General features: G+C 40.7%; 1 long non-coding RNA gene across 1 annotated transcript; it reads left to right on the forward strand.

Annotated features, from left to right (window-relative positions):
• Nucleotides 1-19,653: 19,653 nt before the first annotated feature.
• On the forward strand, nucleotides 19,654-57,733 carry LOC140200750 (uncharacterized). The gene is made up of 3 exons (XR_011886722.1): nucleotides 19,654-19,844; nucleotides 54,055-54,234; nucleotides 56,747-57,733. It is a non-coding gene; the product is annotated as an uncharacterized lncRNA (long non-coding RNA).
• The last annotated feature ends 14,356 nt before the right edge of the window (nucleotides 57,734-72,089 follow it).

The raw sequence follows: 72,089 nt of genomic DNA on the forward strand, positions 1-72,089 counted from the left end.
GATTTGATCAGAAAGTCGTATCCTCAGAATGGACTGCCCAGTCCCCTTTTTCACCTTTTTTTTATATAGTGTAGTGGGGATTTTTTTTCTTCTTATTTTAAAAATTATTTTTTTTTCTCTCTCTATGAATTGATAAGAGGAGAATTAGTTGTCTTTCTTTTTTTATTATATATTACATATTTGCCTAATACTATATATGATTTTGATAATGTCTATTTCAATTTCTGTTTGTATTGTTATTGATATATGTATTTGAGATAATTCTCCTTTTGTTTGTATATATGCTCTTTCTAAATCAATAAAAAGATTAATAAAGAAAGAAAGAAAGAAAATTGCTGACTGCCTTCATAGGTGTTAAGCCTGCAATGTACTTTTAATGGTGGAGTGGAATTTACTATTTGTAAATGCTCCTGCAGTATGATATATCAGTCTGTAGTGTGCTATATGGTAACCGTATATGTATTGCTTAACATATTGTAGTTTGTAGTTAAAATTCTGCTCTTACAGATCTATTTTTTTCCTTCTTCGGGGCAGGTGTTACATGACCACGGGTTTTATTTACTGTGGGCATCACTTTAAGCACCTGGACGACGCGGGAGTATGACGTCAGTATAACAAAATGCAGACAGGCTGCTAGGACACGCCGAGAGAGAGTTAAGACTTCGGACTGCGAGCAGGAGCTCGCTACTGTAATGGGTGAAGTTTGATACTTTCCCATGCCCAAAGGGTTGGGTGAATGAGCAACACACAGTGCATATTGGATATGTGACTGTCACTTCTTATGATCCATACATGGATTTTTTTGGGGTATTCTGTGGCAACCACTTTCATTAACCCTTACATGGATTTGGGCGTGTTATGTGGTGACCACTTGCGCTAAGGAATATTCCATGACTGACACCTTGTAATATCTCTATGTGGATTTCAAAATACAACTCAATGGCTGAGATCTTCTGTGACTGTTACTTCGTTTTCCCAGCGTGGAACCTGTGGAATTCTTCATGATCCTCTCCTCGTTGCATTTTAATGTGAATTTACAGGTTTCTCCCCTCACCTATTCCGTGGATAGCTGAAACTTTTCAGCTTGCCATCTTAAAGCTTTAAGAACTGTTCCCAAGCTTGCCGGTTTGGGAGCCACAAACACATAACACTGTTAACTTCTGTTTAGGAGAGTAATTTGTCTAATTTTCTATATTTTGAGTAGATACTAATAACTATAGTGGTTTAACATTAACCCTGACTCAGTTTATGGTCTATTGCTGCCGGTACATAACAAATGCAAAAGAATATGGAAGGGATTTATAGCTATGTTGCCAATACTGAGGAAGTGAGTATTAGAGAGAAGTTGAAAAGACTGCGACTTTATTCATCTTTTACTCAGGAGAATGAGGGGTTGTCCTAGAGAGTTATTTACAATCAGGAGGAACATAGATGGAGTGAATGCACACACTCTTCTCCAAAGGTCTTAAGAATCATGAACTAGAGGGCATAAGTTTAAGATTAGAGCAAAGATATTCAATACGAAGATATTCAATAAGAACTTGAGGGGCCATTTTTTCACCGAGACTGTAATCTGTATGTGGAATGAGCTGCCAAAGAAAGTGTTTGTGGCAGGTGCATTAACAATATTCAAGAGTCACTTGGGCAGGTACATGGATCAAAAAGGTTTAGAGAAATATGGGCCAAATGTGGGCAAATGAGACTAGATTTACATGTGGGTCAGCATGGACCAACTAGGCTGAAGGGCCAGTTTCCATGCTGTATAACTTTATGACTCTCTGACCCCAAAAACTAGCTTTCAATGCTGATCTTCAGCGCTGTCTTTAATAGAGATTACACATTCTCTCTGTGGATTGAGTGATTTCATGAATTTGCTCCAGTTACCCCTCTCATCTCAGATAGATGTGGGTTGGTACATTTACTGACAGTGGTAAATTCCCCTAATATGAATGTAAGTTGTAGAATCTGGGGGGAGTTGGTGAGTATGAGAGGAGAATAACAAAAATGGAAACAGAGTAGGTTTAATGTGGATGGTGCTTGATGGCCAACTCATATGATGTGCCTTAAGACCTGTTCCATTGCTTTTTGACTCTTAGAGAGTTAAGAAATTAAAATATTTGAACAGTTTAAAATAATTCAAAAATATTTTATTTCTTTGTAACCACTTCTCTAGAAGACTCCCTCATAGCTAACCATGAGGGCCCAACAGAGCAAAGTTGGGAAACCTCCTCCCACTTTCAAATCTCTTACTAGCTCTTCTTTCAGTTAGTCCTGACGAAGGGCCTCGGCCTGAAACATCGACTGTACCTCTTCCTAGAGATGCTGCCTGGCCTGCTGCGTTCACCAGCAACTTCTGTGTGTGGAAGTTGGGAAATACTGGTTGACCGTTGTCACACAGCTCAGCACCTTCACTAGCTCGTGCATATGTGTGAATGGTGAATCGATGCAGGAAATGCTTGCTGTTAAAGGATTGCATCGTTCAGCATACTCAAGCAAAAATAAAATTAGTCCAGTCTGCTCACTGTAGTACATATTTTCTCAATATGTCAGTAATGGGAAGGTTCACTTATTAAAATGAATTTATTTTAATCAAACTCTCTCAGTTACTATCATTTTTTTTGTTACATGCCTGCTCTGTCATGTATTACTCATTTAGCTATCATCCTTTAAAACTTTTAAAGGGTTTTAACTATTTCTCGGTCTTTATTTTAATTAATTATTAGTATTTCTTTTTGCTTTTTTGAATATATTATTTTTTCTCTTTTCACACATCCTCCTCTTTTCCCCTCTAATTGTTTCTTAGTTATTTTATTTCTTCACTTTTGTTTTAATCCTTAGCTCTTTAGCAATCCTTTTGACGAGTCCACACTGTCCTATTACTTTACAACACAGTTTTACTCAGATAACATTAATAATACATTTGGGTGGTACATCCTTGTAACATCATTTGTGGTGCTCAGTTTCAGGATATAAAGCCATAAGCAGACACATTTGAACTGGATCTTTCAATTAGTGTAATCAGTTAGAAGTCACCACTTACCGATATCATCATAACCATTGAGTGGGGAGAACTGACGCCTGCAAGGTCACTGAACCAGAAGTGCTGACACTTAATAATGCCATCCTTTGGATGTGAAAGGCAACTGACAATCAAATAACATTGACTTTCTGCGATGGTAGCAATAAACTCAAAATCCCCATGTCCCTACTTAGACGATCATCTGTGTCAGAATTTTCAGTCTTATCACTTCATTTAAAACATTACATTGTGAGAAAATATTTAATACAGAAAACTGATCATCTAAAGATTAAATACTTTTCATAATTGTTAACTGTAAACGTAATTTTGATTTTCAGTGGCCTGTTAGTCCAGTACCAAAAGCACTAATCATACTCACAATTCTTATGCTGGAGCTGCAGACTCCCACATCTCCATCACCATCTGCCAGAGGAAAGTTGAAGCCAATTATTACAATTACCTTCTCTTCATGTGCTGTTAAATGTCATAAGATGGCAGGTCTTCCTCTGGTGGCCTGATGTTCTTTGGTGCTGTGTGCTGTCTTCTGTGGAGGAATCCATAGATTAATTGGTTGCTGCAGTCCCCATATTCAGCAGTTACAATTTGTCAGGGTACTTGAAGTGTTAGATGCATGTAACAAGAACCTAGGGATTTCAAGCTAACCGTCATCACAAGATATGAGGCAACTGATGAACACTGTCATGCAATTTTGTTCTGTAGCAAGGAACAGTTTGCTCTGTGATGGTCTAAATGGTATTAATGTAATCTTACAGAATCCTAAAGCATAGAAAGCAAATTCATTCTGTGTAGTTCGTGCTGACTCGATGAAAGAGCTGCCCAATTACTCGCATTCCTCTGTTCTTTCACTGTAGACCTGCAGATTTTTCCCCTTCAACTATTTATCCAATTCCCTTCTGAAAGTTATTGCTGAATTTGCTTCCACGCTATTTGGGGAATTGCTTTCCAGATTGTAAAAACTATTTTAGTGAAAAGAAGTTATATGTATGTTTCTTTTTGCTAACTATCTAAAGTAAGCATATTATGGTTACTGACTTTCCACCAGCAGGAATACTTGCTCCTATTCATCAAAACCATTCAGGATTTGAATGCTTCTTAGCATTTTTTAATAAAATCAAGCTAAGATTTCCTAGTTATGGAGCCACAGAGCTATGCAGCACAGAAAACCTACCCTTATGCCCAATACAATCACACCAAACAAGTTGTCAAACTGAGGAAGTCTCATTCACATTTGATGGGGCATATCCCTCTAAACCTTTCCTATCCATGTACTTGTCCAAATATCTTTTAAATGTTGTAGTTAGATCCAACTCCACCACACGTTTGGTAGCTGGTTTCATAAATGGACAACTCGCTGTGTGGAAAACTCTGTCCCTCAAGTCACTTTTAAGTCTGTCCTGACTCGCTTTAAACCTCTGCTCTCAAATTTTGGTTTCCCCTTTCCTCGGAAGATTGTGGGTGTTCACTTAGATCTATACCACTCCTGAATTAATAAACCTTTTCATCTAACTCCTTCAGTCCTGGTACCATCCTAATAGTTCTTTTTAATGCCTTGCCATGCTTCCAACCCAAGATTCTCAAAACTAGATACAGTAAAGTTAAGACTCAGTCAGTGACTTACTGCTCAGTATAACGTCCCAACCTTAGTATTCCAATTAAACAAACAAAAAAAACATTTGCAATTTTTATACCTTTTAAGTTCTTGACAGCAGCTTAATTATGAGCAAGGAGAAAATCCTAAACAGATGGACAGAATATATAAAAGAACTTTTTGAAGACCAAAGAGGAGAAAAACCAAACATAAAGAAGAATCTTGAAGGACCTAGCAGTCTAAAATCAGAAATTCGAGCAGCCATAAATAAAACAAAACATAACAGAGCAACTGGTCCAGAGAACATCACTATTGAAATGATACTGGCTTTAGAAGACTTTGGAATAGAGAAAATAACAGAAATAGCAAATTAAATCTATGATCATGGGGAGATACCTGATGATTTAAGTAAATCAGTGTTCATCACACTTCCAAAGGAAGAGGGAGCAACAGAATGTGAGTTACATTGTACAATAAGCCCGATGAGCCACGTGGCAAAAATTATTCTCAGAGTAATCATGATGAGAGCAAGATGCTGTATAAATCCAAAAATCAGTAAAAAACAACGCAGCTTTGTTTAAAACACTGGAACCAGAAATGCAATTTTCATGCTACGGATGATCTGTGAACGAGCCATCCAAGTACAAAAAGACATCTAACTATGTTTCATCGACTATACAAAAGGTTTTGACACTGTCAGACACCAAGATCTTCTGGAAATGCTTCAAGATCTTGAGGTAGATGGGAAAGATACACGTTTATAAGAAACTTATGCTGGGACCAGACAGCATCCATCAGAATAGAAGGAGAAGTGAGTGAGTATGTGAATATCATGAGAGGAGTCAGGCAAGGTTGTGTCTTTTCGCCAGACTTATTCAACCTGTATAGTGAAAATATCTTGAGAAGTATCAAAGACATCAAAGGATTCACAATTGGAGGCCATAATATAAATATCATCAGATATGCTGATGACATCGTACTAATAGCTGACTCAGAAACAAAACTTCAAGAACTGCTCAATATCGTGGCAGCAGAAAGTAATCGCAGAGGCCTCTCAATCAACACCAAGAAGACAGAAAGCATGGTCATCTCCAGAAAGACAAACATCCCACAATGTGTGATCAATATTGGAAATACAAATGTCGAGTAAGTCAACAAATTCAGATATCTTGGCAGCCTAATAACAAGTGATGGCAGGTGCGACACAGATATCAAATACAGACTAGCAATGGCAAAAGAAGCTTTCCAAAAAATGAAGACCATATTAACAGACAGAAAGATGAGCACGTACACTAAAAACAGAATACTACAGTGCTACATTTATTCTATCCTGACTTATGGAAGTGAATGCTGGACTATTTCCCCAGCAATGGAAAAGAGTCTAGAAGCAGCTGAATTATGGTTCTACAGGAGAATGTTAAAAATATCATGGACCACACACACATCAAATGAAGAAGTTCTCAGAAGAGCCCAAGCAGTTCAATCACTCATACCAACAATAAGAGAAAGACAACTCAGATTCCTAGGACACAACATGCGGAAAGATGAACTGGAAAAACTCATACTCTCTGGAAAGATGGAGGGGAGCAAACCTAGAGGAAGACCTCGGCTTATGTACATCAAAATCCTACCAGGTGGCTACACATCAAGGAAATGGAAGTCATCTAAAGAACAAGGGATAGATCTATATGGAAAACCATGGTCACCAACGTCCGCATCGGATATGGTACCTAGACAGACGGAAGTTCTTGAGACCATAAGACTAAGGAAAAGAGTTCAGCCAATTGGCACACCAACTCTGCTGCCCCATTTCATCATGGCTGATTTATCATCCCTCTCAACACCATTCTCCTGCCTTCTGTGCATGACCTTTGACACCCTGACTAATCAACCTCTGCTTTAAGTATACTCAATGATTTGGCCTCCACAGCCATTGTGGCACCGAATTCCACAGATTCACCACCCTCTGTCTAAAGACATCCATCCTCATTTCTGTTCCAAACGGATTTCCCTCTATTTGGACTGTGCCTTCCAGTCCTAGACTCATCCACTACAGGAAACATCCTCTCCTCATCCACTCTGCCTAGGTGTTTACAATTTTCAAGAGGTTTCAATGAGAGCTCCCCTCATTTTTCTAAACTCCAGTAAGTACAGGCCCAGAGCCATCAAGTGCTCCTCATATATTAATCCTTTTATTCCTGAGATGATTCTCATGAACCTGCTTTGGAGCCTCCATTGTCAGCACATCTTTTCTTAGATAAAGGGCCCAGAACTGCTCAGAATACTCTGATCTAGCCAATGTCTTATAAAGGCTCAGCATTACATTCTTGCGCTTATATTCTAGTCCTCTAGAAATAAATGCTAATATTGCACTTTCTCCCTCACCATTGACTCAACCTACAAGTTAACCTTCAGGAAATCTTGCACAAGGACTCCAAAGTCCCTCTTTACTCTAATATTTCAATTTTCTCCCTGTTTAGAAAAGTCTATGCCTTTATTCTTTTTATTCCTTCTTCCTAAGTATATGACCACACACTTCTCTACACTATGTTTCACCTGCTAGTTCTTTGCCCGTTCTCTCATATGTCCAAGTCCTCCTACAGACTGCCTGCTTCCTCAACACTACCTGCTCTTCCACCTATCTTAGTAGCATCTGCAAACTTATTCACAAATCCAACAATCCTGTCATCCAAATCATTGACAAATAGCGTGAAGAGGTGCAGGCTCGGTATTGCCCTATGCTGAACACCACTAGTCATCGACGGCCAACCAGAATAGGCCCCCTTTAATCTCACTCTTTGACTCTTGCTAGTCAACCAATCTTCTATCCATGCGAGTATCTTTCCTCTATAAACACGGACTCTTACCATGTTAAGCAGCCTCATGTTTGGCACTTTGTCAAAGGCCTTCAGAAAGTACAAGTAAACAAAATCTACTGACTCTCCTTTCTCTATCCTACCTATTATTTCCTCAAGGAATTCCAACAGATTTGTCAGATAAGTTTTCCCCTTTATGAAACCATGCAGAGTTTGGCCTACATTACCATGTACCTCCAAGTACACCAAAACCTCAGTATTAATAATTAACTCCAAAATCTTCCCAACACCTGAAGTCAGGCTAACCGACATATAATTTCCTTTCTTCTGCTTTCCTCCCTTCTTAAAGAGTGGAGTGAGATTAGCAATTTCCCAATCCTCTGGAACCATTCCAGAATCTAGTGATTCTTGAAAGATCATTACTAATGCCTCCACAATCTCTTCAGCTATTTCTTTCAGAACCCTGGGGTGTAGTCCATCTGGTCTAGGCAACTTATCAGTTTTCAAACATTTCAGTTTCCCAAGCACCTTCTCCCTAGTTATGACAACTTTACTCATTTCTGCACCTTGACGCTTCCAATTTTCTGGCATATTGCTAGTGTCTTCCACAGTGCAGACTGACAGATAATGATTATTAAGTTTATTCACCACTTCTTTGTTTCCCCATTAATCCCTCTTCGGTTTCACGTTCCAGCAATTCAATATCCACTCTCATCTCTCTTTTACTCTTTATATATCAGAAAAATCTTTTGATATCTTCTTTGATATTTTTTGGCTAGCTTACCTTCATGTTTCATCTTGTCACTCCTTAAGGTTTTTTTAGTTGCCTTCTGTTGGTTTTTTTAAAACTTCCCAGTCCTCTAAGTTCCCATTATTTTTTGTTATACTATATGTCTTCATTTTTGCTTTTATGTTGTCTTTGACTTCCCTTGTCAACCACAGTTATCTCATCTTCCCTTTAGAATACTTCCATATCATTGGGATGTATATATCTTTTGCCTTCCAAATAACCCCAAGGAACTTCACCCACAGCTGTTCTGCTGTCATCCCTGCTAGTGCCCCCTTCCGATCAACTTTAGCCAGCTCCTCTCCCTTGCGTCTGTAATTCTCTTTACTCCACTGTAATACTGATACATCTGACTTGAGCTTCTCCCTCTCAAATTGCAGAGTGAATTATATCACAATATGATCATTGTCTCCTCAGGGTTCCTTTATCTTGAGAGCTCTCTAATCAAATCTGGTTCATTACACAATACCCAAATCCAGAATTGCCTTTCCCCAAGTGGGCACAACCACAAACTACTCTAAAAAGCTATCTCATAGGCATTCTACAAATACCCTGTCTTGGAATCCAGCACCAACCTAATTTTCCCAATCTACCTGCACATTGAAATCCCCCAAGACTATTGTAACATTGTCCTTTTGACATGCATTTTCTGTCTCCCATTGTAATTTGTAGATCACAGTTTTACTACTGTTCGAGGGTCAGTATATAACTCCCATCAAGGTCTTTTTACCCTTGCAGTTTCTTAACTCTACCTTCAAGGTATTCTACATCTTCCAATCCTATGTCACCTCTTTCTAAGGATTTGATTCAAATTGTTCTGCCATCTTCAAATATAGGTAACAAACAGCTAAATATAAATTTCATGCATATCTTTTTTTCTTAATTTCTTTGCCTCATGTTAGTTATCAATATACTGATTGGTGATTCAATAAATATTGTTTTTCTACCACATCTTCAGCACAGCCATATCTTTGACATCAAATGAACATTAATCATCAGAAGTTTCTAGTGCACTATTGTGAAAATGAACTTGATCTAAAGGTTTTGCCATTTCAAGATGCATCAAACAAGAACGTGATCAAAACTCTTTAGAGCCTTTGAAATGAATGGAGCTTCAAATAAAATGAAGTAATGTTACACTCTTTCTGAGACTAGTTCTTGTCAACATTTGCACATTTAATTTGTATTCTTATTTCAGATTAGAAACCGCCGTATCATCTAATCTTACAGAAGGTTCTTTAAGGTTGTTATAGCTGGGGGTGGTAATGGGGACAAGGTCCCACTATTAAATGCTCCCAATGGTGTGCACCACAAATAGCCCCTGATAACCAAGTCTAGCTCCAGGCCTTCACATGTGGCTTAACTACCAGGCCCAGCGGAAATGCTTCTCTGGCAGGAGAAGGGGCAAAGGAGGGTTACTGGTGCATTTCAAGCAGATGGCACTCGTTAACCATGGTTGGTAGCTCATCTGGAGAAGGAAACTCTGATCTCAACCTCTGTTGTCTTTCAGCTATACCCACTCATGGGGAAAGCTTCAGGAGTGAATCTCCAAGGGAAACGTCTGGAGCTGGAGGCCCTAAGGCAGCCCTACATTGAGTTCAACGTTGATTGGCAACTCCTGCGATGCTGCTGGTACTAAACAGTATCGGTCTCTGCCGTTCCTTTGGGTTCATCAGATGTGTGGAGAGGGGGAGCTTGCTACATGGGCAACAGCTTGCTCTCCATATTATACTGCCGAGGCTTACATACCTAGATAGCTACGATGCAATATCCATGGTCTACTCTGACCAAAGGAGCCCCTCTGCTCACAATAGAAGAGCAGTCTTTGGCTTTTCTGTGACATCTAATTCCTGAAGTGAAACAATTAGCCAGGAGTTCATTTTGTTATAATAACTGCAAAACAGTACTGCACAAATGTGCTTCTGTGATCCCGTCCTCTGTCACTTATTGATGTGAAAAATCTTGTGGCCTTGCAGCAAAACACAATTGTTAAGTTAGTGTAATTTATTTTATAATTAATTCATTGCAAAGGAGAGAATAAAGGGGCCACATAAACTAAAGCTGGCTTGTAGACTACTGATGCCATCTGCTGGAAAGGCAAGATGCACAATGGGGATAAACATCCTTTTATACAGTTAACAGGGTTTCTTTGAGCAACCTCAGTCCCCTTATTGCCTAATGGATGTAGTGTACTGTCATTGTGCTAGATCTTGCTATGCACAGCCTGTCTCTCTTACTCCCCCAACACACCATACCTGGTGCCGCACTTACATTTCACAATTATGCATTCGAAACTTACTGGTGATCCAGCTGCTAATGCTAATGTTCATAAAGCAGAATTTTCTGTGAATGCCAATTGAAGGTTTCTCACCACCCCACCTGGGTTGCAATTTATACAGTTCATTGCCAAAGTACTTTAAGTAATTTTTATATGTCTCCATTAACTAATAAAAGTCAAATACTGTTAATATTTTGTATTAGTTTCTAGTATTTAATTGGAAGAAAATTACTTGCATAGTCTTTTGAGTCAGGTTGAAAACTTTTTTCAAATGAATACCATTATGCCATTTGGGGCATCTATCCTTGGGATAAAACTAAGGGTCACATCTGAGCTCAGAGATTTGTATCCATTCAGGGATTCTATAACATCTTCTAGTTACAATGTGTGGAGCTGGATCTCAGAAATGAGCGAAGTTGTGCACTGCAGCTGGCTGGCAAACCTCCACAGAACCACCTGCTGATCAGCAGCATGATCCATTTATGCTTCCTCAATAAGTCACTGACTCTTTGAGTTTAAAAGGAGTGTTATATATGTAAAAGAGAGGCCAGAGTAGATATCAGACTGCAGGAAATGATGCTGGAGAGGTAGTAATCGGGGGCCAAGGAAATAGCAGATGAATTGAAGTATCTTACATCAGTCTTCACTGTGAAAGACAGTAGCAATATGCTGGATGTTCGAGAGTGTAGTTGCCATTACTAGGGAGAAGGATCTTTGGAAACTGAAAGGCCTGAAGGTAGAAAATCACCTGGACCAGATGGTGGACACCCCAGGGGCTGAAAGAGGTGGCTAAAGACATTGTAGAGGCATTAGTAATGATCTTTCAAGAATCAGTAGATTCTGATGTGGTTCCAGAGGACTGGAAAATTGTAAATGTCACTCCACTCTCCAAGAAAGGAGAGAGACAGAAGAAAGGAAATTGTAAGCCAGTTAGTCTGATCTCAGTGGTTGAGAAGATACTGGAGACACTTGTTAAGGATGTGGGTTTGGGTTACATGGGTACACGTGATAAAATAGGCTGAAGTCGGCACGGTTTCCTTAAGGAAACATCTTGCCTGACAAATCTATTGGAATTCTTTGAAAAAATAACAAGCAGAATAGACAAAGGAGAATCAGTGGATGTGGTGTAATTGGATTTTCAGAAGGCCTTTGACAAGGTGCCACACATGAGGCTGCTTAACAAGCTACAAGTCCATGGTGGAAAGATTCGACCATGGATAAAGTAGTGGCTGATTGGCAGGAGGCAAATAGTGGGAATAAAGGGAGCCTTCTCTGGTTGGCTGCCAGTGACTAGTGGTATTCCACAGGGGTCTATGTTAGGACTGTTTCCTTTTAAATTATATGTCATTTAGATGACAAAAGCAATGGCTCTGTGGCCAAGCTTGTGGATGATATTAAGACAGGTGGAGGGACAGTTAGTGTTGAGGAAGCAGAGAGATTGTCGAAGGACTTGGACAGATTAGGAGAATGGGCAAAGATGTGACAGATGGAATACAGTGTCGGGAAGTGTATGTATGGTCATGCACATTGGTAGAAGAAATAAAGGCATAAATTATTTTCTATATGGAGAGAAAATGCAAAAATCTGAGTTGCAAATGCTTTTTGGAGTCCTTGTGTATAATTCGCTACTGGTGGTGAGGTAGGCAAATGCAATGTTAGCACTTATTTCAAGAGGGCTAGAATATAAAAGCAAGGATGTAATGCTGAGGCTTCATAAAGCACTGGTGAGGCCTCACATAGAGAATTGTTTGCAGTTTTGAGTGACTTATCCAAAAAGGAATGTGCTGACATTGGAGAAAGTTCAAAGGATGTTCACGAAAATGATTCCAGGATTGAAAGGATTACCATATAAGCAGCATTTAATGGCTCTGTGCCTGTACTCACTAGGATTCTGAATGGGGGGGGGGGGTGTCTCATTGAACCCATTGAATGTTGAAGGGCCTCAATGGAGTGGATGTGGACAGGATGTATCCCATGGTGGGGGGAGCCCAGGACCAGAGGGCACAGCTTCAGTATAGAGGGACGTCCATTTAGAATAGAGGTGAGGAGAAATTTCTTTAGCCAGAGGGTGGTGAATCTTTGGAATTCATTGTCACAGGTGGCTGCGGAGGCCAAGTCATTGAGTATACGTTTTTTTAGATTAGATTAGATTATGAGGACACTCAGTCCTCGTTTATTGTCATTTAGAAATGCATGCATGCATTAAGAAATGATACAATGTTCCTCCAGAGTGATATCACAAGAATACAGGACAAACCAAAGACTAACACTGACAAGACCACATAATTATAACATATAGTTACAGCAGCGCAAAGTAATACCATAATTTGATAAACAGCAGACCATGAGAACAGTGAAAAATAAGTCTCAAAGTTCCGATCGACTCCCGATAGTCCCCGATAGCAGGCGGCAGAAGGGAGAAACTCTCTCTGCCATAAACCTCCAGGCACCGACAACTGTCGATGCATTGGAAGCACCCGACCATAGCCGACTCTGAGTCCGTCCAAAAACTTCGAGCCTCTGACCAGCCCTTCGACACCGAGCACCATCTCTGCCCAGCACTTGGACCCCGTCCCGGCCACCGAGCAACAAGCAAAGCCGAGGACTCGAGGCCTTCCCCTCCGGAGATTCAGGATCACACAGTAAAAGCGGCAGTGAAAAATGCATTTCAGAAGTTTCTCCAGATGTTCCTCCATTCTCTCACGTCTGTCTCCATCAATTCAGGATTGTGCACAGCACCCTACAGAGGTTGATAGATTCATGATTAGTCAGGGCATGAATGCTTATAGGGAGGAGGTAATAAATTGGAGTTCAGAGGGAAATCGATTAGTCATGATGAAATGACAGAACAGACTCATTGGACCAAATGGCCCAATTTTGCTCCTATATCTTATGGTCTTATGTTCTTGATCAAACAATATACTTATAATATTATTTAAATACTTAATATACCACAGTCCTCCCTGCTTAGCTATGAATGCTAACAATATTGAATGCAAATGAACTCAAATATGTAACATGTTGCTCTCCAGTCATCTTATATATGTATGTATACCTAGTGTACTATATAATACAACTGCAGTATAAATGTCTTACAGACAGCAGCTGAGCTTAATCTGGTTGCTAGCACTGTAATATTGATATGCTAATCACTATGTTACTGTGCCATCCGAAGCTTGAGGTAGGCTTGTCCTGCACTGAGATGCTGTGCACTGTGCTGTCTTCTCACCTATACCCTGTGCACGGGGTTGAAAGTGACTGACATGTTGGAGTCATTGCTGTCATCAGGGAAGAGAGATTGAACTGGTAAAGATTATCACATTACTTGTACTTATTACATCAATGTTATTAATTATAAAACAGAACAGACTGCTTCATCGCTAGCCCATTGACTACCCATCATTCCTCCACACAGAACATACTTTGCCTTACAGTTGCATAGTTTTTATTTTCCTCCTATATAAACTTAAAATGATTTTAAACATCTGAAAACTATTTTGTTCATTTATACGATGTGGGTGTTGCTGGCAAGGTCACATTTATTTCCAATCTTGTTAGGATTGAATAATTAGTTTAAAGTTATTAAATTCTATGCATCATCACCTTAAAACTCTCATGTGGTTACATTTCTTGAACGTGCCACACATTAGCATCTCTTACCTGAAAAACATTACAGTCCTCTATTGCTGCAACCTCGTGAATTTATGAACATTTTACAGAGTGAAGTTTGATATTAACTCTTCAATAAGTTCAATTTTGTTATGAGACATGCTACAGATTTACTTCCACAAGATTTCAAACCAGATTTTCGTAGTGATTTCCATAATTATATGAATGTTTCACTGGTACAAGAAGTAGATTTTCTTAGTCTCATACTGTCTTGTCAGACTGTCATGGGATGTCCATCTATATTGACCTAGACTTAAGCAACTATAAGGAAATCTTATCCACTGGTAATCATTCTCTCCAGAGCTGTGCATCTTAAGCCATGAGTTCTTAATCTTATGTTCTTGATCAAGCAATATACTTATTGGGCCATCTATCAGTAGCCATTAATCTCCTTCCCAAATATCCTGTGGAATTTCTTTTACTGTGGAGTAGACATGTGCAGATATTCAAGTAGCAAGGAAGACAATGGTCCTTGACAGTCAGTAATTACATTGGAGAGAGGGATTGCACAGAGGTTGTTGGCTGTAGGCTAGACTGGGAGGAAAGGTGGATTTGTTAGTGAAAACCGGTATCACAAAAGATTTGAGGATTTCATACTGATCCCTCCAGGCCAACAAAGAAAACAAACTAAATGAATAATATAATCATCTGCCCCTCTATTTTTCTTGGCTTCTTCTTTCATCAGGATAGGAAAACACCATGTGTTCCTCAGCAAGGGTAAAAATTGTAGTCATGGGAAAGCTGTTTCCTCTGGTGAGAATCTGACATACATACAAAAACAATTTATAATTACTCCCAATGAGCAACCCAAGAAATACCTGACATAATTATAATTGCCAGCCTGCATAGTTTTGGCTTGGGTTAAAGAAGCATATTGAGACATATATAATCCTTCTAAAACATTGTGTGAAACAAATAGATTGAGATAGGAGGGGAAAAATAATTCAGAACCTGAAGCTATCTATATCATTTCAAATTCCAAGTTATCTAAAAGATGATCCTTTAGAGTGTAATGATTAATATATCATCAAACTATGGTAAAGGTTATCATGAGACATATTGAATCTGAATATTTAGACTCTCCCTTTACAACTTGTTAAAGCTCTACTGCATTTGATAGAAAATTTCAAATCTAACCTCCAAGGGAAATAATAGCCAGCATGGCCACAACTATTTTAAACTGGAATCACTTTTCACTGTTACAAATTTTCAATCCTTTTTGGCAGTTTACTTTTACTGGCTTTAAAATAAAAAATCTTGAATTTAAGTCTATTAAAAGTGATTAATTGTCTGTGAGATATAACTAAAAATGTTCTGAGAATCATCAGAAGCAGAGCAAAGCCGTACAGAGCTCTTCCAATGGCAGCGATGGTGCAGCAGCATAAAACACTGTCCTGGACTAAAGGGAAAACATATTAAAAGGGTGACTTATATTTTCAGAAGGTGTAACGTAAGTCCACCCTCCCAGATTGAGTCCCATGTTCCAAGCAGTCACACAGTGACTGTAGGGCACAGATTCATTATGTGGGCAAAAAGTGCTGCATATCTCTGTTGTAGATGATCTTGAAAGTAAACATTATGCGATCTATTAATACTGTAGCATTTAGGCAGAGCATTAAAAACTCAGAAAAGCAGATGCATACAGTAACGTATCAATTTCCTAATCAACCCTTTAGCTCATATCTGCTTGCCAATGTACCGCAGTCTTTGCTCATTGTTTGAATGAAAGTTATTAAGGATAGTTGTAGTCCCATTTTATTGCTCCTGTTTCTGTTGGTAAGACAGAGTCGCATGACACACACTTCGATAGCATCAGGACATGTGCGAATAACTTCTGGAGAACAAAGTTTACACGCATCTCTGAATAGTTGCTGAAGTGCTGAGCCCAGCTTCCTGGTGGGTGGGAATTCCAGCAGCCTGACTGGCACACAAGCAAATAGACAACAATTGGATCCAGTATCTGACTTGCTGCACATTGACACAGAGTTCAGTGGGTGCCTACTTATAATTGAGCCTTTCAGCTCACATATATTTTTAGGTCTTTCTTTTCTATGTGCTAGGTGATAGATATTTCAGCAATTTAGCATCAGTATATATAAAAACAAAAAGATACTGGGGAAGAGAAGCATCAAATGATGAATCCAAACAGTTGCCTGATGTACATAATAATCATACTTTCTTGTTATCTTCACCAAATGGATTGACCACATAAAAACATAAAGCTTGGTTAACTGGGACAAGATGTTGACAACTTCCCTGTTCCCTTTCACTGTAAAAGAGCAAATTCAAACTTGCTTTCACTGATCAGTGTGGGTTACATTCCACCTGTTGTTTGCATTTGGCTTGAATGACACAAAGGTAACATCCCACCATAGCTGAAGGAAGGATGTTTGTTGTGGCAGTGATCTGAATCCAGGAGAAACATGGATTCTGACTGTTGTGTTGAAGTGAGGTTACCCTGAAAGGATTTAGGAAGCTAAATTGTGAATCACCTCCAATGGACAAGAGCATATTTGTTCACGCCCTGAATAAATTGTGCATAGCTTTACTGTACCATGTGAGAACAATGATGTGTGTTAATTGTTCTATATGTATAATTCCGGAATATTGATAGTCATAGTCATACTTTATTGATCCCGGGGGAAATTGGTTTTCATTACAGTTGCATCATAAATAATTAAATAGTAATATGTAAATTATGCCAGGAAATAAGTCCAGGACCAGCCTATTGGCTCAGGGTGTCTGACCCTCCAAGGGAGGAGTTGTAAAGTTTGATGGCCACAGGCAGGAATGACTTCCTATGACGCTCTGTGTTGCATCTCGGTGGAATGAGTCTCTGGCTGAATGTACTCCTGTGCCCAACCAGTACATTATGTAGTGGATGGGAGACATTGTCCAAGATGGCATGCAACTTGGACAGCATCTTCTTTTCAGACACCACTGTCAGAGAGTCCAGTTCCATCCCCACAACATCACTGGCCTTACGAATGAGCTTGTTGATTCTGTTGGTGTCTGCTACCCTCAGCCTGCTGCCCCAGCACACAACAGCAAACATGATCGCACTGGCCACCACAGACTCGTAGAACGTCCTCAGCATAGTGATTAATTTCTTCTTTCTAAGCACATGACCCTTTCTTGTGCCTTCCCAGAGAAAGTCTCCTTTGGCTTTGAACCAAGTGATTCAAAGTTGGCCTCCGTGTCAAAGAACCATACAGTAATGCAGTACAGAAACAGGCCCTTTGAACCATGGAGTCTGTACTGACCACCAACCACCTACTTTACTCTTAGCCTATACTAATCTCAACTTTTAAATTGTCCCCATGCTCTCATCACCTACACACCGGAGCAAGTTACAGTGATTAATTTACCTACCCACACACGTGCCTCTAACATGAGGGAAATCCCACGCAGTAATAGGGACAGCATGCAAAGCTCCACGTGGCGCCAGAGGTCAGTATTGAGCCCAGGTCTTTGGCACTATGAGGCAGTGCCTTAGCTAGGTGTGCTACTGAGTCACTGTGCTGCCACAGTCTGTCAAGATAGTGGAGCTATTGGCAGGACTGATGACTTTCTGCTATATCTAGAATAATTAGGGAGTTACAAGCAGTTTTGTCATATTGCTTAGATGAGATGTTTAAGAAATTAGAGATGCTGATGTGCCTTCTTTGCAATGGCACTTATGTCTGGGCTCAGGATAGATCTTCTGATATGATAACGCCAAGGAATTTAAAGGAATTTCACCTCCGATCCCTTAATGACCGGACAATGGATGTGGCAATAGATATCTGGCTAGCAATTCAACTAGTAAAGTTGTGGATTATGTTTTTTTCAATCTGATTCCCCGGTGAACCAGGCAGCCAAGACTGCAATAGGTTGGAGTTCTCAGTCTCTGGAGCTCCCATCAGAGCATTCATCTGGGAGGCTATGTGTCAGCTGTGGACTTCATCCATGAGGAGTTCAATTACAAAGGGTCAAGAGTAACTACAATTCCCATGATGATTAGCAACCAGGTCTGGCTTTCTTGTAGCTTTACCCACTCACAAGATGTGGATTCCTCCATGGACATTCTACAAATTGCCCTGATTTACTGACATACTCTCAAATGACTGCACGGATCACTGATGCTAAACTTTCATTGTCTGCACTTCCAAGGAGGCTTGAATCACTGGGTTTGAAGCCAAAGGAGCCTTTCCATCAGGAGCTGGTCAGTGTAATTTCAATTGTTCTTTTCTATAGGAGCTCTGTGCTTCACTGTACTCTTTCCTATGACTCAGTAACTAACCCTCCCTGACTGAATGTATGTGACATTTGCCACTTCTGCTGGGGCTGGGCAGTCTGAAATACTAAAATGAAGCAGGATAGTGAACTGCAATCTGTGAATCATGAGAATCCCTGAGATCAGGGAAATTCATATCTTAGAACAAGAATATAGGTTAGCATATAAGACCAAGATTGTACAGTAAAATTTATGTCTTTCATCCTGATCTTTCTCCCTTCCCTTGATCACACCTGGAGTCAGCTTGCCAACACAAAACCTGCTGCCACAGCTCTCCACCCCTTTTGCCTTTTCACCACCAGCCATCAATTTCTACTTACCTGATTACTGGGAACAATGATTTCTGCCAGTTTCAGACTTGTATTAAAATATATCTGGGCTTATGAAGAGAGAATGAACAAGTTAATATTTCAACATGCAGTCTTGGTCAAATGTGGTGCTATTGTTCAAGCTAGAAACCACTGTACAGCACATAAATATCAAAAAAAAAAACTAGATACCAGGAATCTGAAACAAAAGCAGAGAATACAAGTAGCATCTGTGGAAAGAGGAAAAGAATTAAGGCTTCATGTCAGACAACATAGATGCAGCGTGGCCCATTGAATGTTTCCAGACTTTCTATTTTTACCGTGAATCTTTTTCCTTATTTGCCAACACTGGCCAGATTGAGAAAAGTATTGCAGTGACTCACATGGGAAAGTCAAACAGATGTTTCATTGAGATAGGTAGAGAGAGGAGCGACTCACTCAGATTAGTGAGTGTGCATTAAAAAGCAATGTATCGTCAAAGTTTCGGCATTGGAACTATAGCCAGTCAGATATTGGAAGCGAGAGAAGTAGCGACTCACTCAAGACGGCAAGTGTGCATTAAGAAACAGCGCTTCGAAGGAGTTTAGGTGTTTGAACAGCGGCCAATCAAAGATCAGGAGTGAGAGAAGGGGTAACTCATTCAAGCTGGTGAGTGTGTATTTAATTGAATTGAATTGACTTTATTTCTTACATCCTTCATATACATGAGGAGCAAAAATCTTTACATTACATCTCTGTCTAAGTGTGCAATGTGCAATTTATAGTAATTTGTAATAGTATGTACAGTCAATATAATATAGAAATACAGTCGGCCCTCCTTATCTTTGAGTTCCGCATGCGCGAATTCAACCAACCGCGAATCGAGAACATCCGGAAGTGCTCTTCCAGCATTTGTTGTTCGAGCATGTACAGACTTTTTTTCTTGTCGTTATTCCCTAAACAATGCAGTATAACAACTATTTTACATGGCATTTACATTGTATTAGGTATTATAAGTAATCTAGAGATGATTTAAAGTATACAGGAGGATGTGCGTAGGTTACTCTGGATCGGGATCGAAAAAATGGATGTTCTCTTACTAAGTAAGTCGGAACAGGTACATCCGATATTATTTAACATCAGTTAGTCAAACGTTTGTCTTAGTATATAGTATATATTTTACCTTTCTATGCATATAAAACACTTAAGAAACGTATGTTGCAGCGCTGGGCGCGGGAACGGAAGTTCCGGAGTTCGATCCAGTGACAGACCGCTCCCAAGCACACTCTCCATCCGTGCCAGGTTGATGTGAAGGATCAAATACCCAAAACCCCAAAACCCAAAAATTAAACCACTGCGTTACTTAGTAATAACTGTAGCTTTCATCGGGGCAGGGCCTTTCTCACTTTATCCTTTAAAATTGTTCCGATCATTGACCGACTGTAGCCTAACGCTTTTCCAGTGACCGATGGCGTTTCACCTCTTTCTGATCGCTTTATTATTTCCACTTTATTTTCAATCGTGATCGTGATTATTTTCGTGAACAGAAACTGCGAATTCAGAGCTCCGTCGCCGGGTCCTAATGTCCACCGTACTGAAACAGGTTAAATAAGGTCCAGGATTCCGCTGGGTCCTAAGATCCACCGTATTGAGACAGATTGAATAAGGGACTTGAGCATCCGCGTTTTTCGGTATCCACGGGGGGTCCCGGAACCAATCCCTCGCGGATAAGGAGAGCCGACTGTACAATTGTATCAGCATGAATTAGTTCGTCTGATGGCCTGGTGGAAGAAGCTGTCCCGGAGTCTCTTGTCCTGGCTTTAATGCTGCGGTACTGCTTCCTGAATGGTAGCAGCTGGAACAACTTGTGGTTGGGGTGACTCGGATCTCCAATGATCTTTTGGGCTCTTTTCACGCACCTGTCTTTGTAAATGTCCTGAATAGTGGGAAGTTCACATTTGCGGATGCGCTGGGCTGTCCGCACCACTCTCTGTAGAGTCCTGCGATTGAGGGAAGTACAGCTCCCATACCAGACAGTGATCCAGCCAGTCAGGATGCTCTCAGTTGTACCCTTGTAGAAAGTTCGTATGATTTGGGGGCCCTACCCAACTTCCTCAACTGTCTGAAGAGAAAGAGGCGCTGCTGTGCTTTTTCACCACACAGCCGAGGAACTTAAAGCTGCTCACCCTCTCAACCCCAGATCCGTTGATGTCAATAGGGATTAGCCAGATCCGGGGAACAAAAGGATATGAGGGCATGCACATTCTGGGGATGCAAGCTCTTTGCGGGTGCTCTGGCATTTGAACAATGACCAATCAGAGATCTGGATTCATTAGCAAGTGCAAATTAAAATAAGGTAGGGGCAAGTGGAGCAGCCTTTCTTGGAGTGGGCAGTGTTAGAGTTGGGATTTGGAGGTTTTAGCTCTTTGAGGCTTCAGTGAGGAGAGGCTTGAGAGAGAAGGTGAAAAGCTGTAGGTATATTTTTTCCATTTATTTATTGTTTCCTTCTTTATAATTACACAGTTAGAGCAGTAGGGATGCCAGGCAAGATAGCTGAATACTCCTCTTGCTGGATGTGGGAAGGCGGGGGCCCTCCAGTGTCCTTGACGACCTCACCTACAAGAAGTGCATCCAACTACAGTTCTTAACACTCCAAATTAAGGAGTAGAAGATGGAACTGGATGAACTGTGGAAAATTCAGGAGGCTGAGGAGATGATAGACAGCATATATAGAGAAATAATTACACCCAAGCTGCTGGATACAGGAAACTGGGTGACAGTCAGGGGGATGAAAGGGGTAAACAGTGAGTGCAGAGTACCCCGGTGGCCATCCCTTCAACAACAGATATAGCACTTTGGATACTGTTGGGATGGGATGTCCTGGCAGGAGAGAGTCAGAGTGTTCAGGTCTGTGGCACTGAGTCTGGCTCTGTGGCTCAAAAGGGAAGTTGGGGGGGGGAAGAGACAAGCTGTGGTCATAGGGGATTCGCTAGTTTGGGGAACAGAAAGCAGGTTTTGCGGATGAGAATGAGATTCCCGGATGGTATGTTGCCTCCCAGGTTCCTCAGATTGAGCTGGTAGAGGCTGTGGTGAATATAATTACCAATGATATAGGTAGGAAGAAGGACAAGTGAGTTTGGGAAGTTAGCTGTGAAATTAAAGGACCTGACCTCCAGGTTTGTGATCTTAGGATTGCTACCCATGACACATGCTAGTGAGGCCAGAACTAGGAAGCAGTTTAAACTAAACAGTTTAATACATGGCTAAGGAGTTAGTGTGGGAGAGAGGGCTTCGAATTTTTGGATCATTGGGCTCTCTTCCAAGGAAGATGGGATCTGTACAGAAGAGACAATTTGCATCTAAACCAGAGGGGAAATAATATCCTAGCAGGAGAGTTTACTAGTACTGCAAGCCGGGGTTTAAACTAGAGTTGCAGGAGGAATGGGGACCAGAGTGCCAGGACAGATAGCAGAGTGGTTGTGGAGACAGAAGTTGGTAAGACTTCAGACAAAGTCAAGGAGCGAAAGGTAGAGCATGGGGGAACTAATACTGTGAGTTGTGTATAGTTCAATGTAAGAAGCATTGTAGGAAATAGAGCATGGATCGATACATGGAATTATGATATGTAGCCATTAGTGAGATTTATTTGCAAGACGAGCAGGACTAGCAGCTCAGTTTTCTGGGACTCCATTGTTTTAGATGTGACCGAGCAGGAGAGAGTAAAGGGGAAGGTTTGACATTACTAGTCAGGGAAAATATCACAGCAGTGCTCAATCAGGACAGGCTTGAGAACTCATCTATTGAGGCTTTATAGATGGAACTGAGGATGAAGAAATGTATGACCAGGTTAGTGAGGCTATATTTATAGACCACCCAACAGTCAGCTGGATTTAGAGGAACAAATTTGTACATAGAATGCAGACTGTTGCAAGAAACATAAGGTTGTGATAGTTGGTGATTTTAACTATCCACATATTTTCTGAGATTCTCGTACTGTGAAAAGGACTAGTTGGGATAGAGTTTGTCAAATGTGTTCAGGAAAGCTTCCTTAATCAGTACATAAAAGTCCCAATGAGAGAGTGTGAACTAAGGGAAAATGAGACAGGGCAGTGACAGAAATTTCAGTGGTGGAACATTTCGGATCAAGTGATCATAATGCCATTAGTTTTAAGTTAATTATGGAAACGGATAGATATAATCCATGGGTTGAAATTCTAAATTGGAGAAAGGCCAATTTTGATGGTGTCAGAAAGGATCTGACAAGTGTGGATTGGGAGAGGTTGTTTTCTGGCAATGGTGTACTTGGTAAGTGGGAGGCCTTCAAAACTGGAATTCTGAGAGTACAAAGCCTGCATGTGCCTGTCGGAATAAAAGGCATGGATAACCAGTTAGGAAACCTTGGTTTTCAAGAGATATTGCGGATCTGATTCAGAAAAAGGGAGATGCTTAGCAGGTATAAGCAGGTAGGAACAAATGAGGTGCTTATAAATTATAAGAAATGCAAGAGAACACTTAAGTAAGAAAGCAGGAGGGTTAAAAGAAGACTTTAGCAAACCAAATGCAGGAGAATCCTAGGGACTTCTACAAATATGTTAAGAGCAAGAGGATTGCAAGGGACAAAATTGATGGCTGTTGCACTATAGAAAATCTGAAACATGCAGCGATATAATACTGGATATGAATATACTGAGTTTCAACATGAAGGAAGTATAAACAATTAGGTAATTCGATCCTGAGTGCTTCTATTTCTCTGCTATGATTACAGTTCAATGCTCAGTGCTTACTATTGCATTTTTACAAAATTACTGAATCAACTGATTGTCCATCCAAATAAATTAGTGGAGAATTATACTTGAGGCAGAAAGGTTGGCTGAAAATTCTGCGAATTTAAGAGGGAAGTTAATAATATGGTTCTTTAATCATAGCATTACCTCTAGATTTATAACCTTAGTGCAAAACTTAGCACTGCAAATGAAAATTTTGAGAATAAAATCAAAGTGGTCAAAAGGTACTAAATTAAAGCAATGAATTGTTATCTATCTTTTGCTTTAGTGGACGGCTGCAGTGATGTGGACTACAAATTACAACAGGGAATAGAAAAGGCTTGTCAGAAGGGCAGTGTTATGATAATTATGGGGGATTTTAACATGTGAGTGGATTGGGAAAATCAGGTTGGCACTGGATCTCAAGAGGGAGAATTTGTAGAACATCTGCGAGATGGCTTTTTAGAACAGCTTGTTGTTGAGCCCACTAGGCGATCGGCTGTACTGGATTGGGTATTGTGTAATGAACCAGAGGTGTTTAGAGAGATTGAGGTGAAGGAACCCTTAGGAGTCAGTGATCTTAACATGATTGAGTTCACTGTGAAATTTGAAAAAGAGAAGCCGAAATCTGATGTGTTGGTATTTCAGTGGAGTAAAGAAAATTATAGTGGCATGAGAGAGGAACTGGCCAAAGTTGACTGGCAAGGGACACTGGCGGGAAGGATGGCAGAGCAGCAGTGGCTGGAGTTTATGCGAGAAGTGAGGAAGGTGCAAGACAGGTGTATTCCAAAAAAGAAGAAATTTTCAAATGGAAAAAGGATGCAACCGTGGTTGACAAGAGAAGTCAAAGCCAAAGTTAAAGCAAAGGAGAGGGCGTACAAGGAAGCAAACATTAGTGGGAAGATAGAGGATTGGGAAGTTTTTAAAGGCTTACAAAAGGAAACTAAGAAGGTCATTAAGAGGGAAAAGATTAACTACGAAAGAAAGCAAGCAAATAATATCAAGGAGGATACTAAAAGCTTTTTCAAGTATATAAAGAGTAAAAGACAGGTGAGAGTAGATATAGGACCGATAGAAAATGATGCTGGAGAAATTGTAATGGGAGATAAGGAGATGGCGGAGGAACTGAACGAGTATTTTGCATCAGTCTTCACTGAGGAAGACATCAGCAGTATACCGGACACTCAAGGGTGGCAGGGAAGAGAAGTGTGCGCAGTCACAATTACAACAGAGAAAGTACTCAGGAAGCTGAATAGTCTAAAGGTAGATAAATCTCCCGGTCCAGATGGAAGGCACCCTCGTGTTCTGAAGGAAGTAGCTGTGGAGATTGCGGAGGCATTAGCGATGATCTTTCAAAAGTCGATAGATTCTGGCATGGTTCCGGAGGACTGGAAGATTGCAAATGTCACTCCACTATTTAAGAAGGGGGCAAGGAAGCAAAAAGGAAATTATAGACCTGTTAGCTTGACATTGGTGGTTCGGAAGTTGTTGGAGTCGATTGTCAAGGATGAGGTTACAGAGTACCTGGAGGCATGTGACAAGATAGGCAGAACTCAGCATGGATTCCTTAAAGGAAAATCCTGCCTGACAAACCTATTACAATTTTTCGAGGAAATTACAAGTAGGCTAGACAAGGGAGATGCAGTGGATGTTGTATGTTTGAATTTTCAAAAGGCCTTTGACAAGGTGCCACACATGAGGCTACTTAACAAGATAAGAGCCCATGGAATTACGGGAAAGGTTCATACGTGGATAGAGCGTTGGCTGATTGGCAGGAAACAGAGCGTGGGGATAAAGGGATCCTATTCTGGTTGACTGCCGGTTACCAGTGGTGTTCCACAGGGGTCCATGTTGGGGCCGCTTCTTTGTTCATTGTACATCAATAATTTGGATTATGGAATAGATGGCTTTGTGGCTAAGTTTGCTGACGATACAAAGATAGGTGGAGGGGCCGGTACTGCTGAGGAAATGGAGAGTCTGCAGAGAGACTTGGATGGATTGGAAGAATGGGCAAAGAAGTGGCAAATGAAGTACAATGTTGGAAAATGTATGGTTATGCACTTTGGCAGAAGAAATAAACGGGCAGACTATTATTTAAATGGGGAGAGATTTCAAAGTTCTGAGATGCAACGGGACTTGGGAGTCCTCGTACAGGATACCCTTAAGGTTAACCTCCAGGTTGAGTCAGTGGTGAAGAAGGTGAATGAAATATTGGCATTCATTTCTAGAGGAATAGAGTATAGGAGCAGGGATGTGATGTTGAGGGTCTATAAGGCGCTGGTGAGACCTCACTTGGAGTACTGTGGGCAGTTTTGGTCTCCCTATTTAAGAAAGGATGTGCTGACGTTGGAGAGGGTACAGAGAAGATTCATTAGAATGATTCCAGGAATAAGAGGGTTAACATATGAGGAACGTTTGTCCACTCTTGGACTGTATTCCTTGGAGTTCAGAAGAATGAGGGGAGACCTCATAGAAACATTTCGAATGTTGAAAGGCATGGACAGAGTGGATGTGGCAAAGTTGTTTCCCATGATAGGGGAGTCTAGTACGAGAGGGCATGAATAAGGATTGAAGGGTGCCCATTCAGAACAGAGAGGTGAAGAAATTTTTTTAGCCAGAGGGTGGTGAATCTTTGGAATTTGCTGCCACGGGCAGCAGTGAAGGTCAAGTCATTGGGTGTATTTAAGGCAGAGATTGATAGGTATCTGAGTAGCCAGGGCATCAAAGGTTATGGTGAGAAGGCGGGGGAGTCGGATTAAATGGGAGAATTGATCAGCTCATGATAAAATGGCAGAGCAGACTCAATGGGCCGAATGGCCGACTTCTGCTCCTTTGTCTTATGGTCTTATGGTCTTAAACAGCAGAGAAACTGCAGTTTTGAAAATGTTGACAGCTTCAGAAATACTAAAACGCTCAGTTTAGAAGTATATTTACTTGTACATTTACAAAGAACAAGTGTGTATATAGTAGACAACCATGAAATTCATCCAACTGAATACTTTAACTATAATATCAAGGAAAAATTTCCCTGATATTTTAATCATATTTACACTTTTAGCTAGTTAAAGCCAGTTACTCAGATAGTAAGACATCTTGGTTATCAGGACTATTGTCTCTAAACGTCCATGATTACAGCCAACAGGAATCACAGAAGCAAAGAAAATATCTACAGGTGAGCAACTCAGCCTGCCACGCTCTTTAGTCGTAACTGTTAACAACTATATTAAAGAGGACATATTAACGCAGAATGGGACTGCAATGACAGGTTCTATTCTATATTTATGGGGAACATAAAAGAAACAATCAGAGCCTTGGCTATTATAGTTATATTCGCTTTTCAGAAAATAAAGTATGCAATATACAATATATTTAAACAGTGTTGATAATTGATAGCAATATAACTTTTATTTGAAAAATACTGTAATGCACCTCAGCTAATTTTTGCAAAACAGAAAAGAATACAGTATATATTTAGTAAGCTGGAGTGCATACCATGAATACCAACAATGAATCATGTTGTTATTATATAGTAAGAATAGTATCGACAGCCTCCTGAGATAAACACCAAGCAGGCAAATCTTTTTTTAATCTCTTCTTAAGTCTTCAATTCTAATTGCAACTATGATTGTCATTCTCATATAAATAATTCTGATCAGTCCCTTTTTACATGACAGAATGTTAACAGCATTGGAATCGAGCAGATAAGAATTTGGCAATAAATTTGTGAATATTTATCCAAGTAAAATAGCAGTAATAATTTGCAGTTTCCCATTGCTCCTTGGGTGCAGAAGGATCTCTGATACTTTTCAGATTATTAATCAAAGAGTAGGCATCAATTAGTAAAGAGGACATGTGAAAAAGCATTGGTTGTGGAGGTGGCAAAAATTACTGACAAATAAAGACATCTATCATAAGTAAACACAAACTGCTAGAGGATCACAGCAATTCAGGTAGCATCTATGGAAAGGAATAAACAGTCAATATTTCGGGCAGAGACCCTTCATCAGGACTGGAAAAGAGGGATAAGAAACCAGAATAAGCAGGTGGGTGAGGGAAAGGAGTACAAGCTGGCAAGTAATAAATTAAACCAGGTGAGGGTGAGGGGCAGGTAGGAGGATGGGGAACCGGGTATGTTGTTAGAAGCTGGGAGGTGATAGGTAGAAAAGGTAAGGGGCTGGAGAAGAGAGAATCAGATAGGCGAGGAGAGTGAATCGTGAGAGAAAGGGAAGGAGGAGGGCACCAGAGGGAGGTGGTGAGCAGGTGAGGAGAAGATTAAGAGGGGAAACAGAATTGGGGAATGAAAAAAGGAAGAAGGAGATGTAGGGGGAGAATAAATTAACGTAAGTTAGAGAGATTGATGTTCATACATCAAGTTGGAGGTTATCCAGGTGGAATATGAGAGGCTGCTCTTCCAACCTGAGCATAGCCTCATTGTGGCAATAAAGGAGGCCATGGACCCACATATGGTCTTGTAGTCAAATTCTAGATTTGAAAAGTCACCACACTACCGTCACCATGAAGCTACAGGAAGAACAACATGGTGAGCTGCAGCAGGTAGTGCAGGGTGAATGGGTAAGCGTTCAGGATTGCATTGGTTTGATGGACAAAACGTCATTCTTCTGTGACCTGAAATAAACAGGAAAATATAAAAACTTGGCATTGTTGTACCCAGTCCATTGGATTACTATGAAATTCAAAGATAGTAATCCATCATCCTTATCCAGTCTGGCATATATGTGACTCTATGCCCAGCAATATGACTGATTCTTAACTGCAGCATCAAATAGGGACAATGGGAGATGAACAATAAATGCTGTAGCATATTTGTTATTAGGTTCCACCTTGTAGAGCATTTTTATGATATTGATGCAAAGGGTTGATCTATCCATCAGTGTAAAAGATTGTGTTTTATTATTTTCTAGTAATTAATCAGAATACTGTTAATTATAAATGAGGGCTTGTGTGTTGCTGTGGCTACTAACAGGTCATATGATTTATGCGACACACACAAAATATTGGAGGACTCAGCAAGCTGAGCAGCACCTATGGAAAAGAGTACAGTTGACATTTCGGACCAAGACCCTTCAACAGGACCGGAAAACAAAAAGATGAGGAGTTAGAGTCAGAAGGGGGGAGAGGGCTGGAAGAAACACAAGGTGATAGGTGAAACAGGGAAGGTGGGAAGGGGGTAAAGTAAAGAGCTGGGAAGTTGATTGCTGAAAGAGATACAGGGCTGGAGAAGGAGGTATCTGATAGGAGAGGACAGAAGGCCATGGAAGAAAGAAAAAGGGGAGGAGCACCAGAGGGAGGTGATGGGCAGGTAAGGAAATAATGTGATATAGGGAAATGGGAACGGGGAATGGTGAAGGAGAGGGGATGGGCACTTCTAAAAGTTCAAGAAATCGATGTGAATGCCATCAGGTTAGAGGCTACCAGATGGAATATAAGGTGTTGCTCCTCCAACCTGAGCATGGCCACATCGCAACAATAGAGGAGGCCATGGACTGACATGTCAGAATGGGAATGGAAAGTAGAAATAAAATGTGTGGCCACTAGGAGATCCCACTTTTTCTGGAGAACGAAGCTTAGGTACTTGGCAAAGCGGTGTCCCAATCTACATGGAGTCTCACCGATATAAAGGAGGCCACACCGGGAGCACCAGATACAGCAGATGACTCCAACAGACTCACAGGTGAAGTGTTGCCTTACCTGGAAGGACTGTTTGGGCCCATGAATGGTAGTGAGGGAGGAGGTGTAGGGGCAGATGTAGAACTTGTTCTGCGTGCAAGGAGGGATGTCAGTGGGGGGGATGAATGGATAAGGGAGTCTCGTAGGGAGCGATACCTGCGGAAAGAAGAACGTGGAGGTGAGGGAAAAATGTGCTTGGTTGTGGGATCCTGCTGGAGATGGTGAAAGTTACAGAGAATTATCTGCTGGACGCAGAGGCTGGTGGGGTGGTAGGTGAGGACGAGGAACCCTATCCCTGGTGGGGTTGCAGAAGGATGGGGTGAGGGCCGATGTGTGGAAAATGGAAGAGATATGGTTGAGGGCAGCATTGATGGTGGATGAATTGAAGCTCCTTTCCTTAAAGAAGGAGAACATCTCCTTTGTTCTGAAATGAAAAGCCTCATCCTGAAAGCAGATGCGGCAGAGATGGAGGAATTGAGAGAAGGAGGTAGCGTTTTTACAGGTAACAGGGTGGGGAGAGATATAGTCCAGTTAGCTGTGAGAGTTAGTGGGTCTATTATAGACGTCAGTAGAGAAGCTGTCTCCAGAGATCGATACAGTGAGATCAAGAAAGAGGAGAGGGAGGTGTCTGAAATGGACCAGGTATATTTGAGGGCAGGGTGGAAATTAGAGGCAAGGTTGATGAAGTCAATGAGCTCCATGTGGGTGTAGGAAGCAGCACCAATGCAGTCATTGATGTAGCGTAGAAAAGTTGTTGAGTAATGCCACTGTAGGCCTGGAACATAGACTGTTCCACGTAACCAACAAACGGGCAGGCATAGCTGGGACCCATGTGAGTGACACGTCACATGCTCTTGATCTTTTCTGTGATTTCAAATTCCCTGGCCCCAATCGTCTTATTTTCACAATGGATGTCCAGTCCCTATACACTTTCCTCCCCCACCAGGAAGGCCTCAAAGCTGTCCGTTTTTTTCCGGACACCAGACCCAACCAGCTCCCCTCTACCACCACTCTCCACCATCTGGCAGAGATAGTCACATTCTTAATAATTTCTCCTTCATCCCCTCCCACTTCCTTCAAACAAAAGGTGTAGGCATGGGCACTCACGTGGGTCCCAGCAATGCCTGCCTGTTCGTCAGCTACCTCAAAACTACACCTCTTCCCTCTCTACCATTCAGGGCCACGAACAATCCTTCCAGGTGAGGCAACACTTCATCTATGAGTCTGTTGGGGCCATCTATTCTATCCAGTACTCCTTATGTGGCCTCCTGTGTATCGATGAGACCCAACACAGATTGGGAGACTGCTTCGCCAAGAACCTACACTAAGTCCACTAGAAATAGCAGGATCTCCCAGTGGCCACACATTTTAAATCCATCTCCCATTCCCATTCCAACATGTCAGTCCATGGCCTAACCTACTGTGATGATGAGGCCACACTCAGGTCGAAGGAAAAACACCTCGAATTCCGTCCAGGTAGTATTCAACCTGATGGCATGAACATCGATTTCTCGAACTTCTGACAATGCTCCCTCCTATTCCTTCACAATTCCCCATTCCTATTTCCCTGTCTCACCTTATCTCCTTAGCTGCCCATCACCTCCATCTGGTGCTCCTTCTCTTTTTCCTTCATCCATGGCCTTCTGTCCTCTCCTGTCAGATTCCCCCTTCTCCAGTCCTGTACCTCTTTCATCAAACAACTTCCCTGCTCTTTACTGCTCTCCTCCCTGTTTCACCTATCACCTTGTGGTTCTTCCTCCCCTCCTTCCCACTTTCTTCCTCTGAATCTTCATCTTCTTGTCCAGTTCTGATGAAGAGTCTCAGCCCGAAACTTCAACTGTTTGCTCTTTTACATAGATGCTGCCTGGCCTGCTGAGTTCCTCCTGCATTTTGTGTGTGTTACTTGGATTTCAGCATCTGCAGATTTTCTCTTGTATATGATTTACACGGCATGATTATCCTCATTAGTATGTTGAACGTGGGCCACCACAGAGAATTAGTGGATACTAGCTACATGTGGTACCACGATTGAGTCTATGACTTTCTCATGGGAATATTTATTGAGTTCAAGTTTATTGTCATGGTCATACACTATATACCCAGGGTATATCATAAATGTCATGAAAATTAGCTTTTTGCAGCAACAGCAAGTTCAACCTAAATTACGTAAACTTAAATTAACATAAATTATACTGTACATAGCTTCCTCAACATAATAAACAAAAATAAACATAATGTTATATACATTAATGATCTGGATGAAGGGGTGGTAGATTGGATTAGGAAGTATGCAGATGATACTAAGATAGGTGGAGTTGTGGATAATGAAGTAGGTTTTCAAAGCTTGCAGAGAGACTTAGGCCAGTTAGAAGAGTGGGTTGAAAGATGGCAGATGGAGTTTAATGCTGATAAATGTGAGGTGCTACATTTTGGTAGGACTAATCAAAATAGGACATACATGGTAAATGGTAGGGTATTGAAGAATGCTGTAGAACAGAAGGATCTAGGAATAATGGTGCATAGTTCCCTGAAGGTGGAATCTCATGTGGATAGGGTGGTGAAGAAAGCTTTTGGTATGCTGGCCTTTATAAATCAGAGCATTGAGTATAGGAGTTGGGATGTAATGTTAAAATTATTAAAGGTATTGGTAAGGCCAAATTTGGAGTATTGTGTACAGTTCTGGTCACCAAATTATAGGAAAGATGTCAACAAAATAGAGAGAGTACAGAGAAGATTTACTAGAATGTTACCTGGATTTCAGCACCTAAGTTACAGAGAAAGGTTGAACAAGTCGTGTCTTTATTCTTTGGAGCGTAGAAGGTTGAGGGGGGACTTGGTAGATAGAGGTATTTAAAATTATGAGGGGAATAGATAGAGTTGACGTGGATAGGATTTTTCCATTGAGAGTAGGGGAGATTAAAACAAGAGGACATAAGTTGAGAGTTAGGGGGCAAAAGTTTAGGGGTAACACGAGGGGGAACTTCTTTATTCAGAGAGTGGTAGCTGTGTGGAACGAGCTTCCAGCAGAAGTGGTTGAGGCAGGTTCGATATTGTCATTTAAAGTAAAATTGGATAGCTATATGGACAGGAAGGGAATGGAGGGTTATGGGCTGAGTGCAGGTCGGTGGGACTAGGTGAGAGTAAGTGTTCAGCATGCCGAGATGGCCTGTTTCCGTGCTGTAATTGTTATATGGTTATATGGTTATAAGAACATAAGTGCAAGTTGAAACGAATATATTTGAGAGAGGTAGAATTTGGGTTTTTCATATGGATATTAGGGAAGAAGCTGTTATTGAACCTTGAGGTGTGAGACCTTATCCAGTCCAATTACAATGCCTATTACAGTGCAACATTACAGGGCCCCTGTAGCTCATGCAGCCAACTATTAAAAATTGATCATTTAAAGTTCATGCCCATTTTTATAAACATAATTTTGTGTCTATTAACATGAATGTTGACAAGATTGGAAAACACAACTTTTTAATTTACTTAGAATGCAAAGGAATAGTCATGGTGGAGGAATTTCTTGACGTATCACAGGCTTCTCACAGGCTTCTCCCTGTAAATATATACCATGTTCTTGGTACATCTCTGGTGAAGTAATTCCAGTAGATTAAATGTATCTCTGAGGACTATTGCAGCCGATAGTTTTGTTGCCTTTTGCCATCTGCTGAATTAAATCTGAAACCTTCACAAAGAATTTAATAACCCAAATACAACATCCCATAGAAGGCTGAAGTAACATGTCATTTTGAATATAGTGCTTCGTCAATCAGTTTGTCAGTGATGTCCGTCATTACAGATGTTATAGTCAATTTTCAAAAGTAAAAACTCTGCACCTAATCCTAATTTCTGAAAAATTGCTTGTGTAGAATGACTTATTAAAATTGAATCCCTGTTAAATGTCAAGCATAAAATCTTTTACTGCCTTGAGTCACATACACACAAAAAATATTGATTATTGTGAAAATATTGTACATAAGATTGAAACATAAGATACAAGGAAACTATCAAGAATAACAAAGCCCTAAAACAGTGGTGTGTAAACTCACACTTACACAATGATTAAAATTAATCAATAAATGTGCAAAGATTGGCAAAATTACAAGAGATTTGATTCTTCAACCTCATCATGTTTTTGCTTTCAGTTGCTGTTGAAAGCAGTCTAATCATTTGAAATATTACATCTTTATGTATACAGCATAATATTAGAAATGAGCTTGAGGTTTTAATGCCTTGAAGTAAATTTTTTAAATTGTCATTGCTTCTCACCTTCAGTATTATAAATGTCAATAATTTTCCACAATGAACAATAATTTGACATTTACGTGTGGCAGCATAATGAACAATTTTGTTACAATGTGCATCTTAATTTATCATCTTCAAAATCCAATTTCAAAGAAACTACAGCACATACAAGTAATTTTGATTTCACTTTTTGATCCAGAGATAAAAAAGCTAATGACACTATTGGAAGAATTTTTTCACTTGGTTTAGAAATTTCTGCAAACAAGAAATTGGCACCATAGATACTGAAGGTACCATATTTTACGTGAGTTCATGACTGTAGTTATGCTTTTCAAACATTATTATTTTTTCTGAATTAACTGAAATTAAAAAAGTGTTAGCAATGATGGGATCACTTATAATGAGAAACACTGCTGAACACTTGTGAAGTTACCCTAAACTTTGTGGAGAATTTGTGAAGTATTCATATATAAAGCAGGGAAACAAACAAGAGTGAAATCAAAATTACTTATGATAGTATTTTTTTAAAATAAGAACTTCAAAGATGACAAATTAAAATGCACATGGTAACAAAATCATTCACCATGCTCCCACACATAAATGTCAAATTAATGCTCATTATGGAAAATTGCTTTATAATATAAAGCTTTGTAAGGAGTAAACCAGAGTGTGAAACTACTATGAGAGTAAATTTGTAGGCCTGTAATCACTGTACCTAATAGTAACTTGGCTCTTCTTTAAAGTAACTGCTATTTTTGTGAACGGTTTTTAAACAGGAATCAAAAACCAGGCACTGAAAGGAATGCCCTTGACCCTGAATGCCCATGGCCTGTCTGGTGGTTCACATGTGTAAATTGTTGCAAAATAACAGTTCTGTGCCAAGCAGTGACCATGGTTATCCACAGTTAGGTCACAGATTGAATGCATGTCCAAGGGGTGGAATGCTGAAGTTTGCTGATCATCTCAGGGTTGAAGTATGTTCTCTTCAGTGTTTTGTGAGTGCAGTCACTGCAGCTTTGACCACTGGGAGGACAACTATTCTGTCAAATCCTTATGCTGATTCTGTCTTTGTCTATCAGTGGAGGAGATGAATGCTGTTCTCTTGGTGTACAAAGCAAGTGTGACTTGACTATTACAATGTTGTGCTGCAAACTGTGAGAAGTTGTTGACATGACATGCTCCCACCTGATAAGCTGTTACAACATGATATTCTTCTACTGTATCCTGCGGCTGCCTCTGAGGCATAGCTTACTTCTGTCAGTCCTTGGGAAATCAGACTCTCCTGTTACATTGTTTCTTTACAAGATGCACAAAAGAGAAGTGTTCTCTAAATACTGTACGTTTGCACTGCTCTGTATAACCTCGCCTCACTCTGTCTAATACCTGGATTACCTGAAGCTTAGGATGCCAATAAATGACTCTCTACAGCCCTCCAAAGCAAAGAATTACAAATATTCATAATCATCTGACTAAAGAAATTTTCCTCTTCAGTTTTTAGGAGCCTGTAGCTTATTGTGAAACTGTAAGACAATTTTTCTATGGCAAAAATATCCATTCTTAGACTGGGAAACCAAAACTCTACATAATATTTCAGATGCAATCTTAGAAAGGCAGGCAAGACTCTTTTTTACACTTTAGCATGAAGTGAATGGAATGGTGATGAATAACTTGCCCAGCTCTCAAACATTGGAAAGAATTGTTTCAGACTGATGGCCTTGTTAGAAAATAAGTTATAGATTATGAACTTCTAAATTAATTCCAGCTTGACATATTGGACCTACATCAATACAAAAATCTATATAATAATCATCCTACATTAAAAAAATCCTTATTTTGATAATGTGACATTTTTGAATGAGAAATCATTGACACATTTCTTAACTTATTTTGAAAAGGGAATAGATGTTAGTGAAACTATTCCTTTCAGTGTTTCAACTTTCTCCCCATTTAATAACTCTAAAAGGTCCTCAGTAATATTTTGAACACATTTCTGGTTAAAGTAGAAATGGACATCATGCTTGCCATAATATCTATTTTGCTTTGCTAAGAATCTTATGTGAATGCATATTTCCCTTTTAAAACTTGGCATACGATTTCCAAAAAGGTGGTCATTTTGTAATTATTGTTCTGTATGACAAGTAAGAATATTTTCCGGTAAGGTGGCAGTGTTTATACATGTAGTGGCCTCTCAGGTGCCAACCAATGGTGCTTTTTCCTTTACTAAGTGTGTTTATATACATAGTAAGACTATTCTTGACTCCAAAAATTACATGTACAGCAGGTCCACTGCATCAGTGAGTTGTTCATTGTTTTCAGTAGCCGGCCAGGGAGTTGTAAGAGCCAGCTGGTGGTTCAAAGAAGGTGAGTCCAAACATTGGGCCGAGAGAGTCACGTTGGCCAGGGAGATCGAGAAGGGCTGTGCAGCCAAGGGTTTTGAGTTGGGCTGTCAGGTCTGGGGATTCGAGTCAGGCCATCAGGCTGGGAGATTCATGTCAAGGAGAAGCTGGATTGTGTTTGGAAGAGCTGACCTGGGTGCAGACCATGCTGCTGCCGGCTTCTTGGAAGCAATGGAGTAGGTGCTTTCGAGTTGGCATGAAGGCAGCATGCAGTGAAACAGTGAGTGACTGTCTTGGACGTATATTTTGTGATCACAAGCCCCTGTTGGACATTGATTGCTACAGGCCTGCTTCCCTTGTTTGGTGGGGAGACAGGTGGTGAGGCAGCAGTGTCGCTTCAGTTGTAGCAAGCACTAGGCCTCAATCCTCAGGCTTGCATTGTTGTATAGCATCTGGGCTCAGTTGGGCATGGCCTCTCCCTTTGATACAGCCCTCTGGTGTTGGATCAGTGGAATTACAGGCTGGAGTGCTGGGAACCATCAATCTTGCAGGACTTCTCGCTCCAAATCTTAGGCTAAAAATGTGTTTTCTTACACAACTATATACTTTTTTTTCTTTCTTGCTACTTTGAATGCATGTGTATGTTTTTGCACTTCGGGCAAAGAGAAACACTGTCTCATTCGGCTGTATCCATGTATAGTATGAATGACAATTAAACTTGATTTGATTTGATATGATCAATTTGTAATGGATTGTGATCCCTTTAGTTTCAAACAATGTATTGGTCTTCAGAACTTTCAAGAATCACTAAATTCACAGCCTCCCATGACCTTTTACAAAAAGTCTTTCCATATTACATCCCTAATGGATGAATACTGCTGAATTTTTAGATAGTTTTCCCTTGTTCCATATTGTACCATTTCCCTAACCTGTTGAAACTTTCTATTATTTTAATTCCTCAAGTAAATCATCCTTCAGCCCTCTAAAACTTGCCCAATTTACAGGTCAAATCTTCAATACTAACCCTTAGAACTCTTTCCTCTTGCTGGTGAATCTGCAGAATTCACTATTCAAGGCCAGTATGTAACACCCGTGTAGTGCTGGTCTAGTCTTATGTGGCTGGTCGCCGCACTCCTTATGAGAAAACCTAATTAGATAGTACTACTCCAGGTGCTAGTGGGTCATCAGAAGCTCCAGGTATTGAAAGGAGGCAGTGAATAGAAAACACACACTTCTGGAGGTAAGTTTTGTTTAAAAAAAAATAACAATAGATACAAAATATTTACACAAGTAAGAACAGTTCAATATTCCAATATTCTGTTTTAGGTTCCAAATCTCAGATATTAAATGAAAACCAAATTTCTTTTTAGTTAGAATAAATGAGATTCAATAGAATAACCTTTATTACTCCAATTTCTCTAACTAATTAGATCTAGTGTTATTCCCTATTTAAATGTTTAGAGACTAACATTTGTGTCTTTATTCATCCCTGGTTAGATAGGAAACTAATTGAATTCCTATTTTTTAAGTATGATGGTTAACCTCAGTTTCAGTTTCAGGTCAGTATGTCTACAAATTCAAATTCAATCCTGCCCCGCCAAAAATATATATACTATATACTTTTTTTCTCACCCCTTATGATGTGTATGTGTGTTTGTCCCTCAATCTCAGGTCCTCTACCAGAGGCCTGGAAGCTTAAGGGTTCCGCACAGTAACCTGCTGTTGCTAGTAATGCTCTCTTCTGTACCGAGATCTCGGCTGTCTTTCCAGGATTTGTTGGAGCCACTCTCCCAGTCCAGGTGTCTCACTGCTCCAAGTGCTCCTATCTCCAACAGGATTACTCTGACTTTAAGCTTCCACATCCTTTCTATCTGCTCTTTCAAGCCCTGGAATTTCTCCAACTTCTGATATTCTTTCTTCTAGATGTTACAGTGATTCAGGATTGCCACAAACTGTCCCAGCTGCTGCCATCCGGGAAACGGTGCCACAGCATAAAAGCCAGGACCAACAGGCTCCAGGACAGCTTCTTCCACCAGGCCATCAGACTGATTAATTCAGGCTGATATAATTGCATTATATTGACTGTCCTGTTGTACATACTATTTATTACGAATTACTAAATCGCACATTTAGACAGGGACATAATGTAAAGATATTTACTCCTCATGTATGTGAAGGATATAAGTAATAAAGATAGTTCAATTCAACTCATCTATTACAATTTCTTTCTTCTGTTCCGTGTCCAATATTACTATGTCTGGTTGGTAGGCCAGTACCTGCTTATCACTCTGAGTTTGGAAGTCCCACAGGATGTTGGCTCTGTCATTCTCCACTGCCTTCTCGGGTGTTTCTCATTTGGACTTGGGAGTGTCCAATCGAGACTCAGCGCAGATATTCCTGAATACAATTTCTGCAACTTGGTTGTCCCACTCGGTGTACGCTGTTCCTGCCTGCATCTTGCACCCTGCTACTATATGCTGTATGGTTTCAGCAGATTCTTGCACAGTCTGCATCTTGGGTCTTGTCTGGTGTGATAGGCCCTGCTTCTATTGCTCTCGTGCTCAGTGCCTGTTCTTATGTCAGCCACCTCTGATATCTGTGCAGTAGCTTGTCCTGCCATGGCCTCTGGTCCTCTGACTCTGCTTCACCCACTTCCATTTCCATGTCCCCTGCCTGCTGCCTAAGATATTCTTTTTGCAGGTTGTCCTTAGGGGCCGTCTTCCTGACATACTCATGGATGTTCCACATTTCTTCCAGGACTGTGATCTTGACACTTCCAAGTCCCCGTCCTCCTTTATTCTGGTGGGTGTACAGTTGCTCAACATTGGACTTTGAATGGAATCCTCCACGTATTGTTAGTAGTTTCCTGATACTGATGTCAGTGGCTTCCAGTTTTTCCCTTGGCCAGCACATTATTATGGCTGTGTATCTGATGACTGGTAGGGTGAATGTTTTGATGGCTCTGATCTTGTTCTTCTCCATTCAGCTGTCTTTTTAGGATCTGTCTCCCTCTTTGGAGGTGCTTGGCTGTTGCAGCCTTATAGTGTCTTCCGTGCACCTGCAGGATCCCCAGGAACTTGTAGCTGTCCTGTACATCTGGTATGTGGCCTTCAGGTAATTTGACTCCTTTAGTCTTGGTGAGTTTGCCTCTTTTCACGACCATCCGTCTGCGCTTTTCCAGAGACATCCCGATATCTCTGCTGTACTCCCTGACAGGTGGATTAGTGAGTCAATGTCTCATTTCTGGCATACAGCCTGATGTCATCCATTAGCAGGAGGTGGCTGATGGTCACTCCACTCTTGGACCTGTACCCATATCCATCCTTTGAGATGATCTGGCTGAGGGGGGTTAAGCCTGTGCAGAACAGCAGTGGGGATAGTGCATCACCCTGGTATATTCCACAACTGATGGACACTTGTGCTATTGGCTTTGAGTTAACTCCAACAGCCCATTGAGTTCTTGATGAAGGTCCTTAGTGTCTTGTTGACCTTGTACAGAGACAGGCATTCCAGGATCCATGTGTGGGGTATTGAGTCATATGCTTTCGGGTAGTCGATTCAGACTGTGCTTAGGTTGGTTTGCCTGGTCTTGGAGTCTCACATGACTGCTTTGTCTACCAATAGTTGGTGCTTGGATCCTCTGGTTCCATTACCAACCCCACTCTGAGCAGGGCTCAAGAACTTACACTCATCTTCCTCATCTTCCTTCAGCTTGGTGGCGATGATGCCTGATAGGAGTTTCCATGTTGTTGACAGGCAGATTATAGGCCAGTAGTTTGATAGTGTTGCTCCTTTGTGAGGATCCGTCATTATTAGTGTTGTCCTTCATTGAGTTATCCAGTCAGGGTGGGAGACTGCTTCAAGCCGTTGGTTCACTGAGTTGGAGCCATGTGTGTAATGTTGTTAATTCATTCAGCCCATTGGTATGCATTATGCCTGGCCCTGGTGATGTCCATTTCTTTATATTAGCTACCCATTGTTGGACTTCTACTGCTGTGATGGTGACTGGTTCTTCCTCTGGGAGATTGCTGAAGCTTGCTTGTAGGTCTTTCATCCATTGGGGACTGGTGTTATGTGGTGTTTCCTTCTCCCATATTCTCATCTGGTACTTCTCAGTTACTGTTTTGGCTGGTTCAGGTACTGGCATGTTGTTGCTCTGGAACTGTGCAAATACTTTTCTTGGCTTTTTGCAGAAGAGGGCATTCACTTGCTTGTCCTCTGTGTCTTTAGTGTACCTCTGTAGTCTGTTAACCAGAGCTGTTAACTGTCACAGCCACGGATTTGGCAACGCAGTAGATACAGCAATTGCGCTTGTCAATTTGCACATGTCAGCTAATTATTTTGGTGGCCATCTATGTCCCAGGATGTCCACGACTTTGTATCTGCCTGTCCCACCTGCACACGGAACAAGATATCACGCCAGTGTCCTGCGGGTCTGTTATGTCCACTGCCCTTGCACCACCGCCCCTGGTCCCACCTCTCAGTAGATTTCATCACTGGTCTGCCCCCATCTAATGGAAGCACTACTATTTGGTTGTTGTGGATCAATTTTACAAGGCTGCTCACTTCATTGCCCTCCATAAGTTCCCATTGACTTGTGAGACTGCCACATTCATGGTTCAACATGTGTTCAGGCTCCATTGCTTTCCTCCAGACATAGTGACTGATCATGGACCACAGTTCACTTCCCACTTTTGGAACGCTTTTTGCTGTCTCGTATGAGCCATGGCCAGCCTCTCGTCTGGCTTCCACGCCCAATCTAATGGCCAGACTTAGAGAGTGAACCAGGAGTTGGAGACAACCCTGTGCTATCTTGCCTCTTCCAACCCCACGTCCTGGAGCTCCCAATTGGTTTGGGCAGAGATTACCCACAATAACCTCCAGTTGTCCTCCACTAGTATGTCTGCCTTTGAATGCCAGAAGGGATTCCAGCCCCCGCTCTTCCCTGATCAGGAGATCGATGTAGGAGTTCCTGCTACTGAACAGCTGATCCAGTGCTACACGCGCACCTGGAGACGAGCCAGGGCTTCTCTGCTGTGCGCCCAGAAACAGTATTCCCAGCAGGCTGATCGGCTCCGTCGACAGGTAAGGCCATTCAAGCCAGGAGAGGAGGTCTGGTTGGCATCAAGAGATCTTCCCCTGAAAGTCAAGAACCGGAAATTAGCACCAGCTACATGAGACTGTTTGTAGTGGAGAAGGCTGTAAACAACTTGTCCTATAGATTGCGTCTGCCAGCATCACTGAAGATCCACCCAATATTCCATGTTTCCCAGCTCAAGCCGGTTACTATCTCTCCCCTGGCCCCAGTCACCCCACCTCCCCCTCCTCCCCGTCTGGTAGATGGTTTCTTTGTCTATACTGTGCGGCGCCTCCTGGCATCTCACCAGTTACGTGGTAAGGTCCAGTACCTTGTGGACTGGGAAGGGTATGGCCCAGAAGAATGTACTTGGATCCCAGTGAAGGACATCTTGGACAAGTCGCTGATCCGGGTTGCGCCTAGAGAGGGGGCCCTGTCACAACCATGGATTTGGCAGCGCAGTAGATACAGCAATTGCGCTTGTGAATTTGCATGTGTCAGCTAATTATTATTTAATCGCAATACTCTTTAACTCCATACTTGTCGTCTTAGTGCTTGTCGAGATTTGGACAGAGCACAGCAATGCTTCGCTTTTGTTTTGCATCGGCCTTGCCTGAGAACTTGGACTATGGACTGAAGACTCACTGAAGACTGATGGAAAACTCACACTATTCATTTAATAATTAGATGTTCTTTCAGCCGCAGTGTAGGCTTTGTTTCCCATTCGAGAGTTTTAGTTAACGGCCCTGTTTTGGCCTAGCGTTTATTGTTTTATTTTCACTTGAACACTGCCCACATTAAAGTTTTGTGGAAGTATCGACCCGCTTCAGTGTCTCTCACTCTGCACTTGGGCCAGATCTGAACCGTGGTGACAATTAACCATTGCTTGGCAGTTTCTGGGGCTTCAGCTATGGACGTACCTCTGTATTCCTTAGTAGCCAAGCTGAGTCTTTGGTCTTCCCAGCTTTCTGCAGCTCAGTTAGTCTGCTGACCTCCACCCGTGAGGTTTTCATCTTGGCTTCCAGTCGTTGTCTCCAGCGGGGTCATAGCAGTAATCTCCACTGTGTTTCCTTTTGTAGCCCGGCGTTTCTAGGACTGCTGCTGCTGATCTGTGTATCAGGTTATTCGTGTCAGTTATGTTGGAGGTTGCAATTGTGAGTAGTGATTCATTGGCTGCTTCTAGCATGTTGTCTGATGGAATTTTAACTCTAAGTCAGGGGAGCTTAGCTCGTTGATTGACAGTCACCAGTTTAGCTATGATCTTCTCTCTGATTGCAGCAGTCAGCATCAACATGCCTGAGGTGAAGTTCAGACGTGCATTTCCCATGTACAACATGATGATATTACATTTTCGTCATCTGTAAGTGGTGATTTCCTGATCAGCTCGGTTCTGCAATAATGTTGCTGTGCTGCATCATGATTGTATGTCTTCCAATTCAAGATGTGATAGCAATCCTCTGTTGGCAATGTTTGATCACTGGGCAACCAGTTTTATTTCCATGAATGTGGATACCGGCCTTTGTTGTTGCCAGAGTCCCCCCATGCGCTTGGTGTATCTTCTTTCATCTGGGTTGCTGTTAAAGTAGCATTCCATTAATTCCATGTTGTCCAGTCTCATCCATTTGTAGTTTGTCCTGGTAGCCAAGTTCTCACCAGATGGCCCCGGTTCCCCAACCATTGGTCTGGACCTTGTTAATCCGGGTAACATCCAAACCAGCATGACCCTTTTGCTTCTTGTCACTCTCATCTGGAGGTTTTTGTTGGTAGATGTAGCATAAGCATGAGAGATCCAGCCCAAGACTCCTTCAGGGCTGCCACCACTGGGACCTGAACCCTGGACTCCCGTGCAAAAGAGTCCGGAGGGTTTCCAGTGTCAGCTTCTGCAGATTCCTGCTTAACTCCCTTCATGACAAATTCTCCAACATCACAACTTTTAAACAAAGTAAAGCTCGTTCAGTCACTTATCGAAGTTCCTGAAAAAGTAATCAGTTCTCTCATCGGAAAACTCATCCTTCAAATGAGAATTAAAATTATACATCGGACCATATAAAATCTTCTACATCTTGAAGCATTCTGTTCTTGCGCTGGTTCTTCAATTTTGGTAGACTTGCTATCTTGTTTCTTGGTTCAATGGAAGAAATGGTGGGTGATCCATGGGAAATTGAGTCACAATACTTACACAAAAAAAAACTTGACCTGTATACAACAGGATTACAATCCATAAGTTCTTATATGCATTCTAATTTCTATTTCAAAAGAACTCAATATCACATTGTCATTTCCAAACAGTTACAACTACAGAACATATTTCACACACAAATTATACGCTCGGAACACTAAGTGTTTCAACTCACCAATACCCTTGGTATGATTTAACAGAACTAATTCCCAGTTACACAATAGAGATCTTGGACCCCGGTCTCTGCCGGCCGGTGCTCATTACAGCCGCAGCTTCAATAAATCTTTTATCAATATGACTTCTCCTCCAGGAGCTTCATCCTGAAGATTTTTGATAAGTAGGGCAGAGATACTAACTACTAATTCCACTTTTAACAGTTTAAATCTTTTGCTAGTTTGCTGCATTTCTGTTGCTTGTCCACGGCTGTGTCAGCCACACCTCATTCTTGAGAAGCTTTTTTTAAAATTTGGTAAACTTCATTTTCATTCCTCCACAAATGGAGTTCTACAACATTAAACTTTGGGTTTAATTAATCTGGGTTACAAGTATATTCTTCTTTGATGCAAAAACAGAGTTTAGCAAAGTCCACCAAGTGGGTTCTGATCAGAGCTCTATAAGCATCATTTCGTACCTTTGCACTCCAACTCACTTGAGAAAAAAGTCAAAGTCAAGCTTATTGTCATGTGCACAGTACATGTGCAATGTAAGATGAACAGTATTATCATCTGCATAATTGCCTGTGCAATGTAAACTTACTTGCAGCAGAATCACAAGCATGTAGCATCAAATAAGGAACATTCACAGGACAAATATTAATTATACTGAATTTTACAAGATAAAACACAATTAAAATTGACACAAAGTTAAATTTAGTACAAAAGTGATCATTGTGTTGCTAAGCTGATTTTCTGTTGGTTCAAGAACTAAATGGTTGAATGGAAATAGCTTTTCTTGAACGTGATGGTGAGGAACTTTCAAACCTCCTACCCAATGATAACTGCAAAAGATGGCTTGGCCCAGGTGATGGGGATCTTTGATAATATATGTTGCCTTCTGAAGCAGTGCCTTGTGTAGATACTACCAATACTGTGGACAGATGTGTCTGTTATTGTGATGAGGATGGCTTGGACCCAAATGCTGGAGTATCCAAGGCTAGGATCGAGACACAGAATAAAACTGGGTCGAAAACTGAGCTCAAAACCAAATGCTGAATGATATCTCTGGTTGGGTTTACGACTGAGCACTGAGGCTCTTTTCAGGTGCTCTTTAAACAGTCAATTCTTGCCGTCCAAAACATCATTGTCATTTAGCATAATGGTCCTGAACCTTTAAAGCAGTATGCCAGCTTTCCATATTCCAGAGTTAGAGCACCTAAGCCCCAGAAGCTGGAGCATCTGGGTTCATTTCATAACAGAGATGTATTGGGCAGATCCACTATTCTCTGTAGCTTCTTACATTTCTGAGCATTCAAATTGCCATCCAAGACTATGATGCAACTATTTAGGATACTTTCAACAGTGCACCAGTAGAAGTTTGTGAGAGTGTTTGGTGACAAGCCAAACCTCCTTAATCTCCTAACAATGTAGAGACATTGGAATGTTCTCTTTATGTACAGACACCGGCATGCATCCATGTACTGGACCGAGGACAGGCCATTCAATAGTTAAAGCTTCTGTCGCTACACCACCAATCCCCAAATATTGATTGGCACATGTTTGCCCTCTTTCCCCTTTCTGAAGTCAACAATCAGCTCTTAAATTTTGTTAATGTTGAGGGAGAGGTTGTTGGTACAGCACCACTCAACCAGGTGACCTGTCTCTGGTTCAGTGAGCTGTAGTGAGGCCCAGAACAAAATGCTGCTACCATGTGGACCAGCCTGGATCACGTAGGTTCATGAAACAGGCCCAGAGCCAGCAAAATCAATTGCTGAATGTGTGCAGATGAAGAGGATGAAAAGGCTGCTTTTATGTCTTCTGAAATAATTGATAACTCCTTAATCAATAAATTATATACAAGAGAGCCATTGTAAACTTTTAGTAACCCACAAGGATGCTTTGAAATGAAATGTCCAATTATTGAAATACATCTAGATAGTTTCATTAATTATTATTATTCATGACTCAGATATTGAGTAGTGCATTGGAAAAGTTGCAAAAGGCTGAGCAAAATATAAGGCCTTTGAGTAGTGCTGATGAAGGATTGTTTCTACCTGTAGATGGAATACCCAAACACAAATGATTACAGAAGTACTCTTAACTTTAGTGGAGCAGGCATGAAGATGTTAATTAATGAGGTTATTTTCAACGGATGCAACATAAATCTCATCTCGCAAGATCTGAAACCATGCCTTGCTCATTGTTGAGCAGTTTGCAGACTGAAAGCTGTTGTTGGCATTTTTTTCTTGCATAATCACAGGCCTTAGGTAATTGACGCTAGCCACATCTTACCATGCTCATTCTTGACCAGCTGACTTGATAAGAGACAGTTTAGGAACTTCCAAATGACTGTCTCCTTGCTGTCCCAAAAGCACTAGTACTGAGCAATAGATTAAGGTTGGGTATATTCTTTATGACTGTCACGGACACGCTTTCTTCTGTACCATTTTTCTACAAAGTTGCTACTTCAGCATAATGTCAGTGCTAAATCCACTGTCAAAGTGTGCAAGACCTCACAGGTAGTTGCAATGGTGCACCACTCCCTGTCTCTTCATGTAGTCTGCTGCACCACTCTATAGTGGACAGTGAAGAAGGTTGTTTAAGGTTATAATAGGTTTTAGATCACTGAGAATGGGGGGGGAGGGGATGGAAATAGTTGATGGAAGTTAACCAAGACAAGTGCAAAGTGATGCATTTTGAGAAGCTAAAGAAGGCCAGGACTTGCATAGTAAATAGCTGGAACCTGAGGAGCATTACTGAACAGCTAGAACTTAGTTCCATGAAATTGGTAACAGAGTGGTGAAAAAGGCATGTGGATTGCTTGCCTTCATTAGTTGACCCACTGAGTTTTTCCATAATCATCTGCATTTGGCTGTTCCAACTACAGGAGTTGGAACATCTTGTTACAGTTGTAAAACCATTGATTTGGCCACACTTGGACAATCACGTGCAGTTCTGGTCACTATGCTATCAGAAAGCTGTGATTTATCTGAAAAGATTCATAGAAATGTCGCCTGCACTGGAGGGCTTAAGCAATACAGTCTGATTCGAGAGGCTGGAGTGTTTACCCTTTAGCAAAATAAGCTGGTGGGTAAGCTTATAAGAGTTTATAAAATTGTAAGGGGCATAGAGGGGGCAGATAGCAAGTAGGGTACTAGAGCCTAAACCTAAATGGTAAGATGAGATTTAAAGGGGATCTGAGGGCAAATTTTTCGCACAAGGTGGTGAGTATATGGAATGGGCTGCCAGCAGAAGCTGTAGAGGCAGGTGCATTTACAATGTTTAATAAACATTTGGACAGGTATGTGTGTAGGAAAGGTTTAGAATGATATGGGGAAAATGCTGTCAAATAGGATTAACATAGGTTAGTCAGTATAGACAAGTTTGGCTGAAGAGCTTGGTTCTGCACTGAATATCTCTATGCATCTATATTAACTCCTGCAAGATTTCAGATGTTTTTTAGCAGTGTGACCCTGCAGAGGATGCCCAGGTTGTCCTTTCCTCTCTACTCTTTGGATGTTAGGACATGTTCAAGCTATTGACCTGTGTTGGTGTCAGTCAACGTTGATGGATTCTGCTTATGTTGCAGAACTTTCCCAGAGTAGGCACACTCTGCAGTGTGTGTTGAAAAGCAGGTCAGGGATGGGTGAACTCCCCACTTTGATTCTGTGAGCTCCTGTATGATGCCGACTTATTCATCTTATCAACATGACTGTGCAGATTGTGTAGTGCAGAGCTACTCTGAGTTAAGTTGAGTCTGTGATTTGAATGAGGTTGATGGGCATTGTTCCATTGGACGTTTAGCTTTTTATTCACATCAAGATCATTTAGGTGGAAGAAGATGACTGTGATTTGGTTGAGATTGAACTAAGTTGACCAGCAGTGTAATGATAAATTACTAAAAAAGTCAGCCTAATTGTCTTTCAGAAGCATCAATAATATTTTTAAGTTGTCATCAGAAGGATGAAGATAATTAAGAATCAAAAACAAATCCCATCATGAGGACCATAGACATGGTTGTGGTACTAAGTGTACTTATCCTCACTTGGAAAGAGGCAGGTGTCACTGTGGCAGTAGTTACATTACATGAGATGAAAATAAATAAAAAATAGCAATCTTTGGAATATGCATATCACTCAGTTTAATTTTGGGCTAATGAGGGAAGGGAAAAGAGAAATTCCAGATGAGTTCCATTCTGTTTTGGATAGTGTCAGAGGGCTGTTGATTGCAAATGTTGCAACCCTGTTTTAAGTCAAGGAGAAGGATAAATTCGACAGATAGAGACTGGTCAGTCAATGTCTGTGGTGCAAAGGGAATTCCAACTTACCCTTTAAGGAGCAGTGGGGGCATCCTCTTTCCTCTCCTTGTCCCATCAATCAGTATTCACACATTCACCCACAGGATCCTTGTACTTCCTTCACCCATCGATTTTGGTTCCACTTGCCCTATACCTCTTCCCTAATAGTTCCTATTACAGAATTACCTTCCTTACTCAGCAGATTCCAAGTGGCCACCTCTATGGTTCTGCTCATTGCTTTCCTTCTGCAGCTTCACCTTCCCATTCCACACCAGGTTCCATCTACCTCTCTTTTGTTTCCCCCATCTATCATTCACCTGCCTCTGTCTCCAAACTCTGCCCCCCTACTCCATGACTTGGCTCAATCTGCCTAACATCTACCTCGGTTCATCTCGGGCCTTTGTCTGACCACTTCCTTGTTTGTCCTTATATTGACTAACCCCCAGCCCCTTTCCATTCTGATTCAGGGCTTCAACCTAAAGTATTTATAATTCATTCCCCCGCCCCCACAGATGCTGCTCGGCACACTGAGTTCCTTGAGTAGGTTGTTAGTCTAGGTTCTTGCTTCTGCAGTCTTGTGCATCTCATCATCGTAGGTGTATAAGATGAGGAGAGGGATTGATCGTGTGGACAGTCAGAGGCTTTTTTCCCAGGGCTGAAATGGCTAGCATGAGAAAGCACAGTTTTAAGGTGCTTGGAAGTATGTACAGAGGAGATGTCAGGGTTAGGTTTTTTTTACACAGAAAGTGGTGAGTGCATGGAATGGGCTGCTGGTGACGGTGGGGGAGGCAGATACAATAGGGTCTTTTAAGAGACTCCTAGATAGGTACATGAAGCTTAGGAAAATAGAGGGCTATGGGTAACCCTAGGTAATTTCTGAGGTAAGGACATGTTCGGCACAGCTTTGTGGGCTGAAGGGCCTGTATTGTGCTGTAGGTTTTTCTATGTCCTATGTTCTAAAAGAAGTTCAAAGCTCGTAAGACTGGTGCGCAGAAGTCAGATAGTTTAGAAGCATGTCTAGTTTAAGGGGTTAAATGTGAAATAAATGGAACGACAGTCAGTCCTGTCACTGAAAGACAGGTTCCGTTGCAAATGCTATGCCTTATTATTATTCTGCTGTTGAGGTGCACTTCCCAGGGGATGCAATACATGCTGATAGGTTGGCAGACGGCTAAAATCAAGGTGGTGAAGGGACTACATTAGGAGTGCCTTTTCATTATTACTGACTCCCAAAGAGCAATTCTCCCAAAACCCACATGAATAATCATTTACTTTCATTTTGTGAGGTTTGTTCTTCTCTGCCCAGCTCAAAGTCACACAACATATACAAGACTTCTTCCACCAACCTCTTTAAATTCCACCAGGCTGACAAGTTCAAATCAATGCTGAGATGTCAGAATTGAAAAGAGATGCCATTTTATGAAAGAGCAGAAATAAACATTTCTTACCATACAAAGGTAACGACTGATGACAGTGAACAGATTTTATCAGAGTTTGCTGAAAGCGTTGAATGTGAATTGATCCTGTGAACTGTTACAAAGCAACACAAAAGGACAATGAGTAATGGATGTGGCATATTGCATTGTATAATGAATAACGAGACCCTCCAGTGCAACAGAGAAAGATGAAAGGCTAACTGTAACTTGTCAAACAGCCGCTGATAATACAGACCACGTTATCACTCTGGAACATTCACAGAACCATTCAGGAGACAAAATAAAAGCAGCAAATGTTGGAAACACTCAACAGGTCAAGGAACATCTCTGGAAAGGGGGACAGGGTTAATGTTTCAGGCTGGGGATCCTTCATCAGTTTTGATGGAGAAGTTTGACCTAAAACATAAACCTTGTTTTGTTTTCCATAATTGTTGCCAGGCCTACTGAATGCTTCCAGCATTTTCTCATTTTTATTTCTAATCTCCAGCATCAACAGCTTTGTGATTTTCCCTTTTTATTTGCAGACAGGTTGCATTCTTTAGCCATAAAACACTGGAATTACTGAAAAGATTCACTCATTCAGTAAATATTGAATGGTCACCTAACTAAAAGATTGAGCATAGTTAAATCCATTGGAGAACAAGATGAAAAGAATTTTTTTGAAAATTTTTATTCTTTGTAGATTTTTAGAGGAAAATGTGAAGCAAAAATAGTTGGATTTGTTTGCTGGTTTTTAATCTCCAATTACCTGGAAAGAATGATAAAGAACTAATATCATTCATGCTGATGCTGGAGATAATGAGCTGTCAACGTATTTCTAGATAATTTGGCTGAAGTCCACAGTCTTCTGTCAAATCTGGCATGATTTTACAATGGTTCGATGCCATAATCCATCAAGGCAGCTGTTAGGTTATACTTGCGTATATTTGAGTTGGCAGCATCAGAGAACTCACCTGGGAATTGGATCTTGTTTAATGGGTACACATTGGCTTAGATGTCTAACTGTGGCAGTTGAGTTTTGCACAATTTTGCCTTTGATCCAACCATCAAAACACAGTAAACTGTGAAAGAAGGTTCCTCTGAACAGGACAGAATCAGAAGCATCCCTGCCACTCAGAGCACATGCCTTCAGGATTTCTCTTTCAGAAAAAGGAAGTTAAAAATTAATTTGTTCCACTGAAACCCAAGTTTATTAGTTTGCAATTTTTAAAATCAAATCTTTAAATACTTCAGCCCTTGGTCATTGAAAATATCCACAAATGATATCCACAATGTAAAATGAACTTCATACCATGTTAATTGCATTTGGAGACTATAGAGCTTTATCTCAATTTCAGAAATAAAGTCATTAATATATTGCATATTTCATTCCACTAATCATATTGGAGTTACCCTCCTCTATTCTTTCATTCATATTTTAAATGTGTTTTATAAAATTACAAGCCTAGAAATTGGATGGACCAGAGTCCATAAAAATCGAGTTAACATAGAGCAGATTATCCTAATATTCATTTCTGGTGAAATCAGTTTCTCTGGAGAGCTGGGAAAACCAACTCCACAAGCTTTTTATCATTAGCATATCTGATGCATCAGAAACACACTGATATCATTACTATTCATCCAACAACTATTTCCCTCCCTCAGCAACATAAAACGGAGCTTAGAGAGACAACCTGTGAATGACATTGATGATGCCAGACAGTGGATATTGTGGTTATATTTGTGAGCTGGAGGGGGGTGAGAGATTTTTTTCTGCATGAGAACGTGGAGGTGTTCTGGGAAGTGAACAGGGGACAGGGAACAGAGAAAGGCAGCCACCAAAATGTTAGCACAATGGCTATGCCATAGCCAGAATCCACAGATCTGGTGAAAAATGAGAAGCTTGAAATATATTGTAGTGAAGCCATTATAATCATATCAAATAATTCTCCTGCATAAAATGGAGAATAAGTGTGGAAAATAACATCAAGAAATAAATCACAGAATTATTAAAAGGGCTGAATCAAACTCAAATAGAACTGGATGCAATGAGGGAGGATTTATTCAAGATTTCTCATACTCCCAATGAATGATTTTACAAGAGATCTAGACTTACTCATGTCAGCTCAAGAAACTGTAAGAAAGGTAGTCCTTGGCTAAAATGCAAGCACAAGAAACAATCCAGAGTGGGAAGCCAAAGTCCATTGCTTTCCAGCCTCGAGAGCAAAGAAAGAAAATGTCTATAAGAAGCCACAATGTACTGTAAGTCAGGGGGTTCGCAGTGGCCCGGATGTCGAGAATCTTAAAAAGATTCAAATTAGAAAACGGAACATAACATAAAAAGAAGCCTCTCAAACCTGTTTCACATTCAACAGCGCTGATCTTTACCTCATCGCCAGTTTCCTGAGCTATTCTCATATTTCTCGATTCCCCTAATATCCAAACATTCATCAATCTCATTTGTGAATGCAATCAATGAACGAGGCTCTCTATCCTCCATGATAGAGAATTCAAAAGCAACACAACACAATGAGTGAAGAAATGTCTCCTCATTTCAGTTCCAAAAAAGCTTAACCCTTATTTTGAGACTGTGACCCACATTCCCACCATGATCTTACCCCCACATTACCTACCCTGTCAATTTAATTTATTAATTTATTTTCATTTATCAATTTATTAATTTATTTTGGATATACTTAATGTAATTATTAGCTTTTATTGCTAAGTATTGCAATATACTGCTGCCACAAGACAACAAATGTCATGATATATTCTGATGACATTAAACCTGATTCTGATTATTTAGGTATTTTAAATAAGACCACTTGTTATTCTTCTAATTGCAAAACAATGAAGACCTCAACTAAAATATTTTTCAGTTTACAGTACTTGAGAAATAATGGTAATTTTTTATTGTTTCAATAGTTAAAGAATGTATTAAGCTTGTAATTATGGCCAGAAACAATATAAATGTCAACAATATTTTCACATAAGTTTCACCCAAGAAAATTTACCCATAATATATAAACTTGGCCAAGATATAAAGGAGGCAGCAGATGATCTTTTAATCACATATTACCTAATTTTAAGCAAATGTCAGACTTGAAGTTCCAGATGCAATTGTATTTTCTTTGATCAATATACCTCAGCTTGAATCTGGTCAACCACTGGATATAGTTTGTCTTTCATAAAATTTTTCCTACTGTATCAAAAAATCTTAATGAAATAATTTTTGTTTAACAACTGAAGGAGCTAATTAGAGGGAAGTGGGTTCTAGTAATAGGAGGTTTAATTAATCAAAGAGAAATGAGAGAGCAATGATACAGGATCGTGAAGGGGAAAATGAAAATCAAAGGGTGATAGGAAAGCGTAGAAAATAGATGCAGTGGAGGGGGAATCTGGTGTAAAAATCTGTGAAGTTTCAGGACTTAGGATACTTTATCTCAATGCACACAGCATTTGTAACAAGGTAGAACATATAGAAATATAGTAGCTGAGTTTGACTTAATTTGCTATTACAAATATGTGGTTAGAGGGGTACCAGAACTGGGAACACAATATTAGGTACTCCAAAAGAAAAGGCAAAATGGAAAATGAGGTGGAGTACCATTTAAAATCAAGGAAGGTACCACTGGTTAATAGTGATATATCTGCAGAGTGGAAATAAAGAGGAACAAGTGAAAGAAGGCAGACATGGGTGTGGTCTATAATCTCCCAATGTGGTGTCTCCTGATAGGACAGGTCATAAATAGGGAAACGCCAATGACATGTAGGAATGGAAATACAGTTACCATGGGTGATTGTAATCTGCAGATCGATTGGACTAATTAACTAGCAGTGAAATTGCACCTGGAGTACAATGTACAGTTTTGGCCCCTTTATTTAAGAAAGAATATGCTAGTATTGGAGATATTCAAGAAGAAACTAACTGGGCTAATTCCTGGGATAAGCCTAGTGAATCTAGGCTGTCTTATCCTGAGTGACTAAAAATGATATGTCTGTATTTTTTGGAGTTTAGTCTAAGCAGTTCATCTTAAAAAATAAGATGATGGATGCTGAGGTGCTTCCACGAGAGGGAGAGACTCAAAGGAGGGACATAGTTACAAAATAAGGAGGCATTCATTTAAAGCTAAGGTACGTAGGAACTTCTTCACATGAATCTTCAGAATTGGAGGATGGTGGAGGCTAGATCACTGGAGGCATATTTTTGAAAGGACAATGAAGAACTGCCACAGAAATGAAAGAAGCTGCAGAGGGTCGTAAACTTAGTCAACTCCATCTTGGGTACTAGCCTACAAATTACCCAGGACATCTTCAAGGAGTGGTGTTACAGAATGGCAGTGTCCATTACTAAGGACCCCCAGCACCCAGAGCATGCCCTTTCTCACTGTTACCATCAGATAGGAGGTACAGAAGCCTAAAGGCACACACTCAGCGATTCAGGAACAGCTTCTTCCCCTCTGCCATCCGATTCCTAAATGGACATTGAACCCGTGAACGCTACCTCGCTTTTCTAATATATATTATTTCTGTTTATGCATGATTTTTAATCTAGTCAATATACGTACACCATAATATTTACTTATTTATTATTTTTTATTCTTTTTCTATATTATGTATTGCATTGGACTGCTGCTGCTAAGCTAACAAATTTCATGACATATGCCAGTGATAATAAACCTGATTCTGATTCTGATTCTAATTCTGAGAAGGAGTTGAGGCCTATGGCAGGTCAGATCCTATTTTCTTCTGTTCTCCTTTATCCTTGTGTCTATTGTTTAAAAGCCAAAAGTCTACAGGTACTAGAAATATGAAATAAAAATAGAAAGTGCTAAGGTTGCTCAACTGGTCAGGAAACATCTGTGGAAGGATGTTTCAGATCAATGACACTCATCAGAGCTAGAAAAGCAAGTCTTTTCTCCACAGCCTTTTCCAGTCCTGTATTATTATGTGGGTACATAATAAAGAACTGCAGGTCCCAGCGTGCAATGTGGGTGGTTCACCTGGAACTGGAAGTGACACTGGTGAACGGGTCACACACACTCTTGATGGGCTGAAGGTCCCGAGTAAAATGTGCTTGAGCTGAAGCCATTCTGTAAATCTGTAAATAAAATTGTTCTAACATTTTTACCCATGCAAGTTTGTCTTTTATCAGGAACAAACATAACATGGTGTCAGAAGTCAGCATGTGTTCTAAACACGGAGCATAAATGAATGCTGTGTGTGATTAGGAATGGGTCACACGCTAGATTCCGACGGAGAGAAGCGGCCAGCCAGAGAGCACATTGTTTCCAAAAGCTTCCATTGTTCTCTGAGTTCACCAAGAAAGATTCAGGTGAGAGCTCAAGGTGGATAACCTAAGTTCTATCAGTTTATCAGCAACCTAACCAATAACTGGTAATGTTTCAAACAGCGATTCGATATATATTTAGCAGTAAGTAGAGCCAACGAGGCGGATGAAAATTTGGAAGCGTCTATCTTTCTATACATAATTAGCAAAGACACTTTGGACATCTACACCAACTTTCAAATTGATAAGACAGACTTTAAATTGGAAATTCTCATAACAAAGCTTGAGGAGTATTTTGCCCCAAGTAAAAACATCACAATTGAATGATATAAATTCTTTAGCTTTGACTAATACTTGGCTGAGCTTCACATATGAGTAAGTCCTGTGAGTTTGGAGATTTGAGAGACTCACTAGTTAGAGACAAAATTGTATGTGGAATCCCAGATAATGTTCTCAGAGAAAGGTTGCTGTGAGGAAAAGATTTACCACGAGGAAAGGCAGTGAATATGTATGGGGCAGCGGAGACCATACGGGCACAGGGCAGAAACAACAATGCAGGCAGTGGAAACAGAGGGCCAGAGACCAAGGCATTTCACAAAGCAACGGCAAACCAAAGAGATACACTCAAACAATAAACACAGCAAATGTAGAGGTAAGTACACCCTAAAGAAGTGTCCTGCTTATGGTAATTCCTGCAATAATTGTGGAAAGAGGAATTATTTCACAGTGTGCTGCAAAGCTACCCAGAGAAAGGTGTACACAGTTGCTGAGGAAATGGAGGAAGTCTTTGTAGTTTCTCTACAGACTGCTGGTGTTGGTAAAATAGAATGGATCGTCCCAGTGTCTGAGAATGAGGTAGTAATCCCAGTCAAGCTTGATGCCAGAGGCCAGGTGAATCTGATGTCTGGATGATGACAAGACATTCAAAGTGAAGAGCAAGATTGACCCAGTGAAGCAAAAAGTGGCTGGCAATGCTGGAGAGAACATTTCAGACTGTGTAGGGGCCTTCAAGCACAAGGGACAGGACCTAAAGGCACAGCTATTGATTGTTGAAAAGCGAAGACAGCCAATATTAGGTCTGACTGCGTGTAAAAAGTTCAACCTGGTGAAAAAAGTTTTCATAGTGGCTTCAAAGACCAAAGGAGACCAGGCATCACTCGATAAAGAATATGCAGATGTTGTTGAGGGGCTCGGAAGCTTACCTGATGTAACTCATGAAACTCGTGTAAAATCTGAGACCCCAACTGACCCCCGTTGCCTAGGGTGAATAGCCGCCGACCCCACCAAATAGTGCAAATGCTTTGGTGCCGATACGGTGTGAGGCACCCAAATATCAGCCACGACACAAATATCAAACAACATACAAGTGTGAGTACAGAAATACACTTCATAGTAATTATTGGTGATGGGTTAGTAGAAACAACTAAAAGAAAAGGTGCCACATAAGTAACTTATCAGTCTTGTGCACATAATATTTCAATATGTTGGAGCTCACGCCTCCGATTCCATCCACAACGTCCTTCCGAGACTCCGGCCACCATCCAAACCTCCGAGGCCCAGTATCTGCCGCCCTGGAACCGCTGTCCATGCTCCACACGTCGTTCTCTCTGCACACCTCCCAAAAAAACCCGCGCTCCTTAACTCAATACACACATACAAAATAGCGTAACATGACTTCCATTGGCTAGCAAATGAATACAATTTCCATTATCACTAATTATAACCCAAACATGCTGCCACAGAGAACTCCTTACTCAGCAGTTAACGGTACAAGAAACCATTTTATTCTAACACTTCAGAGAAGCCATTTTGTAATAAGTAATTAACAGGTAACAGTACATCTAATATTACTGAGAACCCTACACTTATAAGATCATCCATGAGAGATGCAAGAGAAGCACAAGAACTCCACCTTCCATAGACATCCATACCAGCTACACCAGCATTACAGTCAGAATGCCACTGATGAACAGAGTGATCATGATGCAGAAGTCGTCAGTCTTGCTTCCACATCATGTAGCTTTGGTTTAAGATCTGTCTCTCATCAACTTCTAGTTAAAGACAGGAAATCAAAAATATCTCCACAATCCTCTCCAAAGTTCAAGAGGAAAAATAAAAAGAAAGATGGGGAGAGCACGCAATCCCCAAGGTCAGAACAACAGCAACAGTTCAAGCAAACCAACGGGAGGAATTGCTATCTATGATACGCAGCCAACAGAAGGAGCTCAGTGACTCGAAACAGACTCAGTTGGTACTTGTGCAAAGACTCATTGATGACATGTGCTTGTGCTCCATTACTAGGCATGTGGTGCGAATAATGGGCACACATCAAGAACAAGAACAGGGACTGAACACAGCAAATGAAAGCTATATGTCCGTGGAAACAAACAGCAGTCCAAAAGGGATCATTAACGCACCAGAGAGATGGATTGAGAGTTGCTGAGTGAATAGGGGCTATATTTGCTCATTACCATTGAAGTTAATGTAAATATCTTTGTTGTAAAGTATTATTGTTTCTTATAGGTTCGTGGTGACATAATATTGTTTTTCTTTAAAGGGGAAGATACGTCATTAAGTGTGTACAAAATAAAGAACTTCAGTTACCAGTGTGCAACTTGGCATCTCAACTGGAGCTGGAAGTGCTGTGGTGAACAGACGTATATGCTCTTGACAGGCTGGAAGGTCTGGAGTAAAATGTGGTCAAGCAGAATCCATTCTGTAAATCTGAAAATAAAATCGTTACTGCATTTTTACCCCCACAGATTTGTCTTTTATCAAGAACAAACATAACAAGTCCTGATGAAGGAACACTGACTGAAACATTAACTCACTTTCACTCTCCACAGATTCTTCCTGATCTACTGAATATTCTTAGCATTTACTGCTTTGATGACAATTCATCTCAGGTCTACAGATTGAGTTGAAGTTATACTGCTGCTCTGCTTTAAATGACATTGCTTGGAGGTTCTTTTTGGGGAAAATAAAGTGTACAAAGCAAAAATTAGTGGAAGGTTAATTATTGCTAGAAAAAAATGTCTGTATTTGTAATCACTAGAGTCCTTATATCTCAAAAACCTTTCCATATGCTTTATGTTCATAAGAAAATATTGGGAATAAATTGATAAGTTCCTCTTCTTGTATATTTTTCTGAAAGATAAATTGTTATTTCCACAAAATCTGAAATGTAATGTTTAGGTTACGATAGATTCTCTCAAAATATAAATGTCCTGGTCATGTGTCACTGTACTGCACTGAACCATTTGAAGTACATCGCCAGTGGTGAAATGCAGTAGAAAACTGAGATCATGTAATGTGCAATCTTGTTTTTATTTATTTGAATAGGTGCATAATGTACAGTTTTATTTGTACTTGTTTGAAAGAGTGCACTTTATTATAAATGATTTAAACATTTTATTTTTATTTTGTATTTCAACCATTTTCTTTCACAATAATTGTGTTTATCTCAGCTGAAAAAATAATGCAAAATGATCGGCCAGATATCCAACTCCCATGTCCTGCTGAGAGCTTTTGAAGCTCATCATATATTCACTCCCCCTGCCAAAAGATCAAAAATCCAAGAACTCAGAGGTTCTCATGCTGTTATTTGTGATCCAGATGGATAAGGGAGGCTTTAAGGGGTATGATTTAGACTAGCAGCCTTTGTGAAAATCCCTGATGTTCTCAATTGTGCATTTCTATTAAACAAAAAGATATATAACTATTGTAATTCGTGGCAGCATGCAGCTACACTAAGTAATTGAAGAGCATTCAACTTCTCATGGGTACTTATAATCCCATTAAGCATAAGGAAAAACTCAGCTTGGTTTTCCTTTGCAACGCAAAATCATATTTTTTTAAATAGGGACTTTGCAGGAGTATAATCAGATAAAAAAAACAAACACAAGAGAAGGTATCTGATCCAAGGACAAAACATGGAACGTAGAGCATTACAGCACAGCACATGACCTTTGGCCCACAATGTTGCGCCATGCTTTCAAGCTACTCCAAGATTAATCTAATCCTTCCTTCCTACGTAGACTTTCATCTATCATTCATGTGCCTATCTATGAATTCTTAAATGATCCTGATGTACCTGCCTCTACTATCCCACCTGGCAGGGTGTTTCATGCACTCACTGCACTCTCTGTGAAAAAAAACTACCCTCTGTCATCCTCCTTATAGTTTCCTCCAATCACCTTAAAATTGCGATTAAAATTATAATTAAAGTTAGTGGAAAGAGAAGTCAAGGGGCAAAGAGGAAATTCCAATCTAAGACAGTGTCTGATGCATAAGGTAGTCAGATTTAAGGGAAAGGAAATATGTACTTGAAGGAAAATGACATGGAGAATTATTTACGAGGTAAGTTGAGCTGTGATGGGAAGAGGATTTATGGGGTATAAACAATAGCGTTAATGTGTTGTCTGAATGACCTGTTCCTTTCGTGCAAATTCCATATATTTCTCAGTGTTGAAGACACCACCTGCATGATAAAAGGAAAATGAATTTTGTTCACCAACACTCACAGTGACAGCAGCAGACCATTCCAAGAAAAATACCAGCAATTTGTGTTCCTTGGGTCTAAATTATTTATCCATAACATTTGAAATTTCGCATTCTTGCTAATAAAACTGAATCAGACATGACTGTTATTGTCATTGATAACACTGCTATTGTCCTGTCTGCACACTGTACTCTGGCTTCAATAGCCTCCCATTGACCTTCTATTGAGGAAGTAATAAATGATTAGAAAGAGAGGATAATATTCCCACGGTGGTTGGTAAAGCATGCAGGAGACTTGCTCTTTGAATATAGGTTAGGGTTTGTGGACTTCACTTGCTCCTAAGACAAACTAATTTGTAATTCTTTCAGTGTTAAGAGTTCAAACATGTAAATATCAATATTGATTCATTATTCTTTTATGGAAAGAAAATGAAATATTATTATTAAATGACTGCATTGCACACCAGGAAAGCAACTTGTTGTTAAGGGAGGGGAAGAAGGCAGTGGATATTGAGGAACGTAAAGCATTGATGTTCCATTATGCACAACTCCCAAGGTGGAATAGAATTTATATACAAACCATCCCTGCAGTATGGAGAGTGGTGATCATAGAGCAAGTGGGTTTAGGAGAAATTTTGAGTGAAGACAACATTGTGTGCAGAGGAGTGAGGGAGAGGTAAGAAGTGTTTTCGAGAATGGGAGAGCTGAGGCTAGTGAAGATAGTGGTGGGATCAAGGGCGTTGTTGGTCTACGGGTCAGGGAGATGATCTTGTTGAGATGGCCAAGAAAATATTTGGAAAGCAGAGCTTTCTTTTAATTAATTTAAGGAGCATGGGCATCATTAGTAAGGACAGAATTTATCACCCATGCCTAATAACCCATGAAAAGATTGCACATTGAACCACTGTAGTCACTTCTAGTGAAAATGCACTGTATCATCCAGGAGGAGGTACCAGGAATACAAAGGATGACCTAGAGGAAAGCTCAGAGATGGTGGTGGAGACTTGAGGAAAGATAGTGACAGGATGTGAAATGATTAGGAAAAGGTCAGATGGGCAATGAGATATTGGATATGATGGAAACTATTGCTTCAGAAGTACTACTTAAGGAAGGCCTTAACCTTCCAGTAAAGAATTGTTTCAGCATGAAGTACTACACTATTCACAAATCTTGTCTGAACTGTACATTTTACACAAATGTACAGTGTAAAACAGCATTGCCCATTCCCAAAGGGCAGCCCCACCTGGTTACAGAGGTGTGTGATCACTGCTTTAAATACCTAGTCACTCATGGTGATCAGATTTCTAATAAAACACATTCATGCAGTCAGAAGAGTGCGATACTATACAGTAGAAAGTGAAGGCCAATGGACTGTATGACTCAAAGGGTCATAGAGTCATAGAACACTACAGCACAGAAATAAGCTCTTTGGCCCATCTAGTCCCTGCCGAACTATTAGATCTGTCGAGTCCCATTGACTAGTACCTGGGCCAAAGCTTCCCATATTCCTCCCATCAATGCACTTATCCAAATTTCTCTTGTGTTGAAATCAAACCTGCATCCACCAGTTCTGCGGGCAGTTTGTTCCACACTCTCAGCACCCTTTGAGTGAAGAACTTTCCCCTCATCTTCCCCTTAAACCTTTCACCCTTAACCCAGGACCTCTATCTCTAGTTTCAACTAACCTCAGCAGAAATAGCTCTTGTATTTGCCCTATCTATACTCCTCATAATTTTGAATACCTTTATCAAATCTCCTCTCATTCTCCTAAACTCTCGGGAATAAAGTCCAACCTATTTAACCTTTCCCTATAACTTAAGTCCTCAAGTACAGGCAACATCCTTGCAAGTTTTCTCTGCACTATTTCTATCTCATTGACACCTTTCCTGTAGGCGGGCAACCAGAACTGCACACTATACTCCAAATTAGGCTTCTCCAACGTCCTACACAATTTGCCAAAAGCTTTCTTTACAACCCTTTCTACAGTGCCTTGTAAAAGTATTCAGCCCCCAACCCTTTGTTCACATGAATGAGCTCACAACCAGTGATTTTGATCAATTTGTTTAAGAATTTTCATTTGTGAATCATTTGCTCCTTTTTTCACAGTAGAGCCCAAAAAAAATGGGGAAAAATTGTAAATCCTGAAAAATGAAAAATTCAAAAATATACAACAATTCAAAAACTGCTGTCAGCAATTCAAAAATATTCACCCCCCCCCCCCCCCACCAACTCTATACTAAATTGAAACACGTCTCGTAGCTATTACAGCTAATAGTCTTTTTGGATAAGTCTCTGTTTGCTTTGTAAAATATGATAGAACAAGATTTCCCCATTCCACATTGTAAAATTGCTCAAACTGTGCTAGGTTAGTTGGAGAGTGGCAGCGGACAGCAACCTTGCCAGAAATGCCCGATCGGGTTAAGGTCAGGACTCTGACTGGGCCTCTCAACGACATCGATTTTCTTCATTTGAAGCTACTCCATGGTTGCTCAGGCAGTGTGCTTAGGTTTGTGGTCCTGCTGAAAGACGAACTTCCTACACTGTTCAAGTTTTTTTTTGCAGAGGATAGCACGTTTTCATCCAAGATCTCTCTGTATTCAGCAGTATTCATCTTCCTATCAATCCTAACCAGATTTCCAATCTCTGCTGCTGAAAAACATTCCCATAGCATGATACCACCTCCATCATGCTTTACAGTAGGAATGGTGCTACCTGGCTAAAGAGCAGTATTAAATTTACGCCACACAAACTGCTTAGCTTTGAGGCCAAAAATTATACTTCAGTCTCATCCGATCATAAGACCTTCTTCCACATATTTACAGTACCTTCCAGATGACACTTGCAAAGTTTTCAAGGGCAAGCGTATGTTTTTTTTTAGCCAGGGCTTCTTCTTTGCTACTGATCTAAACATGCTCATTTTGTGCAAGAACCTTGTCAAAGGCCTTGCTAAAGTCCATGTGGACAACATCCACTGACTTGCCTTTCATTAACTTTCCTGACAACCTCCTCGAAAATCTCTGTAAGAATGGTTAGACATGAGCTACCATGTATAAAGCCATGTTGACTATCCCTAATCAGTCCCTGTCTATCCAATTACTTATATATCCTGTCCCTTAGAATACCTAATTACTTAGAATACCTTAGTCCCCCTCCAGTTCAGGTGCAAATCATCCCATCTGTACAGGTCCCACCTTCAATAAAAGAGAGCCCAATGATCTAAAAATCTGAAGCCCTCCCTCCTGCATCATCTCCTTAGCCACATGTTAAGCACTATGATTATCCTATCTCTGGTCTCACTAGCATGTGGCATGGGTAGCATTTCTGAAATCACAACCCTCGGGGTCCTGTCCTTTAACATAGCACTTAACTCCCTGACCTCACTTTGCAGGACGTCATTGCCCCTCCTACCCATGTCATTGGTAACGCTGTGGACTACGACCTCTAGCTGCTCATTCTCCCACTTAGGAATGCTGTGGACGCAATCTGAAATCCTGGAACCCAGGAGGTAACATACTATCCAGGAATCTTATTCTCATCCACAGAAGTTCCCCTAACCAATGAATCCCGTATTACTACAGCTCACCTCTTCTCTCCACTAGCCTTCTGAGTGACACAGCTAGACTCAGTGCCAGAGACCTGATCACTGTAGTTTTCCTGTGCTAGGTCATCTCCCCTGAAAGTATCCAAAGCAATACACCTGTTATTGGGGGGAATGGCCACAGGGGTACTCTGCACCAGCTACCTATCCTATTTCCCCCTCCTAACAGTCATCTATTTACCTATGCCTTGCATCTTGGGTTAACTACCTCCCTGTATCACCTCTTGGTCAACCCCTCAGCCTCCCAAATGATTTGGAGTTCATCCAGTTCCAGCTCCAATTCCTTAACGCGTTCTGAAAGAAGCTGCAACTGGATACACCTCGCAGATGTAGTCGTCAAGGACACTGGAGGTCTCCCTGCTTTCCCACATCCCATAACAGGAGCATTCCACTATCCTCCCTGGCAACCCCTCTGCTCTAGCTGTGTAATAAGAAAGAAAGTAAGAAAAATGGAATGAAAAAAATCTACCTAGAACCTTTGCCTTCCTTGATGAAACTGCCATGAGCCAAAGCCTGAGCTCTCCATCTTAACACTGGCCCACTCACAAAATGGCCACTCCCACAGTTTAACCCTCCCTTCTTTTTATTTGCCCTTGACAGTGTCTAATTATGCACAATCTAATTTTTCGAAGGGAACTGTGACACACAGAATACCCCAGATGCCCTCACTCGCTTCTTTTGAAATCTCTCTCCTGCTATGCAATCCAACGTCTCCAAGGGAACTATGGTGCACAGAATACCCTGACTGCCCCCGCTCACTTCTTTTGAATTCTCTTGGAGTTAGGGTTACCCCTGATTTCCTGATGGATTATCTGTAAAATAAGAACATTTTAGCTTAAATGTTTCCCAGAAAAGCATATAAAATGACTTTAAGAACTGCAAAATTTATGACATGGTGCTCTGAATATACCTGATTATTATCTTTAGTTGTTACTAGCAAAGTAATTTGAAATCAGTCTCTGAGCTAATTAAAATTTATGATCAGCATTAAGCACTTTAGGACATTGAACTCATATTTAAAAAGTCACGTTTTTCCAGTCTTGTCACAAATCCAGTTATATGAAGGTAATCTGCTTTTGCCAGTAAAATAATCCTGACACTTCTGAGCTAATCACATGATATACCAGATAACCCATCTGTCAATGCCTGGTATTATCAATGTGTGGGTTCTTGTTTTCTTCATGCATATAGCCAGGAATATAATTAATCATTAGGAACCGTGGAAAACAGTTAAAACACATACAACTGTGTTTTTCCCTTTCCATCTATGCTGTGCATGTGTACATACACTATTCATTGATATTTACATACTCTACTGCAGCTTAGCACATTCTCTGTGAACCAGACAGATCATACATTGTCTGTGAGGATGTTAAAAGATTCCTAAGTCTTAATATATGATTAGGAAGAAATATTTTAACCAGTTATAACTTTATGAAAGATTTGCATTATCTCTGCTCTTGCATAAATTTGGGTCATTACAAAGCTCTATATTGCTGAAGTGTGGTTACTGTCATAATGAAGGACATCTAGCAGGCAATTTCTGCAAAGCAACATCCAGCAAACAGCAACTTAATAATGACTTAATAATGGATATTTTTCTCAGGGTATAAATATTAAGCACAACACCAGAGATAAATGTTGTTTTAAAGTACTTGTGTAGGTCCTTTTACATTCAACTGACAAGGAAGACAGGGTCCCCCTGTTTAACACCTCATGCAAATGACAACACCTTCTAACAGATTATCTCTCTCTAATTATTGCACAATGTTGCCAGTTTAGATTTAGCAGGTTGCCGGATTGGTATTTGAACCACAACATATAGATTCAGGTGACTGTTCCTCCATCTGAGTCTCTCCTTTTGATATACTACATGCAAGAGATTCTGTTACAACCAAGCACCACTACTGGGGAAAATTGCTAGTGGTAGTCCCTCCATATTTGTACCAAAACAAATTTTGCCTCTGAGGCTTTTCTGTATCTTGCACTATAAAGAATATGTTGCTTGTAACATTAAAAGCAGAAGTCGATAAAATATATTTAATCTGGATGTAATCTAGGCAGACCATTTCAGTAGTGAGGGAATATTGCAGGACACAGGTGATAAGAGGAAAAGAAAGCTGAGGTATTTGCAGGAACCTTGAGTCAGAAGATCCAAGTGGATAATCTACCTCATCCTCCACCAGTGGTCGTCAGCATGGCAGATGTCAGACTTGAGCCAATTCAGTTCACTCTATTTGTTGTAATCAAATGCAAAAGCTCTGTGCCCTGACAACATTATGGCAATAATCCTGTAGAATTGTGCACCAGAACTTGTTGTGGCCTTGGTCAAGTGGTCCCAGTAACTGCAACTGCAATGGCATATACCAGATAATGTTAACCATTCCCTAGGTAAGTCTAGCCAGAAGAAGCAAGCAACCCAGCCAGTAACCATCTCATTAGTCTGCTCTTCATGACCAGCAAAGTCATGGAAAGGATAATCAATAGAACTATCAAGCAGCACTTGCTTAGCAGCAACCTGCTCAGTTTATGTTCCACAAAGCTACACAGCTCCTGACCTCGATATTGCCATGGTCCATAAGTGGACAACAGAGCAGAGCAAACTACTTTGTCATGAAGGCAGCATTTAATTGACAAAGAACCCTGTCTAAACCAGAGACAAGAGTAGTTCTGGGGAAAGCACTCCACTGGTTAGAATCATAGCTAACAAAAGGAAGTTGGTAATGATGGTTGGAGATTCATCACTTCAGCTACAGGACATCTTCGCAGATGTTCCTTACAGTAGTGTCCTTGGACCAACCACCTTCAGCTGTTTCATCAATGGCCTTCCTCCTTTTGTAAGACCAGAAGTAGGGATGTCCATTGATCACAATGTTCAGCACCTTTCTTGTCTCCTCATATAATCAAACAATTCACAACCAAAAGCTGCAAGACCTGGGCTGGTGGTGACGAGTAGCATGCACACCACTGAAATGCCATGGCTAAGTCTAGCAGGAGAAAATGTACTGTAGTTACCACCCCCTGACTTCCAATGTCATTGCTATTACTGAATCCTAAGTGTTACCATTGGCCAAAACCTGAACTGGACTAGCTGCACACACAATGTGACTACAAGAGCAAATCAGAGGCTAGGAACTGTGCAGCAAAGCCCAAAGCCTCTCCACCATTGACCATATGATGAAATGCTCTATATTTGCCTGCATGAGTGCAGTTTCAATAATGCTCAAGTAGCTCGACACCATTTGGGACATAGTAGCCCCCTGGCTAAGCACCCATCCACATCCATTCGCTCACTCTATTGCTGATGCACAGTCACAGCAATTTGTCCTACCTGCAGGATGCATTGCATCAACTCACCAAGAATCCATAGACAGCACCTTCCAAACCCAGCAGCTCTACCAACCAAAAGCACAAGAGCAGCAGAAGCATGTGAAAACCATTACCCGGAAGTTACCCTCCAAGCCACACAGCACTCTGAATTGGAAATATATTACTGTTCCTTCACAGTCACTGAGTCAAAATACTGGAATTTGCTCCCTTACAGGACTGTGAGCATCCCCACACCACGTGAGTAATGTTTCATAACTCTGGAAATTAATCAAAAGAAAAACACAATGCTGGGGATAACGCATCCTTAATTTCATTTTACTTTCAGCAAGGCACAAACTTATGATGTAGCAACGTAATGACACATGCCGTTCACTTATAACCTTTTACATATAACCTGTAATGAATTGTGTAAACACTAAAGAATGCTTCATCAAATAATATATTTTTACAATATTGCTCAAATATTACTGAAATATTAAATACACTCCAACAAGGACAGCAGTGGTTCATGAAGGCAGTTCACATCACCTTCTCAAGGATAACTAGGGATGGACAATTAATTGCTGGCTCACCCTGCGAAGCCCACATCCCTTGAATGATTCAGAAGATAAAGATGCATGGGATCTAGGGTGAACTGCAAGTTTGGATCCAGAACTGGCTTGTCCATAGGTGACAGAGCATGGATGGAAGGCTACAATTCTGGCTGGTGCTCTGAGTTCTGCAAGGTTCAATGCTGGGACCTCTGTTGTTTGTGGATCAATGATGTGGATGAATATATAGATGAATGGATTAGTAAATTTGCAGATGACACGAAGATTGATGGAGCTGTGAACAGTGTAAATGACTATCAAAGAATACAGTGGGGTATAGATCAGCTATAGATATGTGCAGAGAAATGGCAGGATGGAATTTAATCTGAGCGAGTGTGCAGTGCCGCATTTTGGGAGGTCAGATGAAAGGAGAAAGTATATTGTTAATGGTAGACCCCTTGAACTCTGGGCGCCTTCCCAAGACTATGGTCAACACGCTCCTAGAAGATAATGGCGCGGCTAAAGTAGATGAACTGAACACACTGATGAGGGAGAGGGAGAAGTGGAGAGTCGGTCATCGTGCCCGACGTCGGCCCCCAGGCCTGAGTCGACGTAGCAGTAGTAGTAGACCCCTTAATAACATTGAGGTACAGAGGGTCTTGGGGTCCAGGTCCATAATTCACTGAAAGTGGCTACACAAGTGGATAAAGTGGTAAAGAAGGTACATGGCATGTTTGCCCTCATTGGTTGAGCTATTGAGTATGAGAGTGAGAAAGCTACGGCTATATAAAACTTAAGTCAGACTGCACCTAAAGTATTGTGCGCAGTTCTGTTCACCCCATAATAGGAAGCATGTGGAGACTATGGAGAGGGTGCAGAAGAGGTCTACCTGAATGCTGTCTGGATTAGAGGATATGAGCGATAAGGAAATGCTGGACAAACCTGTGTTGTTTTCCTCCTGGCACTGGAAGCTGCAGGGAGACCTGAGAGAGGTTCTTAAAATTCAGAGAGGCATAAGTAGGGTAGACAATCTTTACCAAGGTTAGAAATGTCAAGGACCGGAAGATATTCTTTTAAGGCTAGAGAGGAAAGTTTAAAGGTGATGTGAGGGGCTAGTTCTTTATGCAGAGGGTGGTAAGTTGCTTGGAATGGGTTAACTTGGGTAATAGTGGAATCAGGCAGCCTGGTGGTGTTTAAGGGGTTTTTTGAAAGACACATGAACATGAAGAGAATAGAGGGATATGGATGATACACAGGAGAAGGACATGTAATATCAATTAGCATCACATTAGTACAAATGTCCTGTTCAGTGCTGTACTAATCTATGTTCTATGCATGTCTATGAATATAAAACAAAAGGTGACAAGGACAAGTTTTCATTCTCATCGTGCCCATCTTTGTGTTGGATCCTTATTTTTTAAAAATTGGGATGTTGCCCAGGCTAATCATATTCCCTCTCTGTAGCTTGCTGAGTGTGAGAGTGAAAATGTCATTGTGATTGCCATTAGTTAAAACCACCACTTCCCTTAAAAGGGAGATGTAACTTTCAATTATTCACTGAGGTTACTCGTATTTTTCGAATCTACTGACAATATGGAGACTGTATCCAGAAACCCAAACCATTTGTATGTAGATGGAGTTGATGGTTTTGTGATTCAGGTAGGCAATAAGGATTCTTCCAATGAGATCAAAGGTCTGAATTGAGCAGATTTACAAGCAACACTGCCATAAGAAAGCAACATCCATCATCAAGGACCCCCACCATCCAGGCCATGCTCTCTTCTCACTACAACCATCAGACAAGAGGTACAGGAGCCTTGGATCCCACTTCACCAGGTTCAGGAACAGATATTGCCCTACAACTACCAGTCTTGAACCAGTGTGAGAAACTTCACTCATGTCAACTCTGAACTAATTCCACAACTTATAGACTCACTTTCAAGGACTCTACGCTTCAAGTCCTCGGTGTTTATTTATTTCTTTATTTGTACAATTTGTCTCTTTTGCACATGGTTGTTTGTCATGGATAGATTTTCATAAGCTTATTTTAATTTTTCTATAAATGCCCACAAGAAAATGAATCTCAAGGTTGTATACGTACCTTGATAATAAATTTACTCTGATTTGACTTTGAAAAAGACCGACATCTGCTTGACCCACAGAGCCTTTGCAACAGAGGAAGTGATGAAAGTCCACTTCTAGTGCAACAGGGACAGCACCAAACGGGATCAGTACAGAACAGGAATAGGCCCTTTGGCTCACCATCTCCTCTGACAATTATAATCTCAATTTAAACTGATCCCATCCATCTGAACATGGTCTATGCTTTTGTATTACCTGTCAGGTCAGGTGTTTGTTTGAATGCCTCTTAAACGCGGTTAAATTATCTTCTTCCACCATTTCCCCAGGTAATACAGTTAAGGTATCTACCACTCTTCTGTATAAAATACTTGCTTTACAAATATGCACAGGACCGAAAGAAGCTGCAGAAGGTTGTAAATCTAGTCAGCTTCATCTTGGGTACTAGTCTACAAAGTACCCAGGACAACTTTAAGGAGCGGTGTTGCAGAAAGGCAGCGTCCATTATTAAGGACCACCGGCACGCAGGGCATGCCCTTTTCTCACTGTTACCATCAGGTAGGAGGTACAGAAGCCTGAAGGCAGACACTCAGTGATTCAGGAACAGCTTCTTCCCCTCTGCCATCCGATTGCTAAATAGACAATCTTTGGACACTACCTCACTTTTTTTTAATATACAGTACTTCTGCTTTTGCACATTTTTAATCTATTCAATATATGTAATTTATTTACTTGTTTATTTTTTTTTCTCTCTGCTAGGTTATGTATTGCATTGAACTGCTGCTGCTAAGTTAACAAATTTCACGTCGCAAGCCGGTGATAATAAACCTGATTCTGATTCTATACTTACCCTCTCTCACCTTAAATCCAGGCCTTATTTAAGAAAACACTCTTATTATCTATCCTAATCTATGCTTGACATAATTTTAGATACATTAATCAGTTTGCCCCTTAGCATTTCATAAAAAACAAAACTTGTCCAAACTCTCCATTTCACTAATACCCTCTATTCCAGGCAACATCCTAATGAACCTCCTCTGCATCCTCTCAAAAGAATCCACATCCTTCCTATAATGCACTGACCAGAACAGCTCACATTATCCCAAAGGTAAGGCAACCAAAGTTTGATATGACTACAATTTATATACTGAATGCTCTGACCAATAAAAGGAAGTATGGCACATACATTTGTTGCTACCTTATCTACTTGTATTGCCACTTTAATGAAGGATTAACTAATTTTGGTGGCATTCCATTTCACAGCTTGAGAGAAATTTTATCCAGTTGACACGAAGAAATGATGCTCAGAATGGTACCCATTTTAAGAGGATGGCTACCATTCTGACTATCATTGCTACATACTAATCTACTCTGGAAGAAGTAATGTTCATTTCACCTGTAGCAATTATTAATTATGAGGGGAAGGGAGCAGCTAAGATGGTTCTAGAGTGCGACTTATTCATGCTGATTTGCGAAACAGCTTAAACTCCTCTCTTTAAAGTCTCTTTTTGCCTTTTCAAGATAGTGCACCTTTGTGGTGTAGCCTCAGGCAACCCCTGTGGACCGGATTCCTCACTGATGTCACCAAATAAAGTATTGTGGAAAATTAGAACACTGAGACAGCAAGTGCGGCTGTCAAAAGCTTACTGGATTTCAGCAAGGCATTTGACAAGGTAACCCATGCAAGGCTTATTGAGAAAGTAAGGAGGCATGGAATCCAAGGGGAAATTGTTTTGTGGATCCAGAGCTGGCTTCTTCACAGAGGGCAAAGAGAGGTTGTAGACGGGTTATATTCTGCATGGAGATCGGTCACCAGAGTTGTGCCTCAGTGGATCTGTTCTGGGACCCATGCTCTCCGTGATTTTTATAAATGACCTGGATGAAGAAGTGGAGGGATGGGTTGGTAAATTTGCTGATGACACAAAGGTTGGAGGTATTGTGGATAGTGTGGAGGGCTGTCAGAGGTTACAGCGGGAGATTAATAGGATGCAAAAACTGGCTGAGAAGTGGCATATGGAGTTCAACCCAGATAAGTGTGAGGTGGTTCATTTTGGTAGGTCAAATATGATGGCAGAATATAGTATTAATAGTAAGACTCTAGGCAGTGTGGAGGATCAGAGGGATCTTGGGGTCCGAGTCTATAGGACACTCAAAGCTGCTGTGCAGGTTGACTCTGTCGTTAAGAAAGCATACGGTGCATTAGCCTTCATCAATTGTGGGATTGAGTTTAGGAGCCGAGAGGTAATATTGCAGCTATATAGGACCCTGGTCAGACCCCACTTGGAATACTGTTCTCATTTCTGGTCGCCTCACTATAGGAAGGATGTGGAAACCATAGAAAGGGTGCAGAGGAACTTTACAAGGATGTTGACCAGATTGGGGAGCATGCCTTATGAGAATAGGTTGAGTGAACTCGGCCTTTTTTCCTTGGACCGATGGAGGATGAGAGGTGACCTGATAGAGGTGTATAAGATGATGAGAGGCATTGATCATGTGGATAGTAAGAGGCTTTTTCCCAGGGCTGAAATGGCTAGCATGAGAGGGCACAGTTTTAAGATGCTTGGAAGTAGGTACAGAAGAGATATCAGGGGTAAGTATTTCACACAGAGAGTAGCGAGTGCGTGGAATAGGCTGCCGGTAACGGTGGTGGAGGCGGATACAATAGGGTCTTTTAAGAAACTCATGGACAGGTATATGAAGCTCAGAAAGATAGAGGGCTATGGGTAACTCTAGGCAATTTCTCAGGTAAGGACATGTTCGGCACAGTTTTGTGGGCCGAAGGGCCTGTATTTTGCTGTAGCTTTTCTATGTTTCTATGCTTCTATCATTCTGAGAGCAAGGTATCCTTCTTCTGCACTACATCAATTGAAGCTTGCAAGGATGGCATTCTGGTTGATGAAACACATGAAAGAAAAGTTTTACCAGAAACACTTAGGAACTTGCAACATCTCTACAGCCACTACCTCACTTTGTAATAACTTAACAGAGCCTAAAATCACAAGATAATAGAAGTGGAATGTCTCTGTAAATGTCATAACAGTTTACCATGGAGCTTCTGCTGATCCCTTAAGTACAAAAGAAGTTAAACAATTGCAAGTTGGCTTCAGGTTAATATGGTGCCTGGTCTTAAAGTATAACTTTCATGTACCAATAAATCATATCACATTTACAGAGAAGTGTTAAGTTTTTCACTTTTCCCATTCATGATGACAAAATGGGCACTACTGAGTTGAAAATTGCCACAGGTCATTTGGTTGAAATATTAAATCCACATCTACCTGTTCAAGAGGGAATAAATCATCTGATGACATCACTAAAAGAGCTGCTGGTCCTCCTGGTGACCCTGCCAACGTTCATCCCTCAGCCATCATACACAATCTTTTTTGTGAAATTAATCTCCTCACCTCTTGTGATGCTTTGCAGTAAACAAACTGGCTGCTGCCTTTGCCTAAAAAAAACAAGAATGACTAGACCTCTAAAGTAATTCATTGATTGTAAAACATTTTGGAGCGATTGCTGGAAATGAATGCAAATTCTGTCTATTGTAATATTGACAGCCCTTAAAAGCTGGCTTCGTGGACTCAATTAGTTTAGACAGATCATTCCAAATTTCAAACACCGACATCATGAAAAGTTTCATCATCAGCAACTCAGAAATTGACACTTAGAGACCAACCATAAATCCATCTGCAACGTAGGTGCCTGCAAGCTTGTAAGATGTGAATAGCTGTTTTGCATTTGGAGTTAGCTCATGATGTGAACTGGGTAAACTTGCAGAGTAACCAATGTGACGTTCAGAAAAGCAGTTGCTGAAAATCATGCTCAAGTTGTTTATCATGCTGTTTTAAACAGACCTCTAGCAA

Source organism: Mobula birostris, chromosome 7 (genome assembly GCF_030028105.1).
Source record: "Mobula birostris isolate sMobBir1 chromosome 7, sMobBir1.hap1, whole genome shotgun sequence".
Taxonomy (NCBI): Eukaryota; Metazoa; Chordata; class Chondrichthyes; order Myliobatiformes; family Myliobatidae; genus Mobula; species Mobula birostris.